Here is a 71,709-nt window from a genome sequence, read left to right as displayed (position 1 = left end):
TCGCCTGGTTCCTCAACTCTAGCTACAGCTCTTCGTACCCATCCACCCAAAGACTGAGAGAAATGGAGAGTTCCAACCGTTGTTATTTTAGTATCTTATTGTTCCTTTCTCTGTTTTTTGTGCTGGTCTTTCTGTTATACCAGGGGGTGAGGGTATAGCTCAGTGCATGTTGTGACAAAGCTCTGTCCTTGTCTCTATGGGTCCCACGTTTCCTGGTGGATTTTGCTAGCCTCAGAGGCTCACTGTGACCCTCCACATAGCCCTTCTCTCTCTCTAGAGGCAAGGGCCACAGCTTACTGAGCCATCATAAGCCAGCAAGGGAGGTGAGGAGAAGCAACCCTCCCTCGCACAATCTCTGTTTCCCAGTATCCATGATTAATCAAGGAGGGGAGGAAAGGGGAGGAGAGGAGAGGGGGGAGCCTGGGCCCACCCTCTACTCTGGGCTCCAGCCCAGGGACCCTAATAGTAGCAGCTATGGTAGCTGACTTTTGGGAAATAGGACGTGTACAATTCCCTGGGCCGCTTCCCCACAGTAGCCCCCACTCAGTATCTCCTTCGCTGTTACCTCAGGGCCTCCTTCCTTGCACCTGATGTGGATTTGCACTGCTTGGTTCCTCCAACAGCACGGCTTCCTCCTACAGATCCTGACACATGCGCCTCACTGACGAACTGGGAGGCTTTTCACTAGTTCCAGCCAGGCCTTGATGGGCTTCAGGTATTCCAATCAACCTAGCTATCTCCACTGCTTTCTAGAAGGATCTTAATTGGCCCCAGGTGACTTGATTAACCTGAAACAACTGCCATTTGGTTACTATGGTACCAAGGATTTGTTTAGCCTGGGGCTAAAATACCTGTTCCTCACGACTTAACTTTAGCCGTCTTGCCTTGCCCCGTCGCAATGTGTGACAAAAGCTTATTGGTGCCAATTGGCAAAGGGGTCACTGTCATTCACAAGCAACTTCTGTCTCAAACCTGACAAATTCACCACACCTAGGACCCAGAGCAGGGGTGGGGGAATCTTCCTTACAGTGGGGGGGCCACCGGCGTCCGAACTGTGACGTCCCCATGACACCCCTTTCCCCCCAGCCCTCACTCACTCCGCCCCTTCTCCCTGAGGCCCCAATCTCACACCGCCCCTTCTCCCTGATGCCACCCCTCCCTCCGAGGCCACACCCACAGAACGCCTCTTCCCCCAAGGCTCCACCTTGTTCCCCCCTCCGTCGTCCGTTCTTAGGGCTGCTAAAAAGTGCTGGGCCCATGGCCCTCTAAACCCCCCTCGTCCTGCACCCTGACACACAGCCAGGCAGGCAGCAGTCTGTGTGAGTGTGCGTATGTGACAGAGACTGCTGGGCTGTGCTGAGCCAGTGCGGGAAGTGGGGGCTGATGTCGGGGCTGTCCCGCTCCCCCTGACTCAGGACTGGGGTGTCCCCCTCCCCCTGACTCAGGACTGGGGTGTCCCCCTCCCCCTGACTCAGGACTGGTTGCTTCCAGCAGCTGTCTGAACTTAGGGACAGCGTGCCAACACACTCACTCTTCCACAACACACACGCTCCCCGAACATACACACTGTCTGTCCCCAACACACACACACTCTCTGCCCACCACACCCACGGCAGCTGAAAAGCAGCTGGCAATCGAGTCGGATGCCCATGGAACAATGGGATAGAGAAACCTGCCTCGTGTGGCTGCCCACCAGGCATTGCAAACCCTTCCCAAAGCACCCTGCGGCCAGTTGCACAGTGGGATAGCGTCCCACAATGCACTGCTCTCTGTGGCGATCCAAGAGCTGCTAGCCTGGATGCGCTCCGGTGACACAAGCAGCCTAGTGTGGACATGCAACAGCGGCTTAATTAAAACGCTTTAACTAAAGCAGCATAACTCTGTCGTGTAGACGTAGCCTGGCTCCCACTGGGGCCAAGGATGCTCAGGCACTGAAACTGAAGAGCCACAACTTCCTCCGTAGTTGGCAGGATTCAAACCTGCACAGGGAGACCCCCCCGCAAGGGATTTCGAGTCCACCACCTTAACCACTCAGCCACAACTACTTGCTTTATAGAGCGCTCTCACGACACTCTAGTTCTTTTCTCACTGAGTGATCGTTTCCAATTGTTTCCTCAGACCAGCGTCCACAACACACTCACTGCTGTGCTGTTGTGTAAGTGTGCCCAGGGCTGAACAAGAATTCCTGCTCGTTTCCCTTCTGGCTGGAGCATGAGGAGAGTGTGTTTGTGGCCAGTGATGTTGCTGTAGATTGCTGTAAAATTCCTGCCTCGATAATTCAGACAGTCCCTTTCCCGTCCTATCCCCAGTACATCAGTGACTGTAATAGCAGGGGGCAGGTTTTCTGTGGGGCACAGAGCTTTGCCAGGGGGTTGGTGTCTCCTTCCTTTCCTCACCCTGGAGGAAACTCAGCTTTTCATTCCATCTTTAATGTGTCATGGAATAACAACAGCAGCATGAAGAAAGAGGTGGGCAGGGTGGGCCTCAGGGGAGGGGCACAGAGGTGCAAGTGGTGGGCAGGGCAGGACGGAGAGGCACGGGTGGCAGGCTGGGTGGGTCTCATGGGTGGGGCTGAGAGGTGGGAGCGGCGGCCATGGTGGGTCTCAGGGGAGGGGTCAGAGAGGTGTGGGTGGCGGGCAGACCTTGGGGTAGGGGGCGGAGAGGAATGAGCAGCCGGCAAGGAGGCCTCGGGGAGAGAGGAGCGAGTGAAAGGTGGACCAGCAGGCCTCAGCCGAAGAGGCAGAGTGGGGTGGGAAGAAGTCCTCCTGTTAACCCAGTGCTATCTACACCGGGATTAGACTGATATAACTGCATTGCTCAGGGAAGGTAAAATTTTTAACACCCCAAAGTAATGTTGTTACTGACTTAATTTTGTTAGATAGACCTGTCCAAAGAATCACACACACACCTTGGGAGTAAAACTTCACCCGCTTCTCTGCTTTACAGAATCGAAACACAAGAAACGCTTGTCAGGGCCCAGTGCGGGTTGGCAGGGAGTCAGGTGTGGGCAGACACCATACATTAGCCAGAGGAAAGCACCATGGATTAGCTGGTTTAAGGCACCTGTCTTCTAAACAGGAGATCCTGGGTTCAACTCCTAGTAGTGGCTTTTCAGGCACCTGATACTGGCTCCTATCAGAAGACAAATAACAGAGTTAGATGGACCTTTGGTCTAGCCCAGTGTAGCCGTTCTTGTTGTTTAAATTACACTCATAGGCACTGATAATAGAGTGACTGAAAGTTTGGGTGTGAAGGGCTGATAGGCCAGTGTTCCAGTCCCCTCGCAGATGACCCCCTCCCTCTGGGACAGGGGCAGGTCCGAGCTCTCACACCAAGTGGCTCATTGCAAAAAGCCTCTCACACCAAGTGGCTCATTGCACAAAGCCATTCAAATGCACAAAGCCTTGGAAACAAGCAGGGAGAACTGGAGGTCCTGGTGATGTCAAGGAACTATGACGTGATCGGAATAACAGAGACTTGGTGGGATAACTCACATGACTGGAGTACTGTCATGGATGGTTATAAACTGTTCAGGAAGGACAGGCAGGGCAGAAAAGGTGGGGGAGTAGCACTGTATGTAAGGGAGCAGTATGACTGCTCAGAGCTCCGGTACGAAACTGCAGAAAAACCTGAGTGTCTCTGGATTAAGTTTAGAAGTGTGTGCAACAAGAGTGATGTAGTGGTGGGAGTCTGCTATAGACCACCGGACCAGGGGGATGAGGTAGATGAGGCTTTCTTCCGGCAGCTCACGGAAGCTACTAGATCGCATGCCCTGATTCTCATGGGTGACTTTAATTTTCCTGATATCTGCTGGGAGAGCAATACAGCGGTGCATAGACAATCCAGGAAGTTTTTGGAAAGCGTAGGGGACAATTTCCTGGCGCAAGTGCTAGAGGAGCCAACTAGGGGGGGCGCTTTTCTTGACCTGCTGCTCACAAACTGGGTAGAATTAGTGGGGGAAGCAAAAGTGGATGGGAATCTGGGAGGCAGTGACCATGAGTTGGTTGAGTTCAGGATCCTGACGCAGGGAAGAAAGGTAAGCAGCAGGATACGGACCCTGGACTTCAGGAAAGCAGACTTCGACTCCCTCAGGGAACGGATGGCCAGGATCCCCTGGGGGACTAACTTGAAGGGGAAAGGAGTCCAGGAGAGCTGGCTGTATTTCAAGGAATCCCTGTTGAGGTTACAGGGACAAACCATCCCGATGAGTCGAAAGAATAGTAAATATGGCAGGTGACCAGGTTGGCTTAATGGTGAAATCCTAGCGGATCTTAAACATAAAAAAGAAGCTCACAAGAAGTGGAAGGTTGGACATATGACCAGGGAAGAGTATAAAAATATTGCTCGGGCATGTAGGAATGTTATCAGGAGGGCCAAATCGCACCTGGAGCTGCAGCTAGCCAGAGATGTCAAGAGTAACAAGAAGGGTTTCTTCAGGTATGTTGGCAACAAGAAGAAAGCCAAGGAATGTGTGGGCCCCTTACTGAATGAGGGAGGCAACCTAGTGACAGAGGATGTGGAAAAAGCTAATGTACTCAATGCTTTTTTTGCCTCTGTTTTCACTAACAAGGTCAGCTCCCAGACTGCTGCGCTGGGCATCACAAAATGCGGAAGAGATGGCCAGCCCTCTGTGGAGATAGAGGCGGTTAGGGACTATTTAGAAAAGCTGGACGTGCACAAGTCCATGGGGCCGGACGAGTTGCATCCGAGAGTGCTGAAGGAATTGGCGGCTGTGATTGCAGAGCCACTGGCCATTATCTTTGAAAACTCGTGGCAAACCGGGGAAGTCCCGGATGACTGGAAAAAGGCTAATGTAGTGCCAATCTTTAAAAAAGGGAAGAAGGAAGATCCTGGGAACTACAGGCCAGTCAGCCTCACCTCAGTCCCTGGAAAAATCATGGAGCAGGTCCTCAAAGAATCAATCCTGAAGCACTTGCATGAGAGGAAAGTGATCAGGAACAGCCAGCATGGATTCACCAAGGGCAAGTCATGCCTGACTAATCTAATCGCCTTTTATGATGAGATTACTGGTTCTGTGGATGAAGGGAAAGCAGTGGATGTATTGTTTCTTGACTTAAGCAAAGCTTTTGACACGGTCTCCCATAGTATTCTTGTCAGCAAGTTAAGGAAGTATGGGCTGGATGAATGCACTATAAGGTGGGTAGAAAGCTGGCTAGATTGTCGGGCTCAACGGGTAGTGATCAATGGCTCCATGTCTAGTTGGCAGCCGGTATCAAGTGGAGTGCCCCAAGGGTCGGTCCTGGGGCCGGTTTTATTCAATATCTTCATAAATGATCTGGAGGATGGTGTGGATTGCACTCTCAGCAAATTTGCGGATGATACTAAACTGGGAGGAGTGGTAGATACGCTGGAGGGGAGGGATAGGATACAGAAGGACCTAGACCAATTGGAAGATTGGGCCAAAAGGAATCTGATGAGGTTCAATAAGGATAAGTGCAGGGTCCTGCACTTAGGACGGAAGAACCCAATGCACAGCTACAGACTAGGGACCGAATGGCTAGGCAGCAGTTCTGCGGAAAAGGACCTAGGGGTGACAGTGGACGAGAAGATAGATATGAGTCAGCAGTCTGCCCTTGTTGCCAAGAAGGCCAATGGCATTTTGGGATGTATAAGTAGGGGCATAGTGAGCAGATCGAGGGACGTGATCGTTCCCCTCTATTCGACATTGGTGAGGCCTCATCTGGAGTACTGTGTCCAGTTTTGGGCCCCACACTTCAAGAAGGATGTGGATAAATTGGAGAGAGTCCAGCGAAGGGCAACAAAAATGATTAGGGGACTGGAACACATGAATTATGAGGAGAGGCTGAGGGAGCTGGGATTGTTTAGCCTGCAGAAGAGAAGAATGAGGGGGGATTTGATAGCTGCTTTCAACTACCTGAAAGGGGGTTCCAAAGAGGATGGCTCTAGACTGTTCTCAATGGTAGCAGATGACAGAACAAGGAGTAATGGTCTCAAGTTGCAGTGGGGGAGGTTTAGATTGGATATTAGGAAAAACTTTTTCACTAAGAGGGTGGTGAAACACTGGAATGCGTTACCTAGGGAGGTGGTAGAATCTCCTTCCTTAGAGGTTTTTAAGGTCAGGCTTGACAAAGCCCTGGCTGGGATGATTTAACTGGGAATTGGTCCTGCTTCGAGCAGGGGGTTAGACTAGATGACCTTCTGGGGTCCCTTCCAACCCTGATATTCTATGATTCTATGATTCCCTCTGACACTGACCCCACGGCAGCCACACCCCAGCAGGAGGGACATGGAGTCAGGAACTGGGTTTTCCTCCGTCTCATCCTCATCTTGTCCACAGGAAAGTGATTCTCCCCACAGTGCAGTAATACATCTGTCTGGGCAGATGAGAGAGCTGGAAATCTCTTTCAAAACTCTTTTATCCCACGGACCCTGTCAGTCTCTATCTCCTTTTCCCTGTGCCCTCTCCATGCCTGTCTGCTAGGAAACTCTCATTCCTGGGTTGTTTGCTCCCCCATGGCTGGATTTGCTCCTGCAAATGGCAGGAGAAATGGGGTGGGGGGCTGTTTGTGTAGAGTCATTTTATAGTCCTTCACTGCCTGCCTGGGATTTCCCCATTGCCTGCCTAGGACCCCCACCTGCCCTCCACCAGGATCTGCCAGCCCATTTGCCTGGGACCCCCCCCTCCTCCCAGCAGGACCCCCTGACGCTTTACAGGAGGACCCCTCACTCTGCGCCAGGGACCGCCCCACCACAGCGCTGTGCACTGGGCATGGCAATGGTCCCAGGAGCCAGCTGGGCAATCCCAGACAGAGCCCCTGGCACAGCACCAGGCAGCATCTAATCCCCTGCCCCACCTGCCCAAGAGACCCCCACCCCCACTGGTCTGCAGCCAACAGACCCCCAGCCATACCCACCTCCAGGACCCATAGCCTTAGGGCTGGGCACATCAGAGCTATCCCCCAAAACCCCAAATCCTCCAGAACCCACCAACCTGACTAGGGTCCCCCCTGCCCAGCCACCCAGAGGCCTCCCCCTACCACAATGTCCCTTCAGCTCCCGCTGCAATCTCCCCTCACAGACATGCACCCCCCAGCAACAGTGTTCCCTCACAGTGTCTGACAAATGGACAGAAAGTTATCACCACCCCCTGCTGGCCAGTCACACAGGCAGGGGGAGCCCGGGGGGACGCCTCTTTAACAGGAGAAGGGAAGCCATGGAGGGCCAAAATAAGTAAGACATTTCCATACTCTGTCACTAGCAAATAATGGCCACCGTGGATCCACCCCAGAGTTGGCTACAGCTTTGCACTGCCGGAAGCCCCCCCTCATGGAGACCTTTTGTCATGGGGTTTGGGATACTTCTGGACCACGCTGCACTCAGAGGGACCTCCTCATCCTGTGCCAGCTGGAGAAAAGAAAAGGGTCCAGCCAACTCGACCTATTCGACATTCGTGAGGCCTCTATTCGACATTGGTGAGGCCTCATCTGGAGTACTGTGTCCAGTTTTGGGCCCCACACTACAAGAAGGATGTGGATAAATTGGAGAGAGTCCAGCGAAGGGCAACAAAAATGATTAGGGGTCTGGAAAACATGAGTTATGAGGAGAGGCTGAGGGAGCTGGGATTGTTTAGCCTGCAGAAGAGAAGAATGAGGGGGGATTTGATAGCTGCTTTCAACTACCTGAAAGGGGGTTCCAAAGAGGATGGCTCTAGACTGTTCTCAATGGTAGCAGATGACAGAACGAGGAGTAATGGTCTCAAGTTGTAGTGGGGGAGGTTTAGATTGGATATTCGGAAAAACTTTTTCACTAAGAGGGTGGTGAAACACTGGAATGCATTACCTAGGGAGGTGGTAGAATCTCCTTCCTTAGAGGTTTTTAAGGCCAGGCTTGACAAAGCCCTGGCTGGGATGATTTAATTGGGGATGGGTCCTGCTTCGAGCAGGGGGTTAGACTGGATGACCTTCTGGGGTCCCTTCCAACCCTGATATTCTATGATTCTATGAACTCTCCTGTTACCAACTGGGAACCACCCATCCCCCAAACAGGGGGAGGCCCCTGGCTTTGATGGGTATTGAATAGATGGCTAGTCTCTTTTATCAGCAAACATTTTTAACAGAGAGAAAGGAGGGAACAAATGATTCTCAAAGGAGAAGGAAAGATGATCATTGTTGCAGGGGGGTTAATTTCCCAACCAGGATGGAGAAGCTCTCAGGGCGACAGGTTCCCCCCAAAGAAGGACAAGTTGCTAGGATTTAGAGACATGGGGAACAGCCCCAAACTCGAGAGTATTTTTAATTGACATTTGATAATGACATCGTAAGAGGGAAACCTGAGATTTGAGATCAGTGTTCAGAAATGAAAGAGAAAGGTTGGAAATCTGAGGGATTTTGGATCCATTTATGCAAATTATAGAGAGGAAAGTGGAAAATGAGAGGGATTTTATAGCAGTTGTTGATAGGAGGTTGTCACGGAGTCCCTGGGCGATGCTCTGGAACTGCTCCCTACGAAGCCAGGCAGGACTCTGGGGCAGTCGCCTTTCTGTGAGCAGCCTGTCTTCAGGACACACGGCTCACCCAGCTTCCACCTTCCTGGGTCTGCCTCGGACCATTCAGCATCCTCTGCCCCTCCGTCCGCTTCTCACAGCGAGTCCGCTCAGGCAGGGCTCCTCGGGAAGCCAGAGGGTCCTGCACCCCAACTCCGCAGTCAGACGGGACTCTCAGCCCGAAAGCGAGCTCACTGCTTTCCTCACAGCATCAGAGCCAGCCTGAGCCCCTTCTCCAGTGTGCAAGGGGGGCGGGGAGCATCTCTCTGTCCCACCCAACTCCAGGGCTCTGGTTAAAGTCAGGCAGGTAGCTTGAGCCTAGCTGCTCCTCCCTGCTGCCAGCCAGGTCATCTGCATTTTCACTGACCATTTCCCTCTCCACCGATTGGTTCCCCGGATTCAAACCCTTGGCAGTTACAGGAGTAAGGCCTGGATCCTGTCCCAAAGAGACACAGTCACCCCATAACAGGGTCTTGCAGCTGGTGTCCTGGAGAACCCTAATGACCAGCCAGCCCCACCCCTCCTGGGTCTGCACAGGGATCTGGGCCATAGGCAGGGCGAGGGGCTTCGTCCCTGGGACCCTCGCCCAGCTCACACAGCCCCTCAGCCTCTGAGGCTGCACCACCCAGGGTCTGACACCAATTCTCTCTGTCCCAGGATCTCGCCACCCCAGGAATGTCTCCCCATTCACCATCACCTTCTGCTCCCACTGGAGGTCCGAGGGGCCTGGCCCAAGGAAACTCCACACAGACATATAGGTTGGGACCAGGAGTGGGAGCCTGTCCACCTCCCCACCCATCTGGCTGACCGAGTCTATGGCCTTGGGACCCAGCAAGGGAGCTAGACACCGGGGCTTTTCCGCAGGGTCCCCTGGTTCAAATCTCCAGGCTGCTCAAAGGCAGTGAGGTGGGCATCCACATCCCCCCCCTCCTTAACCAGGGGCAGCAATTTAGTCTCGAGGTTCCCTGCGGAACTGGCCCCCCGGGGTCTATCCCCACTCACCCCTGGGGGGTCCCCTAGGCCTCTCCACTCCCCCATCACCAGTTCATGCTGCTGCTGCTTCTGCAGCTCTTTCTCGGGCTCTCGCTGTCTCCCCACGGTCCTCTTGCTCTCTCGGACTCAGCTCCAATCCTGTCCGACTCCGATTCCCGGATGGGGAACCCGATCGTGAAGACCCTCGTCTGGTCGGGGACAGGAGTCTTGGCGATGCCTGGCCACCACTCCAGCTGCTCCCAGATCCTGCTATAGCCCCATTTCGGGTCAGGAATCTGTCCCTTAGAGCGGTCATCCTCCTCCAGCTGCACGATTAACTGTGCTTCGGTGAACTTTCCAATGCTCAACCCTCTCTTTCTGCACAGGGTTACAATGTCCTTCTTCAGGAGACGGTGACAGGCCCTCACTCCGCCCTTCCCAAGTTGTGGACTCACAGGCCTGTGTGCTCTCAGCTCCCCACGGTTTCCAGGGAGAACCCCTAGTGTGCCAGCCCTTCTCGAGGTCACCCCCTCTTTGTCAGGGTCGAGCGGCAGACTCCTCCGTCCCTGGGACCGCTCGCTGCAATCCCCAGGGGAACCCTGTTACTGCAAAAGTCCTTCTCTCTGGTCACACACTTCCAGGGGTTAACCGCCCCCTGAAACTGTCTCTCTGTGAATCTTCAGCACGCCTGGTCCCCGTCAATCCCCCTTTGTTTTACTGCTCCCCAGTCACTTACTGCAGGAAGCGCTGTCCACGGGGTGCAGTACATCCCACCGCTACCACCAGTTGTCACGGAGTCCCTGAGCGATGCTCTGGAGCTGCTCCCCATGAAGCCAGGCAGGACTCTGGGGCAGTCGCCTTTCCGTGAGCAGCCTGTCTTCAGGACACACAGCTCACCCAGCTTCCACCTTCCTGGGTCTGACCTCGGACCATTCAGCATCCTCTGCCCCTCCATGCCCTTCCCACAGCGAGTCCGCTCAGGCAGGGCTCCTGGGGAAGCCAGAGGGTCCTGCACCCCAACTCCGCAGTCAGACGGGACTCTCAGTCAGCCAGTAAAACAGAGGTTTATTAGATGACAGGAACATGGTCTAAAACAGAGCTTGCAGGTGCAGAGAACAGGACCCCTCAGCTGGGTCCATTTTGTGGGGGGCAGTGAGCCAGACAACCACGTCTGCACTTCACTCCAACTCCCTCCAGCCCCTCCTCCTCTGGGCTTTGTTCCTTTCCCGGGCCAGGAGGTCACCGGATTCCTTTGTTCTCCAACCCTTTAGCTCTCACCTTGCAGGGGGGAAGGGCCCAGGCCATCAGTGGCCAGGAAACAGGGTGTCGGCCATTCTCTGTGTCCAGACTCCTGCACACACCTGCCCTCTAGGGCTCTGCAATGATCATACACCCTTATCCCACCACCTAGATACTTAAGAACTGCCTAGGGGAAACTGAGGCACCCCCACACTATTCAGAGGAAACATTAAGAACATTAAGAACAGTCCCACTTTGTCACAGAGGTAAAAGCTGAGTGTATTTCCCACCACTATTTGGTCAATGAATAGAAATGGGCAACATTGGCAAACGTTTTAGATCCATATTCAGGAATCTGAGAAAACGTGTAAATCTGAGATTTTCGTCGTAATTTATAATTACGGAGACAGGGAAAGCTCTCAGGGGCATATTCAATTAGAAGTAGACAACTAGAGTAAAAGTGGGGCAAACTTTTTTATCAATCTTTGAGACGTACAGAGAAAACGTGTCACAAACTACGCAACTGAGAACATGGGATAAACGCCAAGACCGGGGGGGATTTTATGTGGCTATTAAAGAACTAGCTGGAAAAGGGGGGACCGTTTGTCATATCAAATCCAGCCTGTCCAAAACATAAACAGAGAGTGATCGTCGTCGTCCCCCCGGCCCCGGTCACCTGGGCAGCAGGGAGCCCTCTGAGGGGCTGACTGGAGGGGGCGGGGGGGGGGAGCTGGAGGGCTCCCTGGGGGAGGGGAGGGGGTGGTAGTGGTGGATGGGCAGGTGGGGGGCAGGTGGGGGTTGGGGGCAACGGTGCAGCAGTTGGGGGCATCAAGTGGGACTGGGAAGCCGGGATCGGGGGCAGCCCCATGGGGGACACGTCCCCTCCCTTCCCCGCCCCGGCAGAGACCCGGCGTCTCCTCCCACCCCCACGCCGGGGCAGCCAGGTTGGGGGATGGCTCCGGGCTCCAACTTCCCACCGACTCCGGGACAAATCGCTGCGGATACAACGGGGGGGCGGGGAGGGAAATCCACGGGAGGGGAGTTTCAATGGACATGTGAGGAGGAGGGAGAGACGGGGGGGGGATCAGGGGAGATGAGAGAGTGGATCAATGGGGGGGTGGGGGGGAGTTTACAATCACGTGGGAGCTACCGAGAGGGAAAAGAGGAAAACTGGGGGGCATTTGTGCCCGTGGGGGGGAGGGGATCCAATTAACTCCCCCGCCGCCCCCCACTTCCCCCCCGGGAATTTCCTGGCTGCACAGAGACAGTTCAACCCCCACCCCCCGCAACTCCGGCTTCTCCCCCCAACACCCCCCAAGGGACCCCGCCCGCCGGACCCCAGTCTCTGCCTCCCCCAATCCCAGCCGTGCCGGGGGCAGTCACTTTCCTGCCCCCCCCCCACCAGCGCTCCCCCCCCGCGGGGTCTCCCACTCACCGGGTCGGGGGCGGGCAGAGCCAGGGGCTGGTCCCAGCTGGAGAAAGCCCCCCCCGGCCGGGCACGGGGGGGTTAATGACGGGCCCCCCCAGCACAGACCCCGGAGCGGAGCCGCAGCTGCTCCTCCGAGAGACCCGACACGAGGCAGCGTCTGGGGGCGGGGCCTGGAGCAGACCGGGGGCGGGGCAGCGCCAGGGGGCGGGGCCTGGAGCAGACCGGGGGCGGGGCAGCGTCTGGGGGCGGAGCCCGGAGCAGACGAGGCGCTGCCTCGTGTCGGATCTGTAGGAGGAGCAGCTGCGGCTCCCCTCCGGGGTCTGTGCGGGGTGGGGCCCGTCATTAACCCCCCCGTGCTCCGGTGAGTGGGAGACCCCGGTGGGGGAGCGCTGGGCGGGGGGGGCAGGAAAGTGACTCTCTGCCCCCTACCTGCCCAACCCCCACTGCCGCCCCCTCCCCGCCCCCAGGGAGCCCTCCAGCGCCCCCCCCCGCCCCCTCCAGTCAGCCCCTCAGAGGGCTCCCTGCTGCCCAGGTGAACGGGGGCCGTGGGGGGGGGACCATCACTTTCTGCTTCTGTATTGGACAGGCTGGATTTTATATCACAAACGGTCCCCCCTTTTCCAGCTAGTTCTTTAATGGCCACATAAAAGCCCCCCCGGTCTTGGCGTTTATCCCATGTTCTCAGTTGCGTAGTTTGTGACACGTTTCCTCTGTACGTCTCAAAGATTCCTCAAAAATACCCTCAACGTTTGCCCCACTTTTACTCTAGTTGTCTACTTCTAATTGAATATGCCCCTGAGAGCTTTCCCTGTCTCTGTGATTATAAATTACGACGAAAATCTCAGATTTACACCTTTTCTCAAATTCCTGAATATGGATCCAAAACGTTTGCCAATGTTGCCCATTTCCGCTCTATTCAGTGACCAAATAGTGGTGGGAAATACACTCAGCTTTTACCTCCTATCAACAACTGTGATAAAATCCCTCTCATTTTCCACTTTCCTCTCTATAATTTGCATAAATGGATCCAAAATCCCTCAGATTTCCAGCCTTTCTCTTTCATTTCTGAACACTGATCACAAATCTCAGGTTTCCCTCTTACGATGTCATGATCAAATGTCAATTAAAAATCCTCTTGGGTTTGGGGCTGTTCCCCATGTCTCTAAATCCCAGCAACTTGTCCTTCCTTGGGGGGAAACTGTCGCCCTGAGTTCTTCTCCATCCTGGTTGGGAAATTAACCCCCCTGCAACAATGATCATCTTTCCCTCGCCTTTGAGAATCATTTGTTCCCTCCTTTCTCTCTGTTAAAAATGTTTGCTGAGAAAAGAGACTAGCCATATATTCAATACCCATCAAAGCCAGGGGCCTCCCCCTGTTTGGGGGATGGGTGGTTCCCAGTTGGTAACAGGAGAGTTGGCTGGACCCTTTTCTTTTCTCCAGCTGGCACGGGATGAGGAGGTCCCTCTGAGTGCAGCGTGGTCCAGAAGTATCCCAAACCCCATGACAAAGGGTCTCCGTGAGGGGGGGCTTCCCGCAGTGCAAAGCTGTAGCCAACTCTGGGGTGGATCCACGGTGGCCATTATTTGCTAGTGTTGCCGGCACCCAGTGCCGAGAGGCTGAACAACAGCTTGAGTGGTTTGTTACCCGGTGTGCTACACCCAATAATTACAACGGGGTGGAGAAGCAGAAAAGTTTATTTGCAGCTGCAAAAAGGTACAGGGAGAATAAAATCTTAAATCCTGCACAACAGAGCAGGAAGTTACACAGGCTTTTATATATATATATTTTTAGCATACTTATTTAATAGCAAGCTGCTCCAAGTATTCATATAGCCAGCCAATTCAGTTCCCAGCTAGTTCCCTGATTTTTTGTATTATTTGTTAAACTATATATAAAGCAGCTTTATTTAGCATTGTTTTTTTATATTGTTTTTGTTTGGCCTTGCTTAGTTTCAGGCAGTCTGACTCTGCAACATACTGTTGCAGATTCTTAGCATAACTGCTGTGTGTGCCTCCAGGCGGGGGGGCCAAGGACACTTGGGCCTAGTATGCAGAGCTGCTGCGAATGCCTCCAGGCAGGAGGGCGGGGGGTGGGGGCAAGGACACAGGGGCCTAGTGCGAGGGGGCTTCATCGACACTCGTGGTCTTCCATCCCCTCGAGTTACCTAGTGGCCATGCCCCAGTGTTCCCAACAACTCCCCCCTTTGAGAACATTTAACAGCCTTGGCTTTGAGTTTTTTTATTTGGGCTATTTATTTTTTTATAATATGATTTTTATAAGCATTTTGTGATAGCCCTGAAGAGAATGATTTATTAATTTTTGCAAAAGGGCCCTGATATATGATATTGCACAGCATAATACTAGTAATACAAGCAATATAGGAAAGAGAAATTTTAATAGCAGGCTAAATAAACCACCAAGCCAAGATGACAAACTTTAGCCTGAAAACAAGGGTTATAACCAATTGTTTTTTGGGGCAGTATAGGCAACCTGTGCTTTGGCTTGGGCATGGGTTTTAGCCTGTATTATTTTTTTATAGATTTTATAATTGCTATTATTTATATATATATAATATTGGGGCCCGATGAGGGCATAATTTTTTTTTTAGGATGCTAAGAGATAGTTTAAAGCTAGCCTGTTTTGGAGGGAAAATGTTTTGAGCTGCTATATTTTTTTATTTAATGTTTTTATTGTTGATTTTAAATTATTAATTGAGTTTTTTAATTTTAAGGCTATTTTTTTAAGTATTATTTGCAGCTTTATAGTATAGGTCTCCGTGAGGGGAGGCTTCCCGCAGTGCAAAGCTGTAGCCAACTCTGGGGTGGATCCACGGTGGCCATTATTTGCTAGTGACAGAGTATGGAAATGTCTTACTTATTTTGGCCCTCCATGGCTTCCCTTCTCCTGTTAAAGAGGCGTCCCCCCGGGGTCCCCCTGCCTGTGTGACTGGCCAGCAGGGGGTGGTGATAACTTTCTATCCACTTGTCAGACACTGTGAGGGAACACTGTTGCTGGGGGGGGCAGGTGTTTGTGCGGGGAGATTGCAGCGGGAGCTGAAGGGGCATTGTGGTAGGGGGAGGCCTCTGGGTGGCTGGGCAGGGGGGGCCCTAGTCAGGTTGGTGGGTTCTGGAGGATTTGGGGTTTTGGGGGGTAGTTCTGATGTGCCCAGCCCTAAGGCTATGGGTCCTGGAGGTGGATATCGCTGGGGGCCTGTTGGCTGCAGACCAGTGGGGGTGGGGGTCTCTTGGGCAGGTGGGGCAGGGGATTAGATGCTGCCTGGTGCTGTGCCAGGGGCTCTGCCTGGGATTGCCCAGCTGGCTCCTGGGACCATTGCCATGCCCAGTGCACAGAGCTGTGGTGGGGCGGTCCCTGGCACAGAGTGAGGGGTCCTCCTGTAAAGCGTCAGGGGGTCCTGCTGGGAGGAGGAGGGGGTCCCAGGCAAATGGCCTGGCAGATCCTGGTGGAGGGCAGGTGGGGGTCCTAGGCAGACAATGGGGAAATCCCAGGCAGGCAGTGAAGGACTATAAAATGACTCTACAGTAACAGCCCCCCACCCCATTTCTCCTGCCATCTGCAGGAGCAAATCCAGCCATGGGGGAGCAAACAACCCAGGAATGAGAGTTTCCTTGCAGACAGGCATGGAGAGGGCACAGGGAAAAGGAGATAGAGAGACTGACAGGGTCCGTGGGATAAAAGGGTTTTGAAAGAGATTTCCAGCTCTCTCATCTGCCCAGACAGATGTATTACTGCACTGTGGGGAGAATCACTTTCCTGTGGACGAGACGAGGATCAGAGAGAGGAAAACCCAGTTCCTGACTCCATGTCCCTCCTGCTGGGGTGTGGCTGTCATGGGGTCAGTGTCAGAGGGAATCCTCGAAAGGGACTCCTTTGGTTCTGCTTTTTTCTGGGATTGCGTTCAGAGACTTTGTTTTGGGATGCGGGAGGGAGAAAGGAGGTTAAAAGTGTGTCTGTGGGCCTAGCCTGGCAGGAGGGCCCAGGTCTCTGCTGTAATCCAGAGATTGAGCATTTTCTCAGCACGGCAGAATCTCGGATCTCGCTCTGCAGGGAAAGAGCCTGGGGGAAGCGTGATGTGAATTGAACTAATGTCCGTTCCTAAACTTCTACAACAGCCCTTCTTGCCCGGCCAGGTTGCAGAACGACGCTCACGTTTCGTTCCGGTTCATCCCGTCCTCCCATGGGACAAGGGAGCGACATGGCTGCAGAGGAGCCAGCTCAGGTAGGGATTATTGTGGGGGGTTCTGATCTGTTCCTGCAGGAGGGAGAGGGACAGGAAATACACGGGAGAGGGGAAGGTTTGCACCGTCTGGTTTGGAGGTTGGAGCGGGGCAGGAAATGCACAGGGTGGAGAAAGGGAGGAGGCCAGGGGGTGGCAGACCTGCTGGGAGTTGTTTAATAAGTGGCCTAGATTCTAGGAAGAGACCCATGAGGTTCGGAGGTGGAAATGCTCCAATCTGGTGAACAGAAAATAACCTACCTAGATGGGGCTGGGAAAAAGGACCAGACTCGTAGTGCTGGAGCCTGACCCAACTAACCAGCGGGTGCCTTGAAATACGAAGGGGGAAGCCACCAGTCAGGCTTAGGAGAGATTCCCCTGCCTCATATCCAGCTCTGGGAGTGGCTAAGTCATTATGCAAGGTAACCTATTTCCCCTTGTTTTTTCCTGCCCCCCACCCCCCCGACGTTCTTGTTAAACCCTGGATTTGTGCTGGAAATGGGCCACCTTGATTATCATACACATTGTAAGGAGAGTGATCACTTTAGATAAGCTATTACCAGCAGGAGAGTGGGGTGGGAGGAGGTATTTTTTTCATGATTTGTGTGTATATAAAAAGCTCTTCTACACTTTCCACAGTTTGCATCCGATGAAGTGAGCTGTAGCTCACGAAAGCTTATGCTCAAATAAATTGGATAGTTTCTAAAGTGCCACAAGTCCTCCTTTTCTTTTCACATGGAGGAGGGTGTTGGGCTTCCTACAAGAGATCTCTCCCTAGACCCTGCTCGGGGCAGCATCTCCGGTATCAGTCTGTGGCTAGTAGGTGTGTGATGGATCTGCTGGGAGAGAGGAGGGGCTCTCTCTTCGCCCCCTCACCCTGGTGTTTCCTGGGTGCTCTGAGCCGGGTGGGGGTGGGACTCTGTTGACTGCGGTCCACCCAGAGTTTCCGTTTGATTGGCTCCTCTCCCCCACGAATAGTGGGGCTGTGAGTGGGGCAGCAGGTCCTGAGTGTGGGGCTCTGGCTCTTTCAGGGGACGGTGACCTTCGAGGAGGTGGCTGTGTATTTCACCAGGGAAGAGTGGGCTCTGCTGGACCCCACTCAGAGAGCCCTCTACAGAGACGTCATGCAGGAGACCTATGAGAATGTGACCTCGCTGGGTAAGGATTCCTGTCCCCTCGGTTCTTGGGAGGGGAACGAAAGAGATGAGGTTCACGCCACCCCCACAATGCCACCTCTGCTCTGTCCTGTTCCAGCATCACCCCAGCATGCCAGTGACACACACACGACCAGCGACCCTCCCCTGCTGCTGAACGCTGTGGGAAGAGAGCACAGGAGCAGAATCGCACAGTGTCAAATATCTCCTGTTTGCACAAATAAAATGGGGGGTTAGCTCCAGCATAACGAACAGAAGCTTCCTACCCCTGGCCTTCTCTCAAACCCTGAGCCTTTCCACCCAGACCAGAAAGTGCTTGAGGTGTAAGAAGCAGGCTGCTGGGGTCAGAGCGGCTGGTCCAGGGTTACTGATCACACAGACCTTGAATGCTGGCTGGGGGAATCCAGACAAGGGAGCTCCAGCAGCAGAGCATTGAAACTCAGCCAAGATTACAGATGACACAACTCCTCACTGCTCCGGATTGCCCCGTGCATGGGACAATGGCCTCGGTTGCTGGTGAAAATCCTTGAGACCTGGAGAGTTGCTCCCCCCATCCCCATGTGCACTAACCACAATCTACCTTCTCTGCAGACTTGGTTTTTTGAGTCCCTCATTCCTGAAGTCACATGACCCCGATTCTTATTCTTATTTTTCACATTCTGCTTTTCTAGACTATTTAGAGTCTGTTGCTTCTGAATGATAGTTTCTAATTTCCCAGTGTTCTCCACAGCCAGGGATTTTCCTACTCCCTCCCATTGCACTGGACTCACTAGGTTCCCTGGTATTTCAGAATGGCCACACTGGGACAGACCAAAGGTCCATCTAGCCCAGTGTCCTGTCTTCCGACAGTGACCAGCGCCAGGTGTCCCAGAGGGAATGAACAGAACAGGGAATCATGAAGTGATTCATCTCCTGTCACCCATTCACAGCTTATGACAAAGAGAAGTTAGGGACACCATCCCTGCCCATCCTGGCTAATAACCATTCACGGACCTGTCCTCAATAGATTTCTCATGGTGTTTTTTTTTTTTTGTAACCCTGTTATAATCTTGGCCTTCACAACGTCCTCTGGCAAGGAGTTCCCCAGGTTGACTGTGCATTGTGTGAAGAAATACTTCCTTTTGTTTCTTATAAACCTGCTGCCTATTAATTTGATTGGGTGATTCCTAGTCCTTGCGTTATGAGAAGGAGTAAATGACACGTCCTTATTTACTTTCTCCACGGCAGTTTTGATTTTATAGACCTCTCTCATATCCCCCCTTTGTCTCTTTTCCAAGCTGAATAGTCCCGGTCTTTTTAATCTTTCCCCGTAGAGAAGAGTTTCATACCTGTAATCATTTGGGTTGCCCTTTTCTGAACCTTTTCCAATTCCAATATATCTTTTTTTGAGATGGGGCAACCACATCTGCAGGCAGTATTCGAGATGTGGGTGTACCATGGGTTTATATAGAGGCGATAGGATATTTTCTGTCTTCTTATCTATCCATTTCAGAATGATTCCCAACATTCTCTTTGCTTTTTGACTGCCGTGGCACACTGAGTTGATGTTTTCAGAGAACTGTGCCCAGTGACTCCAAGATCCCTCTGTTGAGTGGAAACAGCTCATTTAGAGCCCATCATTTTATATGTGTAGTTGGGATTATGTTTTCCAATGGGCTGCAATATGGTGCTATCCTGCTATCCTGTTCCCATTCTCATAAAAGAAGAAGAGCATCCAAATGCGTGTTTACCTTCATTCCCTCAGCGGTCCTCATGGGAATCCCTGATCGGTTCCAAAGTGTATTAAAACCTTTCTTAAAGGGTTACCTCCTGGTGGTTATCAGGTCCTGTGAGTTTGTAGCCCAGAAAGACCCCCCTCAGTCAGCTCAAACTCAGCTGTTTATCCCCCAAAAGTCTGTCGTCTTCAGTCTCCTGAATGAGGGTGACTCCCTTTCTGCATTGGGTAAAGCTTCAAAAGGTGGAGCTCTGCATAACCAGCCTTGAGATCTGGCATTCATCACCCCGTAGCGATACCAGCTTGCACAGGAAACCCATCCCGCAGCCCTTCCTGGTATCATGTGGCGCATCTCGGCATCATAGTCTGTGAAGAATTCATGCTTTCAAGGGCTGGCTTAGATATACAGATAACAGTCATAATTAGGGCAAGAGTTTGCAGGCAATGAAAAGAGAGTAATTGACAAACGTGAGCAATATCTAATCCTTTAAAGCCTGAAAGTGCCTTGGGGGGAGGGGACAGGAGCCGGCTGTGTGGGGGCGGTGGGGCTCAGATACTGGGCATTGAGAGCCTAGAGCCAGCTGTGCGCTGGAGAGACGGGGCATGAACCAGCTGTGTACAGGGGAGATGAGCAGGGGAGAGGTGCTGTGGACACAGCCGCGAGCAGCTGTGAGTGCCGTCCTCTCTGCAGCATGATGAGAGAGCCTGGCATCCCACTGCCGATCCCAGACTTGTATGAGGAGGGAAGAAATTGGCATCAAGTCTCAACCGCAGCCAGCCTGTGCCCTGGGGAGGAGACGGGTGTCTCCAGGGAGAAATCTGGGGGATTGTGACCCTGCATGCCCCACCCACCCTCTGATCAGCAATTCCGGATATTAACAGTGATTCCACAAACAAAGAGTAATTTTGGGAAAAAATGCAGTCCTAGCGACAATTTCCGGAAAACACTGGCCCTGGTTGGAACATTAAATCCGATAGTCTCAAGATCTAGGCCCGTGTTGATCAGATCTGCCACTCTGCCTTCACGGAGTTCACTCTGCTGGTGGGTTGTACCCCTTCCCCCATTCTGTGTCTGCCTTGTCTATTTAGATTGTAACTTCTTCAGGACACGGGCCATCAACGCTTCTCGGTTTGTACTGTGCCTAGCAAAATGAGGACCCACTGTTAGTTGGCCCTTAGGCACTAAGGTAATGAATATGATTTATAATAATCATCTCCTGGCACTTTGAGCCAAGGAAGCCGGCCTTGGGACGTTACTACTTAAAAGTGAGCTGGGCTTAAAAGCATGGAATATTCTTTGTGACAAGTATCCCACAAATTCCACTGACCTCCCTTGTTTTCTTTGCCTTGAGCAGGGTTTCCAGTTTCCAGAACTGATGTGATCTCGCAGCTGGAACGAGGGGAGGGGTCGTGCGTCCCAGACCTTCATGACTCTAAGAAAAAAGTGCTCCCGAGAGCTGCCTGCATAGGTGAGGCATTGGTTAAACCAACCCCAAAACTGTCGGTGAATACAGGAAACATTTGGGATGCCCTACAAAGACCTTGTGAGCTCTCCAAGTTCAGGATAGTTCCCTGCAGATGTAGAATCGTTAGGCAGAGGTCACTCATGGCTTCCCACCTATCCTGACTGACAACTGGCAGCAGGTCCCTCCCCAATCTCGCTGTCCCCTGAGATTTCTTCTGAGATACGGACCCAGAACTGATCCCTTCCTTTCTCTCCTCTGGGGAAGGTTGAAGGGAAAATCAGCTCCTGATAGGTTTGATCTGTCCTGTACACATTTTGGTTCCTTCATCCCTTTTCCCATTCTTCTCTCTGAGATTTGCTTTCTCTCTGGCGCAGGCAGAGACTTACGTCTGGATTCTCTCGGTCTCCCGTCAGGTGTTGGGATGGTGAGTGAAAACGAGGAGGAGCCCCAGCAGGAAGATGCTGAGCGAGTAGAAGCCCATGGGATGTTGTCAGGAAGGTCCAAAGGGAATGATTCTGGGAGCTGTGCACGCCCAGAAAAAACAAAAGCCTGTGAGAGTCAGCAGAGGCCAGAGGAAAACTTCGGTAGCCAGTCAGACCTTATTACACGTGAGAGAATGAACTTGGAAGGAACACGCTACACATGCCTCGAGTGTGGGAAAAGCTTCAAAGGGAGCTCGGACCTTCTCACACATCAGAGAATCCACACGGGTGAGAAACCTTACGCATGCTGTGTGTGTGGGAAATGCTTCAAGCGGAGCTCGCATCTCATTGCACATAAGAGAATCCACACGGGTGAGAAACCTTATGGCTGCCCTGAGTGTGGGAAACACTTCAAGCAGAGCTCACACCTTATTACACATCGGAAAATTCACACGGGTGAGAAACCTTATGGATGCCCTGAGTGTGGGAAACACTTCAAGCGGAGCTCACACCTTATTACACATTGGAAAATCCACACGGGTGAGAAACCTTACGGATGCCCTGAGTGTGGGAAACACTTCAAGCAGAGCTCACACCTTATTACACATCGGAAAATACACACGGGTGAGAAACATTATGGATGCCCTGAGTGTGGCAAACACTTCAATCAAAGCTCAGCCCTCCTCTCACATCAGCGAATCCACACAGGGGAGAGGCCCTACACATGCTCTGAGTGTGGGAAAAGATTCAATCACAGCTCTACCCTAATCACACATCAGAGAACGCACACAGGAGAGACCCCCTACATGTGCTCTGAGTGCGGGAAAAGCTTTAATCGGAGCTCTGTACTGACCACACATAGAAGAATCCACACAGGTGAGAAGCCTTATGGATGCTCTGAGTGTGGGAAACGCTTCAATCGGATCTCATACCTTATCATACATCGGCGAATCCATACGGGTGAGAAACCTTATGGATGCCGTGAGTGTGGCAAACACTTCAATCAAAGCTCAGCCCTTACCACACATCAGAGAATCCACACTGGTGAGAGGCCCTACACGTGCTCTGAGTGCGGGAAAAGCTTCAATCAGAGCTCTACCCTAATCACACATCAGAGAACGCACACAGGAGAGACCCCCTACATGTGCTCTGAGTGTGGGAAATGCTTCAATCAGCGCTCAACCCTTATTAGACATCAGAAAATCCACATAGGAGTGATCTCTAACAAATGCCTTGACTAGGGCTGGCCAAAGGTGTTTTTTTTTAAGAAAAAAATCACATTTGCAAATTCCCACTTAGTGATCTGTGCCCCATCTTCACCGTGGTTACTCAGCTCCCCCAGATGAGTTGCCTGCTTCTGCTTTTTGCAGCTCACCCTTCTTTGGGGTCAGTCCTGTGATGTTTTCTGTCAACTCCTTTCCTTTTGAGTCGAAGGAGCGTGTGTCCCTCCAGCCAGGAATGTTCATCATCCAGGTGGGGGAGAGAGGTTTGTTCCCAACAAGCTACACTGAGGCAAAAACTACCCGTGCCATACATCCATTAGGACTGTACATGGCGTTGGCTGCTCAAGTTAGTCATCTTGGTGTTAAAAGACAATTACAGTTGTCGTGCAGATGCAGCCGAGGTGCAGTGGTTGGCATTAGCTTTCCCCTTGACCTGACCTAAACTCCATCACTTTTCCTAGTCTAAACAAACCCTGAGCATCACAGTTATACTGTTCCCCCATTTAAAAACAATTGTTAGTCATCAAGTTCCCCGACCAGGAACATATTGTTTCATTCCCAGTTGTCACAGTTCATCAGAGCGCTGTTGCTTCAGGTTTTCCTGAAGGCAGATATTTTTACTACCGTTTTCCTCCCTTAAAATATATTGAAGTATAACAAAGAGCAGGAATAGGGAAGGGAGAGGGAAAAATGTCTTTTCCCCTCTGTAACAACAGAAGAACATAGGGTAAATCAGAGGGATTCTCCATCACCATCTCTATCCCCCTGTTCTTCAAGTGGTAAGGTCAATATTTCCCAAAGGGGCTGGGAAGAGGATTCTCTAGTAAAGGATTTGGAACTAAGCAAAAGACCCATTCATTTGCCTCCCAAAGCAGTTGTGGCCCATGCCCTGCAGGAGGTTGCTCCTGAAGATCTTCCCTTCCTAATCAGGTGCATGTTGCCTCTTATTTGGGAAATGCAATCCCTTCCTAGGTAGAGATGGGAAAAATGGAAGTGACATTTCTGTTCAGCTCACTCCTGGCAGATGCTGTAAATGTGTAGGAAATGACATCCATGAGGAATGTGATAGAGCTGCAGAAAGACACCCATTTTGAGTAGATACCTGACATTTGGTGTCTTAGAGGGATTCTAAGCCGCACCTGAATTTAGTCCCTTATTTAAATCTGAGCCACCAGATTAAAGAAACAAAAGGGCATATTTGGGGGAGTTCTACCTCAGTATCGCTACTGGTATGTCGTGTGGTTGGTGAAGAATTCTACGCCAGAGCCGTGTAAAATTGCTACAACTAAGGTCAAAGATTTGACAAGAACTCAGGTAGAAATGAGAGGTTTTAGTGGTTGATTTTCACCCCAGAGATGGATGCTATGGTGACCTGTGGCCAAGGTAAACTGTTTTTAGAATTGCTCACACTTCTAAAGGATGCCATGATGAAACTGGGAACAACTGTCTTTTACCATTTGGATCCCAAGTTTCCTGAAGCACAGAGAGAAACAGCTGATTCCTTCAGAGCCATGCCATGCCTATGGGTCCCAAACTGGCTGCCTTGCTGGACAAGAAGCACTTCTGTGTTGGTTAAATGATGGTAGCCAATGAGGGAATGTAACAGATTCCAAGTTCAGACTGCAGGATACATGAATGCTGAGTCCAGAGTCTGTGGTTTGGTCTCTTAGTTTTGCTCTTGAGTCGAATGCATGTGTCTCACTTTTCCACCTCCTGCTACTCTGAAAGATTAGAAAGTGTGAAAGTAGAGCACAGGTGGTTTTTCTCATGATGCAGCCTTCCCCCGTAGTGTGAGACCCCTTCCACCCACACTTCTGGGAGAAGACCCAGGGAGAAATGAACCCTCAGAAATGGAAGGCTCCTAGGTTATGATCGAATGTGACTTCACACAGAGCTCACTGGGTGAAAATGGGAATTAAGAGAAAACTGCCCTAAAGGTTTATAGTTTGTAATCTTTGAAGAAATTGTTACCAGCAACAAGGAAATTGCACATGAAGTTTATTAGTGTAAGGTAAGAGGCTGATTCTGTGATCACTTTCAGTGTTACAGTATAATTCAGGTTTTCTTCTAGCCCCCTCCTACAAAATAGCAAAAGGTGGCTAATCCTGCAATAAAAACCTGACTCCAAAGGAATCAGGTTTGGGGGAAAATGTGAGAGAAATAGCATGTACGAGAATAGAGACCCAGTATAGACTGGAATGATTTCTATTTCAAATGGAATTTATTTGGTAAATTTTAAAATAAATCTTCTGTTGGGAGGAAAACTACTTGAGACAAGATGTGGAACCTTTTCCCCAGTGAGAGGGAAAGAGCCAGAGAGTTCCCCAGGGCTCTTGTTCGCAAAGCAAAGATGTCACATTAGGCAGGAGATGTCAAGATCTACAATGGTGATGGGCGAGCGATGGGAGCTTTTCTGGGTGGTTGTTGTTTGGTTGGTTTTTTTCCATGTAATTTTTGTTTTGTTTTTGCAACTAGTTCTTTTTATCGCTGCTGAGCCCCCTTGTCCTTTTGAGCACAGCTCTTTAACCCTCAAGCCTGGCTCTGGAAACCTCAGAACCGGCTTTGCGTTTTTTTTTTCATGTTTGCTATCTTTGGAGTTCGCACATCCACACGACATGCGGTTCACAGCAACGGATACTTTGAGAAACCTGCTGGGTGAAGCAGGCCTTTTCCAAACTGACATTGGCCCAAATTCTGCCTCAATTCAGCTGGATTGGGACACGTCTGTGTCAAAGGAGTGGTTCACACCTGATTTGCCCAGAGACCTCAGAGGAGGGGTAGTTAGATATAGGATAAGTAGGAATCGACAACAATTAAGTTAAATATAAAGGTGAAAGACCCTCACCTTGCAGGTCAACAAGCCTGTTCTGTTCCTTCCCTCCAATGCATCTGGCACTGGTCGCTCTCAGGTAGCACACTGGGCTTGACGGACCATTGGTCTGACCCAGTCTATGACCTGTCGTGCGTTCTTATGGAAGTCCTCTGCAGCCATGTCTACACGGGCAAGTTTCTGCACAGGAAAGCAGCTTTCTGTGGTGTAACTCCCGAGGTGCGCACTCAGATTTCATGATGCATGATAGGAAGGGGCCATGACAGGGACACACTGCCGTGCGGGGTCAAAATGAAGGAGCTGTGACATGCCTACCACAAGGTGCAGGAGGCAAACTGCTGCTCCATATTGGGGGCTAACTAACCCCAGCATCATGGCAAGAATCTACCTAGCAGCTGGAGAAAAAATATGAATGAGAGTCAAAGACACCTCCACGTGGCCTGTCTCTTCCCCAATCTCAACACCTGGAAGATTGTCTGGAAGACTCAGAATTTGAACTGCAGAGATTGGTCTCAGGCTGAGAGGGAATTCAGTCTGTGTATTAAGAACTCAGCATGGCCTGGAGCAAGCAGTGAGTGAGAAAAGCTGTTTGATCCAATTCTTGCTTAGTATATTCAAATTAGAGTTTAGACTGGGAGTCTGTTTTCATTTGTTATGTAACCACTTTTGACCTCTGTGACCAATACTTATACTCAGTTAAAATCTAACTTTCTGGAGTTAATAAACTTATTTTTCTATTTTATACTTACTCCTGAGTTTGTCCAAAGTGCTTGGGAAAGTTGCTCACATGACAAAGGCTGGTGCATGTCCCCTTTATTTTTGATGAAGTGGCGAACTAATTAATGAGCTTACACTTTTCAAGAGAAGGACTGAGACGATCGCATTCTGACCTTTTACTGACACTTCTTTAATAACTAAAAAAAAAGAACAGGAGGACTTGTGGCACCTTAGAGGCTAACCGATTTATTTGAGCACTGTCCAGTTTTGGGCCCCACACTTCAAGAAGGATGTGGATAAATTGGAGAGAGTCCAGCAAAGGGCAACAAAAATGATTAGGGGACTGGAACACATGAGTTATGAGGAGAGGCTGAGGGAACTGGGATTGTTTAGTCTACGGAAGAGAAGAATGAAGGGGGATTTGATAGCTGCTTTTAACTACCTGAAAGGTGGACCCAAAGAGGATGGATCTAGACTATTCTCAGTGATAGCAGATGACAGGACAAGGAGGAATGGTCTCAAGTTGCAGTGGGGGAGATTTAGGTTGGATATTAGGAAAAACCTTTTCACTAGGAGGGTGGTGAAACACTGGAATGCATTACCTAGGGAAGTGGTGGAATCCCCTTTCTTAGAAGTTTCTAAGGTCAGGCTTGACAAAGCCCTGGCTGGGATGATTTAGTTGGGGTTGGTCCTGCTTTGGGCAGGGGGTAGGACTAGATACCTCCTGAGGACCCTTCCAACCCTGATCTTCTATGATTCTATGACCCTCCTCCAGGAGTGACAGAGCCTGGCGTGTGCTGGAAGAAGCGGGGAGCTCTGGTGCCCACGGACCTGTCCTGGCAGCTTTCTCAGCAGCAAAGAAATCAATTCTCCCTGCCCCTGAGCAACCCACCCACAGCTAATGGCAGCATTGGTGGCGGGTCCCAAGCTTTGCACCAACGTCCACATTTCAGACCTTCCTCTCATGGCACTTTCCATGTGAATTAGGACAAGCAAGCTGGGGAAGCTCCATGGGGTAATAGAAACCAGGGCTGCAGGGAAGGTTTGAACTCACAACCCCAGCAATATTGCCCTTTGCACTAACCACTTGCACCCCTGCAGGGGCTCCTTGGACAGCGCTGGGAAGTCGGCCGTGATCCGTCTCTGTGGTTCGCACCTTTGCCTGGCAATTGAAAGGCTGCCGGTTCAAACCTCACTCAAGCTGTGGCTTTCCAGCAATGAGACTCCAGTCCATTTTAACAGGAAGCAAATCTCCTCTATTCTGGTTTAGCCCCATTTGACTCCTTCTGCCCGTCTTCTTCCTCCCCCATTGGTCCCTTTCCTTCCCCATTGGGGCCATGCAGAGGGGAGCCCCAGTCAGTCTCTGGCACCGAGAGGCTGTATCCCATAAGGGGAGGGAGGGGTCGCTGTAAAGCATTGATAATGGGTGGGGGAGGGGTGTGCGTGGTTAGGGGGAGAAAGGCTGGAGAACTAACAGTGGGGCCCAGAGAGATTCCCCCACAGACTGGGGAGATCCCCTGCTGCCCACCATCACCCAGCTCTGGGAAGAACAACTTGGGATCGCTTGGGGAAGCCACCTTTAAAAACACAAAAGTGTTCCATGCTAGTTACATTTGAATAAGACCAAAGCCGCCTCAAACCCAGTGTCACAGTCACTGGGTCGACTTTGTCCTGACATTTTACCGGCCGCAGCCACAAAGCGAGTCAAATTATGGCTCCCGTTCGGCGTCAAGGCCCACAGACGAACCCAGAGGCTTTTCCTTCCTCAGGTTCTGCCGTCATTTCATTGCTGGCCTGTTCCGAGATTCATCGTTGTGCAAAGCAGCGTCAGGCCCTGAAACTGGGCGAGCCCAGAGCAGAGGCTGCCTTCATTTAACCCTCCAAAAACCAACCCGCCAAAACGTGGATTAGCACCCATGCTCCTCCAGCCGCAGGGGAGGCGCCTCATCTGGGCCCCTGGTGCCCATGCTCCAGCAACATAAGACCACGGGGGCCTGGCTCCACCCAAGTCCGGGGGCCGGTGTCTCCCCCAGCCCCACCTGCTGCCCCCGGGCAATTTAAAAGGGCCCGGAAACCCCCACCGCCATCACCAGCAGCACAAGGGGGCTAAGGCGGCTTCCTGCCCACCCTCGCTCCGTGTAACCCTTCTGCCCGTCAGAGTTGGCAGCAACAAGGGCCGGGTTCAGTATCTAGGGGATCCATTGCAATAACACAATGCAAACCGGCTCGAGCCCCCACCCAGTGACCTGGGACAAATATGTACCACCCCCGCTGGGCGCCTCCCAGAGGCAATCCTTCCCCTCTCGCAAGCACCTAGTCTGAGTGTAGCAAAAAGCCTTTTAATAACAGAGAGAAACAATGTGGCATTATGTTGGGGAAACACCACCAACAGGATTCATAACACAACTCACGAGCAAAAAAAAACCCGCCCCAAGCAAACTGGGGCATGCCCTTTCCCTTTGGTTCTTGAGTCCAGCAACCCCAAATCACCCAAAATCCCAAAAGTCCAATGACCCAAAAGTCTCTGTCCCTGGTCAGGGCAGCCCCAAAGTTCAAAAGTTTATCTGCAGAGCTTTACCTCCCAACCTGGGTGGAGATGGGGGCAGGGGTAAAAGGCACCTTACATGACCTGAAGCTGACCGCCCCACAGCTCCATAGGCCTCCACTCCACCAGCCGCCCCACGAACGGCTTCGCTCAGCTCCGCTCCGCAGCCCACCAGCAGCTCCCGCCGTCCCACGAACTGCTCCACCAGCCTGTCCACGAGGCACTCCAGCCGTCCCGCAAACTTCTCCACAATAGATCTTCAGGCTCCCCCACTACTGAACACAACGCTCAGTGATTTCGGCTCTTACTCAGTTCAGCTCTTTGGTGAAGTCAGCTTGTAGTATAGGAGCCTCAGTGATGGTGCATCATTGGCCCGAAGCGAGCTCAGCAGCTTGTAACTAGAGTCCTAACGGAATCAAAATTAGCTCTGAGATTTCACAGTGAAGAAAAAAGGAAGAGCTATTAGCATATAAGACCATCACCAAGGGACCCATGCCACCAAGTATTAATACTTGTCCCCAACCTCTCTCAATTCACAGCGTTTTGGAACCCATGACCCTTGCCTAGCGAGTGCTACTTAGTTGATGGTGAGTCCCTCCATCATAACAAAAGGCCAAGGACAGTTCCCAGCACAGTTCCCATAATCAGGGTAATAACAATTTATTCTTCCTGCCCCAATAACAGAGACACTGGGGATCCCACAGCAGCCAAAGTGAGCATTTGGGCAGCTATGGCCTCGTTCTAGGCGGGGTGGGTGTGCCTATGCAAATGAGATCGGCCCCTGAAGTTCTTTTCCACAACTTGCCAGACCTCACCACCAGATGTCAGGGTGAGGCTCACCCTGACACTGCTTACACTCCGTGTGGCCTGCCAGTCTCGGAAGTGGCTGGCGCGTCCCTGCAGCCCCGGGGGTGGGGGGGATCTCCACACGCTGCCCCCGCCCCGAGGGCCGACTCTGCCATCTGTGGCAATGGGAGCTGCTGGGGTGGTGTCCGTGGGCAGCGATGGGCAGAGACCCCCCACCTAGGAGCTGCTGCCAGATGGGGGTGTGGGTCGCTTTTGGGAGATCCCTGAGGTAAGAGCTGCACCCTCATTCTCTCCCGCACCCCAAGCCCCAGCCCAGACCCCAGCCCCCTGCACCCAAACTCCCTCCCAGAGTCCACCCCCTGCACTCCCTCCTCCACCCTATCCCCATGCCCTAGCCCAGAGCCCACACCCCACACCCAAACTCCCTCCCAGAGCCTGCGCCCGCACCCCCTCCTGCACCCCAACCCCCAACCCCAACCCAGATCCCGCACCCAAAGTTCCTCCCACAGGCCTCCCCCCACACCTGGTCTCGCACCCCAACCCTCTTCCCCAGTCCAGAGCCCACCCCTGCACCCAACTCCCTCCCAGAACCCGACCTGCACCCTCTCCTGCACCCCAACCCCTCCCCCAGCCCAGAGCCCACACCTGAACTCCCTCCCAGAACCTGGCCACCCCACCCATTCCTGCACCCAATGCCCTGCCCCAGCCAAGACCCCACACCTGCACCCAAACTGCCTCCCAGAGCCTGTACCCCTCACCCCCTCCCACACCCTAACCCCCTGCCCCAGCCCAGAGCCCACACCACACATCCAATTCACTCCCAGAGCCTGCCCCCACACCTGCTCCTGCACCCCAACCCCCTGCCCCAGCCCAGACCCCGCACCCTTCATTCCCTCCTGCACCCCAACACCCTGCCGCAAACCACAGCCCACACCCAAACTCCCTCCCAGAGCCCAACCCCTTTCCCTCTCCCTCCCATACCCAAACTCCCAGAGCCTTAGGCAGATGTGGGGGGAGGTGGACGGGGAGGCAGGACTTGGTCCCATTCTGGAAACCACCAAAAATTGTAGAAACCTGCCGCCCCTGTCCAGCCCAACCTTCTGCGGGTGCCCCTCAGGCCCCACCCGTGCAGGGTTTGAAGCTTGCATTGCTTAAATTCCAGGACGCTGCGGGACTTCAGCTCCCCTTTGTCCAGCGGGAACCTTCAGCCCACTCCCAACCAGATTCTTGTCCATGGGGTGACTGTCGGGGGGCTGGGCCCCTCTTTGTCTTTTCTCTCTGGGACAGGCCAGGGTACCTAGAACTGGGGTATCTGAGCACCCAGGACCTTCTATGGAGATGCCCTTCCCCTTCCCCTTCCCCTTCTGTGGTCCCATCTGTCATTGACTCCAGCCTGTTTTCTATCCATCATCAGCACCATCCCAAGCCAGCTGCACCCGCCTCAAAAAGACAGTGTCCCCTGATGGGTGTAAATCATAGAATCATAGAATATCCTCATTTACACATTTCTTTGGCAGTCATGACAGGAGACAAAGGGTTTCTATTCCCAACTTGAAGGCAAGGAGTGCATTAGGGGCAACTCCAAGGGAAAGACTATTGATGGAGATCTCAATCTAAATTCTACACGAGTTTTGTTATCTTCCCTTTTGGTTCTATCCCTGGAAATTCCCCCCGACTAGTCTGCTGAAAGATAAAATCATCTAAATCTGCCTCCAAAGAACCTGACCGGCTGAAGCAGGAGGAGACCTGAGAGATGGCCACTTTCAAATCAAAAGGGAACGCTGAGACCTGCCTGTTGCCACACCCGCCCCCACCCGTCCCCAGGAGAAGGAGGCGCCGACCTGTCGTGTGCGATCTAATGAGCAGGGAAAGAATCTGGGAATTACCTTCTGTAAAAACTCATCCTTTTGTTCTCAAACACCTGTGGAAATAGCTGATTCAAGAAGTTGTTGACAGAGGGATGGTCCGCGTCTCTCAGCAGCTCCTTGGGTCACCAGCCGTTGTCAACCAAGCCAGTTGGCAGACTGACGGCAGGGCAAGAATGCTGACCCCCAACACTCTTTGCTGTTGGCCTCCGTGACATCACAATCAGCTTGTGCATAAACACACACAGACCCCACCCAGAGAGACACACCCCCACTGAGCAACTCCCCACTCTCCCTCCCAGCACTTCCTGCCCACCCCAGAACAGCTGTTTCATGGAATTGAGGATGCTCCGGGAGGGTCGGTTCGGGGCGGGGACATGGCACACTTGGGGCACTGCATGGGATTCTTCTCTCCTCAGTGCAGGGCTCAGCACTTGTCCTTGCTGAACCTCATCAGATTTCTTTTGGCCCAATCCTCTAATTGGTCTGGGTCACTCTGAACCCTATCCCGACCCTCCCGCATATCTCCCTCTCCCCCCAGCTTAGTGTTATCCGCGAACTTGCTGAGGGTGCAATCCATCCCATCCTCCAGATCATGCACAAAGATGGTGAAGAAAACCGGCCCCCAGAGTGACCCGTGGGGAAGCGGGGGAGGGGGTGGAGGAGAGGAGGCAGACGGTGAGTGGCAGGGACCCCACAGAGGAGGGTGCAGTGGAGGAGAGGGGGAAATCATCCAGGCAGCGGTGGGCAGTGTGGGCTGGGAGAAGGGGTGAGGCAGATACAGGAAGAGATGGAGCACAGGCGGGGCACTGGGGCCCAGGCACCTGGGGTCTGGTCATCGTTGGCACCAGGAGAGGAGAGAGACAGAGACAGAATGTGTGTGTTGGCCAACATACTAGAGGAGAGAGACAGAAAAACATGGTAGGATAGCAAGCAACTCACCTCCTGGAGTCATCTGTGATGAAGCAGGACTTCATGTTTCCTCTGAATCGTGTGGGGGTGCCTCAGTTTCCCGTATGCAGTTCTTAAGGATCTAGGGGGTGGGGTAAGGGTGTATGATCGTTGCAGAGCTCTGGAGGGCAGGTGTGTGCAGGGGTCTGGACACAGAGAATGGCCGACACCCTCTTTCCTGGCACCTGATGCCCTGGGCCCTTCCCCCCTGCGAGGTGAGAGCTAAAGGGTTGGAGAACAAAGGAATCGGGTGCCCTCCTGGCCAGGGACAGGGACAAAGCCCAGAGGAGGAGGGGCTGGGGGGAGTTTCAGTTGGGGGCTGGCTGGAGACATGGAGTGAAGGGCAGACGGGGTTGTCTGGCTCACTGCCCCCCCCCCCCCAAAATGGACCCGGCTGAGGGGTCCTGTTCTCTGCACCTACAAGCTCTGTGTTAGACCGTGTCCCTGTCGTCTAATAAACCTCTGTTTTCCTGGCTGGCTGAGAGTCCCGTCTGACTGCGGAGTTGGGGGGCAGGACCCTCTGCCCCCCCCAGGACCCCGCCTGGGCGGACTGGCTGTGGGAAGCGCATGGAGGGGCAGAGGAGGCTGAAGGCTCCGAGGTCAGAGCCAGGAAGGTGGAGCCGGGGGAGCTGTGTGTCCTGCAGACAGGCTGCTCCCCGAGAGGAGACTTCCCCAGAGTCCTGCCTGGCTTCCTGGGGAGCAGTCCCAGAGCATCGCCCGGGGACCCCGGGACATCCTCCTCCTCGATGAAACCTTCTGCTGTGTGCCGTGTTGTGTGTGTCGTGTTGCGTGTGTCGTGTGACGTGTTGTGTGTGTGACTTGTGTGTTGTTTTGTGTGTGTGAGATGTGTTTATGTGTGCGTGTTGTGGTCCATGTTGAGTGTGTGTGTGCCATGTTGTATACCGTGTTGTGTGCATGTGACGGTGTGTGCCGTTTTGTGTGCATGTTGTGTGTGTCGGTGTCATGTGTTGTGTGAGATTTTTGTGTCTCGTGTTGTGTGCCGTTTTGTGTGTCGTGTTTCGGTATCGTGTGTCGTGTTGTGTGTGGGTGTGTGATATTTTGTGTGCGAAGTTTTGTGCATCGTGTTGTGTGTGTGTGTCACATGTGCCGTTTTGTGTGTTATGTGAGGTGTTGTGTGTCATATTGTGTGTGTGTGTGTCGGTGTCGTGTGTGATTTATTTGTCACGTTGTCTGCTGTTTTGTGCGTCATCAAGTGTGTGTGTGTGTATGTGTCGGTGTCGTGTGTTGTGTGTGATTTTTGTGTGTCGTGTTGTGTGCTGTTTTGTGTGTCAATTTATTTGTGTGTCATGTTGTTTGTGTCTTTCGGTGTCCTGTGTTGTGTGTGTGTGAGAGTGTTCTCTCTGTGTGTGTCGGTGTCGTGTTGTGTGTGTGTGTGTCAGTGTTGTCTGTCGTGTTTTCTGTGTGTTGTCTTGGGTGGCCCCTCAGGGTACTGCACAAACCATTTCCATCGTGGAGAAACAGTGACACCAGGTGGCCAATCCAGATAATGTACAAACCATTTCCCTCACAGAGCAACAGTGACACCGGGTGGCTAATCCAGGTATTGCACAAAGCATTTCCCTAATGGAGCAACAGTGACACTCGGTGGCCACTCTGGGTAATGCACAAATAATTTCCTTAACGGAGCAACAGTGACACCGGGTGGCCAGTCAGTGTAATGCACAAATCATTTCCCTCCTGGACCAACAGTGACACCGGGTGGCCACTTGGAGTAATGCAGAAAGCATTTCCTCACGGAGCAATGGGGACACTGTGTGGCCAATTCAGGTATTGCACAAATCATTTCCCTCCTGGCCCAACAGTGACAGTGGGTGGCTAAACCAGGTATTGCACAAAGCATTTCCCTCATGGAGCAACAGTGACACCTTGCGGCCCCTTGGAGTAACACACAAATCATTTCCTCCCGGAGCACCGGTTGCACAAACTGAGTTTAATAATAATAATAATAAACAACAAATAGTTTCACTAGAAAAGGCAGATTTTCAGTGATTATAAGGGATAGCAAACAGAAGAAGGCAGATTGCTAAGCAAATACAAATACACACACATACTAAGCCTAAGATCTTAAAGAGACTGGATTCAAGAAGTCATTTCCCATCCTAAATGTCTTTTGGCAACTTGAAGAGTTTCTGTAGCTTAGACTTCCCGTTGTTTCTCTTTACAGACTAGACTCCTGTCTTAGTCTGGACTCCCCCCTTCTCATTCCCTTTGTCTCTTCAGGTACTTTCTGCAGCCTTTCTACTGCCCGGCATGATTTTCCTCCGCTCCGACTTCTCCATGGCTCCCGAGACCTCACCTGTGGGAATGCACACCTACCCGTGTCCTACCAAGGGAGACGGCACCAGGAGAGCAGAGGAGAGAGAGCGAGTTGGCGAACACACGAGAAGACGGCAAGTGCGGACGAGGAACTGGCAGCGCCGACCTGGCAGCCGGGTCTGCAGCGGGCAGAGAGCGGAGGCCTGGTTCCGCCTCCTTGGAAAGAGGCCCAAGCGGCTCAGGCCCCTCCTGCCGCGTTCCCCTCCGGCGAGAGCTCCGGCACCATTCCTCGCCAGAGCCGCTGCGAGAGCCGAGCCGGAGCCCTCGCTCCACAGCGCTCGACGGGGGCTGGGAATCTCGCCCTCGGCCCTGCCGCCCTCTTCCCTCCCGCCCACACCGGCCCCACGCGCCGCCCAGAGACCGAGTTCCCCCGACCGTCCCCGCTCCGCTCTCGCCCCCGCGGGGGGTCGTCTCCGGGGTGTGATTTCGGTGTCGTGTCCTCTGCCGTCTTGTGTGTCGTGTGACGTGTCAGTGTCGTGTCGTGGGCGTGTGAGACGTCATGTGTGTCAGTGTGTTTGCCGTCTCGCTGTGTGTGAGTCGTCGTGAGTCGGCGGGTGGGTGTGGCTGTCACAGTAAGAGAAGGCCCTTACACTGGCAGACAGTGATTTTGATTCTTTCTTTTATACCTCTAACTAGCCAAGTGATAGGAATACACCTAAATTCTTAGAGTATAGGCCTTTACAGACAGGCCTGAATATCTATATCCTAACAGTTTCCTCAGCCTTTTCTCCCCTCTCTGGCCCCCTCTCCTGAGAAGAGACGGGAGCATCTCGGGCAGTGCTGGGACCCCAAGGGCCACCCCGTTTCCTCCCTCACTAGCCCCTCCTCGCAGGAAACCCCGCTTTTGCTGAGAAAGCCTCAATGTCCTGCAAAGCCCATTCGAGTTGCTCCTTGAGTGTCGCCGAGCGGTCACTGGAGAACCTGCCCCATGTCCCATCCCACCCCGAGCGCCTGAGGAGATTGGCTCAGCAACTCTGGCAGCCCACAGTGTCTGCGAGGAAGGGACTGAGAATAGGGCCCAAACGGAAACGCCCTCTTCCTTCCCCACCTCACAGCCTGTGGGGCTGCCAGAAAACAGGCAGGAATTGCTGTCAGGACAAAAAGTAACTGAGACTGAAGAAGCAAGTTCGCCTGGCTGAAGAGAAGCCCAAAGCCTGGGCCTCTGGGGCCAGAGCCCTGGGGGTGAGAACTCACTGGGCACAATGTTACTCCAGGGGGCCTGGTTCCAGGGTCACCTCAACCCAGGGCCTGGGGTGCTGGAGGCCTTTGCCCTGGGGTCTCAGGGCACCCCCTGGGGATTACTGCAGCTGGCCTGCATGGCGCTGGATTAGCACCGTCTGTCCTGGTTGCCAGCAGCTGAGGGGTAGCTCAGTGGTTTGAGCATTCGCTAAACCCAGGGTTGTGAGTTCAATCCTTGAGGGGACCATTTTGAGATCTCGGGTAAAAATTGGGGTTTGGTCCTGCTTTGAGCAAGGGAGTGGACTGGATGACCTCTTGAGGTCCCTTCCAACCCTGATATCCTAGGATGCAGTAGAGCACAGCGGAGTGGCACACTCGCCTCCATACTCTAGACCCCCGGCGGGTCAGAAGCTCCCAGAATTGCAGCCTTTTGTATGCGCTGCAGGGTGCTCTGTCCCGAAGAGGAAGAGTTACAAAGGTGTCTAGAGGCTTTTGTAACTCGGACAGAGCCCAGATGTTGGGAGGCGGGAGGGAACCTGGGACCTCTGGAGCTTAGTGCAGGAGCCTCGACCACAGGAGCGAAAAGCCAAGAGGCTGTTAGCTAAGGCTCTAGAGCAGACTCCTTTTCTCTGTGTCTCGAAGTGATCCTGGTGCCACGAGATGGGCCAGAACCCCACAGCCAGGAGATATGTGGGTTCCCCCGACCAGGGCAGGGATGGGCCTGGTCTGATTTTCAGCCGTGCCTGTGTGCCATGGAAAGTGCATCAGAATCGGGCACCTGAGTCAGGCACTTCTGCCAGTCCCACAAAGCACCTCTGGACTTCTTTAGGTGCCTAAACCCTTTTGTCAAAGCAGGCCTCGTTCAAGCGACCCAGATAAAGACTGGCTGGAGTTGATCACCCTTGACGAGTGTTTCTTTTCAGCCCCTGGGAGATATTCCTACACACAGCAAGGGATGCTTTCCATGAGCACGGCCACACAGCATCATTACCATCGTCATATGGGAGCTGCATGTTAATGAGGGGCTGGGAGTGCGCTCTTCTTCCTGCTCTTCTGGGCTTCCTTTTTCCCACTTCCCCTTTGTGTCAGACGGCTCCTTCTTCGTCCCTGCAGCAGAAAGAAACATTCTTAGCATTTTGTTTACAGAGGATGGAAGTTGGGCCCAGAGCCCTGAAGCGAATTGCCCAGGGTCAGACTGAAGGTTGTTGGCAGAGCTCAGCAGAGAACTCTGCTCTCCTGACTCCTAGCTGGGGGCTTTGACCACACGAGGCTTCCTCTTCCCTCGGGGCCAGTTTCTTTTCAATGGGGTCGTCTACTCTTCCCCTCCCCTTGTACCCCTTTCCTGTCAGTGATGGGCACCTGGCCTCCTTTTGCATTGAACTCCCCAAGAAGGAATGACTCAGCTCTGGTACGGTTCCCAGCTGTGACCTGCTGAGACCTCTGGAGCATTTTCCTGAGGAAAGGGACCCAATCCAGGAGAAAAGAAAGGATTTCCTCCAACGTCCAGCCTCTCTCTTCTCCTTCCAGCCTGGAACAATGTTCGTAGTCCCCACCCTACAGTGCCAGATCCCCAGAGGGGGGTGACCTGACATTGTCAGCTCTCCCCACCTCAGCCATGGACCTCTGCCACCCCCTAAATGGATTCCAGAGCCGGAGGTACCCATCACTGTCCCATGAGACGGCCCTGATGTCGAGGCTTGTCGAGTGACTGGTGTGAGTGTTCCTCACATGCTCCTCACGAACCATGTGGATTGAACCATCTCACCTGTAAGATCCACTTCGACTTTGTGTGTTGTCTCCTGCAGCTTCACCTCCTCTGCCTCCACCTGGGTCTCCGCTGCTTTCTTCTGCAGGGACAAGTGCGTCCACCTTCTTGGAGAGGAAGCTGTTCTCTCCTCACTGCTCTCTGCCATCGAGTTGTGGGATTGGCAACAGACACAGAGTCTTTTCATGCCTGACAGGATGGTCCATGAGCATTTTCTTCCCTGGGGCTTCTCTGGCAAGGCCTGTTCTTGGGGGCTGAGGCCAAAGCATGCCTCAATGGCTGCAGGTTGGACGAGCACTTTGTGCACATGGATCTCTCTGTGCTCCCGAGAGGCGAGCCTTTGGAAAAAGGAACGAAGCCTGGAATAGAAAGAAGGAGGAAATGGGTTTTTCTGTCCTTCTCAAAAGGAAGGGAATTAGTTTGCCCAGGATTCCCAGATCCACGAGAGTGGTCTTTTGAAGCCATCTGCTCCTCTAATAGCCAGGACTGGTTGCTGCAACCAAGAAGATATGCAACACAAGACCGCCCAGACTGGGTCAAACCAAAGGTCCATTGAGCCCAGTACGCTGTCTTCTGACAGTAGCCAGTGCTGAGTGCCCCAGAAGGAATGAACAGGGAATCATCAAGCGATCCATTCCTGTTGCTCATTCCTGGCACCTGGCAAACAGAGGCTAGGGATAGAAAGAGCAAAAGGTCAGTTTCTATGTTCTTTGCCTGGGCCTAGTTGCAAAAATGCTTCCTTCTTAACCCCACTCCTTTGTGCACAGAATGTTGGGACTCTGGGAACAGATCGGGCCAAGCTGGAAACCAAGAAAGCTCTGTTCCCAGAGAAGCCAGGAAAAGGAAGAAAAGATGGTCATCTCGAGGGTTTGAGGGTCTGGAAGGATGAATTAGCAGCTGAAAAAATGTTGACTTCTTCTCAACTATTTGAAAATCTGGAATGTATTAGCATGGGGGAAAGAATCAGTCAACTTGAAATGAAGAATGACCCATATTATTTCCAACATCCAGTCAGAAGTTAGGCCTCCAAAACAAGGACAAAGAAATCACAGCGAGACCCATGACAAATGTAGGCGACAGTTGATTGAAACCCCTTTCCTGGAAAGGAATTGTGGGGCGGGGGGGATCGACACATCTCTTTTCTCTAGCCCAAGGGGGTAGAGTGGAATTTGTAGAGAGTTTTGAGATCTATCGCCATGAGTTTCTTTCTGAGAGAACTGCCAAGATGACAGCCAGGGGATGGGAGTGGAGCTGTATCACTTTCAATATCTTAAGATTAATTTCTTCTGCATTATTTGAGCTCATTTATGTGCATTTGAATCATGTAAATTCTGAGATCAATATTCTCTCAACACACATTTCTTTGGCAGTCATGACAGGAGACAAAGGGTTTCTATTCCCAACATGAAGGCAAGGAGTGCATTAGGGGCAACTCCAAGGGAAAGACTATTGATGGAGATCTCAATCTAAATTCTACACGAGTTTTGTTATCTTCCCTTTTGGTTCTATCCCTGGAAATTCCCCCCGACTAGTCTGCTGAAAGATAAAATCATCTAAATCTGCCTCCAAAGAACCTGACCGGCTGAAGCAGGAGGAGACCTGAGAGACGGCCACTTTCAAATCAAAAGGGAACGCTGAGACCTGCCTGTTGCCACACCCGCCCCCACCCGTCCCGAGGAGAAGAAGGCACCGACCTGTCGTGTGCGATCTAATGAGCAGGGAAAGAATCTGGGAATTACCTTCTGTAAAAACTCATCCTTTTGTTCCTCAAACACCTGTGGAAATAGCTGATTCAAGAAGTTGTTGACAGAGGGATGGTCCGCGTCTCTCAGCAGCTCCTTGGGTCACCAGCCGTTGTCAACCAAGCCAGTTGGCAGACTGACGGCAGGGCAAGAATGCTGACGCCCAACACTCTTTGCTGTTGGCTCCGTGACATCACAATCAGCTTGTGCGTAAACACACACAGACCCCACCCAGAGAGACACACCCCCACTGAGCAACTCCCCACTCTCCCTCCCAGCACTTCCTGCCCACCACAGAACAGCTGTTTCATGGAATTGAGGATGCTCCAGGAGGGTCGGTTCGGGGCGGGGACATGGCACACTTGGGGCAGTGCATGGGATTCTTCTCTCCTCAGTGCAGGGCTCAGCACTTGTCCTTGCTGAACCTCATCAGATTTCTTTTGGCCCAATCCTCTAATTGGTCTGGGTCACTCTGAACCCTATCCCGACCCTCCAGCGTATCTCCCTCTCCCCCCAGTTAAGAGTCATCTGCGAACTTGCTGAGGGTGCAATCCATCCCATCCTCCAGATCATGCACAAAGATGGTGAAGAAAACCGGCCCCCAGAGTGACCCGTGGGGAAGCGGGGGAGGGGGTGGAGGAGAGGAGGCAGACGGTGAGTGGCAGGGACCCCACAGAGGGGGGTGCAGTGGAGGAGAGGGGGAAATCATCCAGGCAGCGGTGGGCAGTGTGGGCTGGGAGAAGGGGCGAGGCAGATACAGGAAGAGATGGAGCACAGGCGGGGCACTGGGGCCCAGGCACCCGGGGCCTGGTCATTGTTGGCACCAAGAGAGGAGAGGAGAGGAGAGGAGACGGAGACAGAGACAGAGTGTGTGTGATGGCCAACGCACTAGAGGAGAGACAGAGAAAAACATGGTAGGATAGCAAGCAACTCACCTCCTGGAGTCATCTGTGATGAAGCGGGACTTCATGTTTCCTCTGAATTGTGTGGGGGTGCCTCAGTTTCCCGTATGCAGTTCTTAAGGATCTAGGGGGTGGGGTAAGGGTGTATGATCGTTGCAGAGCTCTGGAGGGCAGGTGTGTGCAGGGGTCTGGACACAGAGAATGGCCGACACCCTCTTTCCTGGCACCTGATGCCCTGGGCCCTTCCCCCCTGTGAGATGAGAGCTAAAGGGTTGGAGAACAAAGGAATCGGGTGCCCTCCTGGCCGGGGACAGGGACAAAGCCCAGAGGAGGAGGGGCTGGGGGGAGTTTCAGTTGGGGGCTGGCTGGAGACATGGAGTGAAGGGCAGACGGGGTTGTCTGGCTCACTGCCCCCCAAAATGGACCCGGCTGAGGGGTCCTGTTCTCTGCACCTACAAGCTCTGTGTCAGACCATGTCCCTGTCGTCTAATAAACCTCTGTTTTCCTGGCTGGCTGAGAGTCCCGTCTGACTGCGGAGTTGGGGGGCAGGACCCTCTGCCCCCCCCAGGACCCCGCCTGGGCGGACTGGCTGTGGGAAGCGCAGGGAGGGGCAGAGGAGGCTGAAGGCTCCGAGGTCAGAGCCAGGAAGGTGGAGCCGGGGGAGCTGTGTGTCCTGCAGACAGGCTGCTCCCCGAGAGGAGACTTCCCCAGAGTCCTGCCTGGCTTCCTGGGGAGCAGTCCCAGAGCATCGCCCGGGGACCCCGGGACATCCTCCTCCTCGATGAAACCTTCTGCTGTGTGACGTGTTGTGTGTGTCGTGTTGCGTGTGTCGTGTGACGTGTTGTGTGTGTGACTTGTGTGTCGTTTTGTGTGTGTGAGACGTGTTTATGTGTGCGTGTTGTGGTCCATGTTGAGTGTGTGTGTGCCATGTTGTATGCCGTGTTGTGTGCGTGTGACGGTGTGTGCCGTGTTCTGTGCTGTTTTGTGGGCATGTTGTGTGTGTCGGTGTCATGTGCTGTGTGAGATTTTTGTGTCTCCTGTCGTGTGCCGTTTTGTGTGTTGTGTATCGGTGTCGTGTTGTCCGTGTGTGTGTTGTGTGTGGGTGTGTGATATTTTGTGTGCGATGTTTTGTGCATCATGTTGTGCGTGTGTCACGTGTGCTGTTTTGTGTGTCATGTGAGGTGTTGTGTGTTGTATTGTGTGTGGGTGTCGGTGTCATGTGTGATTTCTGTGTCACGTTGTCTGCCGTTTTGTGCCTCATCTCGTGTGTGTGTGTTTATGTGTCGGTGTCGTGATTTGTGTGTGATTTTTGTGTGTCGTGTTGTGTGCTGTTTTGTGTGTCATTTTATTTGTGTGTCATGTTGTTTGTGTGTGTCGGTGTCCTGTGCTGAGTGTGTGTGAGAGACGTGTTTCTGTATATGTGATGTGTTCTCTCTGGGTGTGTCGGTGTCGTGTTGTGTGTGTGTGTGAGTGTCGTCTGTCGTGTTTTGTGTGTGTGATGTTTTGTGTGTGATGTGTGTGTTGTCTTGGGTGGCCACACAGGGGAAGACACAAAGCATTCCCCTCCTGGAGGAAGAGTGACACAACATGGCCACTCAGGAGTAACACACAAACAATCCCCCCTCCCCCCCCTGGAGCAACAGTGATGTGTGTGGCCAACTCAGGTCATGCACAAACCATTTCCCTCACGGAGCAACAGTGTCCCCTTGTGGCCCCTCAGGGTACTGCACAAACCATTTCCATCGTGGAGAAACAGTGACACCAGGTGGCCAATCCAGATAATGCACAAACCATTTCCCGCACAGAGCAACGGTGACAGTGGACGGTTTCAGAGTAACAGCCGTGTTAGTCTGTATTCGCAAAAAGAAAAGGAGGACTTGTGGCACCTTAGAGACTAACCAATTTATTTGAGCATAAGCTTTCGTGAGCTACAGCTCACTTCATCGGATACATACCGTGGAAACTGCAGCAGACTTTATATACACACAGAGAACATGAAACAATACCTCCTCCCACCCCACTGTCCTGCTGGTAATAGCTTATCTAAAGTGATCATCAAGTTGGGCCATTTCCAGCACAAATCCAGGTTTTCTCACCCTCCACCCCCCCAAACACAAACTCACTCTCCTGCTGGTAACAGCTTATCTAAAGTGATCACTCTCCTTACAATGTGAATGATAATGAAGGTGGGCCATTTCCAGCACAAATCCAGGTTTTCTCACCCCCCCCCATGCCCATACACACACAAACTCACTTTCCTGCTGGCAATAGCTCATCCAAACTGACCACTCTCCAAGTTTAAATCCAAGTTTTAACAAGAACGTCTGGGCGGGGGGGGGGGTAGGAAAAAACAAGGGGAAATAGGCTACCTTGCATAATGACTTAGCCACTCCCAGTCTCTATTTAAGCCTAAATTAATAGTATCCAATTTGCAAATGAATTCCAATTCAGCAGTTTCTCGCTGGAGTCTGGATTTGAAGTTTTTTTGTTTTAAGATAGTGACCTTCATGTCTTTGATTGCGTGACCAGAGAGATGGAAGTGTTCTCCGACTGGTTTATGAATGTTATAATTCTTGACATCTGATTTGTGTCCATTTACTCTTTTACGTAGAGACTGTCCAGTTTGACCAATGTACATGGCAGAGGGGCATTGCTGGCACATGATGGCATATATCACATTGGTGGATGTGCAGGTGAACGAGCCTCTGATAGTGTGGCTGATGTGATTAGGCCCTGTGAAGGTGTCCCCTGAATAGATATGTGGGCACAGTTGGCAACGGGCATTGTTGCAAGGATAAGTTCCTGGGTTAGTGGTTCTGTTGTGTGGTATGTGGTTGTTGGTGAGTATTTGCTTCAGGTTGCGGGGCTGTCTGTAGGTGGTCACTGTTACGAATTAGACCCGACAGGTCATGCACAGGAACTTCTGCGAATTATACCCGATTGGTCCCGCACAGTTCGAGTCTAGGCTGAGGCACACGAACGAAGTCCACAACGGCAGGGTTCCCAAAAATACTCAGTTTATTACGCTCGAGCATGGTGCCGCCCTGCTCATCAGGAGGGGACCCCGCAGGCAGGTTATACAGAGATTATAGACCTTTTAGCAAGGCACGTTGCCCTCGTGCATCGGAAACCTTAGCCAAGAGACAAACCCTTCCCTTAGCTACCACCTATCCCGGCTAGGTACATTCCCCGTGCTAGACCGTGACTTCAGCTACACTACATGGTCCTAAAGCAATGCACCAGGAAGTTTTCTCATCAGGATGGGAGGCCCACAGCGAGGCAGGGAGTTAGGAACAGACACAGAACAGAAACCGGGAGATAAAACAGGCTGGAGACAAGGGCGGGGGCGGGGGAGGATTTTCACAGGAATGCAGTATCTAAGAAACACTCCTCCTGGTGCATGGTTTGCTTGCTTTTAGACAATGGTGGGCCCCAAACCAAAATGGAGTCACACGTGCGAACTTTTCCTTCACACCACTCAGGGTCATGCACCAACAATTTCCCTCGTGGAGCAACAGTGACACCGGGTGGCTAATCCAGGTATTGCACAAAGCATTTCCCTCATGGAGCAACAGTGACACTCGGTGGCCACTCAGGGTAACGCACCAACAATTTCCCTCGTGGAGCAACAGTGACACTGGGTGGCTAATCCAGGTACTGCACAAAGCATTTCCCTCATGGAGTAACAGTGACACTCGGTGGCCACTCAGGGTAATGCACAAATAATTTCCCTAACGGAGCAACAGTGACACCAGGTGGCCAGTCAGTGTAATGCACAAATCATTTACCTCCTGGCCCAACAGTGACAGTGGGTGGCCAATTCAGGTATAGCACAAATCATTTCCCTCATGGAGCAAGAGTGACACCGGGCGGCCCCTTGGAGTAACACACAAATCATTTCCTCATGGAGCACCCGTTGCACAAACTGATTTTAATAATAATAATAAACAAAAAATAGTTTCACTAGAAAGGCAGATTTTCAGTGATTAGAAGGGATAGCAAACAGAAGAAGGCAGATGGCTAAGCAAATACAAATACACACACATACTAAGCCTAAGATCTTCAAGAGACTGGATTCAAGAAGTAATTTCCCATCCTAAATGTCTTTTGGCAACTTGAAGAGTTTCTGTAGCTTAGACTTCCCGTTGTTTCTCTTTACAGACTAGACTCCTGTCTTAGTCTGGACTCCCCCCTTCTCATTCCCTTTGTCTCTTCAGGTACTTTCTGCAGCCTTTCTACTGCCCTGCATGATTTTCGTCCGCTCCGACTTCTCCATGGCTCCCGAGACCTCACCTGTGGGAATGCACACCTACCCGTGTCCTACCAAGGGAGACGGCACCAGGAGAGCAGAGGAGAGAGAGCGAGTTGGCGAACACACGAGAAGACGGCGAGTGCGGACGAGGAACTGGAAGCGCCGACCTGGCAGCCGGGTCTGCAGCGGGCAGAGAGCGGAGGCCTGGTTCTGCCTCCTTGGAAAGAGGCCCAAGCGGCTCAGGCCCCTCCTGCCGCGTTCCCCTCCGGCGAGAGCTCCGGCACCATTCCTCGCCACAGCCGCTGCGAGAGCCGAGCCGGAGCCCTCGCTCCACAGCGCTCGACGGGGGCTGGGAATCTCGCCCTCGGCCCTGCCGCCCTCTTCCCTCCCGCCCACACCGGCCCCACGCGCCGCCCAGAGACCGAGTTCCCCTGACCGTCCCCGCTCCGCTCTCGCCCCCGCGGGGGGTCGTCTCCGGGGTGTGATTTCGGTGTCGTGTCCTCTGCCGTCTTGTGTGTCGTGTGACGTGTCGGTGTCGCGTGTGATTTCGGTGTCGTGTCCTCTGCCGTCTTGTGTGTCGTATGTTGTGTCGTGGGTGTGTGAGATGTCGTGTGTCTCGGTGTTGTGTGTGAGAGACGTCATGTGCCGTGTGTGTGTGAATGTGTGTCGACGTGTGTGAGAGACGTGTTTGTGTGTGTGAGACGTAGTGTGTCATGTGGTGTTGTGTGTGTTTCAGAAATGGTTGTGTGTGTGTTGTCTTGAGTGTTTTGTTGGTGTGTGACGTGTTGTGTGTCAGTGTTGTGTGTGATTTTTGTGTGTGTAACGGGTTGTCTGTCGTGTTGTGAGTGTGTGACATGCAGTGTACGCCTGACGTGCCATTTACGTGCGATGCGCACTGTGTTGAGTGAGCGACGTGTGACGTGCTGTCTACAACGTGCGACAGGCAGTGTGCGATGTGTTGTGTGTATAACATGCAACGTGCGGTCTACAACCTGCGACGTGCGATGCACGAGCAACGCTCGACGTGCTGTGTGCTACGTGTTGTGTGTGTGACATGTAAAGTGCAACGTGTTGTGCGTGACGTGCGACGTGCTGTGTATTCCACGTGCAACGTGTCAGTGTCGTGTGTGTGTGTCTCAATGTCATGTGCCATTTTGTGTCATGTGTCGTGTTGTGGGCATCGTGTGTGTGTGACACGTAGTGTGTGCGTGCGTGCGACGTGTTGTACGTGTCCATGTGCGTAGTGTGACATGTGCATGACGTGATACGTGCAACATGCGACAAACTGTGTGTGCGACGTTGTGTGTGTGCGATTTAAGTGCAATGTGCTGTGTGTTGTTGACTGTGTGTGAGACGTGATGTGGTTCATGTTGTGTGTCGTCTTGAGTGTGAGACATGTTGTGTGTCGTGTTTGCGTGTGTGTGTGACGTGTTGTGGGTCGTGTTGTGTTGAGTGTGTGTGATGTTTTGTGTGTGATGCTTTCCGTGTCATGTTGTGTGTTTGTCTGTGTCGTGTGTTATTTTTGTGTGTTGTGCTGTGTGCCGTTTTGTGTCATCGTGTGTGTGTGACGTGTGTGCATCCGCGCCTTCGACATATTGTGCGTGTCCGTGTGGGAAGTGCGAAGTGGGATGGGTCAACTTGCCGCCCCCTTCCCCAACACTTTAGCCACCGGTCGTAAACATGACCCTACCCCCTCCCCAGGGTGCTACTGACACTAAAACGACCTAAAAGACCCCCAACTTATCACTATTGGCTGCACCCCATTGCCACCCGCACTTCTATGCTGCTGCTGGCCAAACCCTCCCCCAAAATCTAAACCCCACCCCCTACCCGGAACCCAGCTGGAACCCTGACCCCATAACCTGCCCCCCAACTCGAAACCCCTGAACCAAAACTGTAGCCCAACCCTCACCCCAACCCGAACCTCCAGCTCTGAACCCAGCCCCCCGAAGCCTGACACCGCTTTAAGCCAGAGCCCAGTTCCCCATTCCCACTCTGGGCAAAAACAGTGCAAACCACACCCTCCTGCCCCCCGCCCAGGGATCCTGCTTCTTACCACCCCTTCTTTGGAAATGAACCTTTTCTTCACTTGCATCCCACACACCTTCATTCTCCTTTGAGGGGTTATTTAGTGACAGGGGTCCACACAAGGCAACTCTTTGCTATCACAGCGTAACAGGACACAGAGACGTGAAAACAGTGCAAACAACATTCCACGAGTTTTCAGGAGGTTTGAACACCCAATACAGTTGAACATTGAACAGTCGCTTTGATCTCTACTAACACACACATCCGTTGGCCTGAATACACTCTGACACAAGCTGCTCTTTCAGCGTCACGCCTTGTACAAACATTACTGCAACAGCGTGTAGGGCAGCGTGACCCCCGGGGGTCTGTGAGCTGGTTTCAGGGCGTCCGCAGGACCCCACAGCTTCGCCTCCCCGCCTGTTCCACCCACCGCCTGTGCTTCCCCCGAGGGATCGCCAGACTGTCAATGCTGCCCGGAGCTTCCCTTCCTGCCAGGCCTGAGCAACCAGCACTTGTAACCAGGCCACTCACAGTCTCCCCGCGGGGAGCGTATGGACACAAACCGGCTGGAGAGCAGTTAGGGCAGGAATCCCTGGAGACTCGGGGAGCATCTTCAGCGGATGAGGGTGACACACCCCACAGGAGCTGAATTCCCACTTGGGTCTAAATAGTGCCATGTGGATGGGGCAGCATGGTTGGGAGGCTCTGTTTGCTGCGGTGGATCCACTGGGGGTTGATGTCGTGGGGGTTGAGTGAAGACCCACTAAATTGACAGCAGAGCGCTCTCCGGTCGCCGTTGGGACTGCGCCGGGAACGGCAGGAGGAAGGGAAGTCGACCGAAGAGCATCTCCCGTCGACCCAGCCCAGTGTAGACACAGCAGGAAGTCGACCAAAGCTACATCAAATCCAGTTCTGTTATTCATGCCACAGGAGCAGCGTAACTTAGGACGACTTCCTGCGATAGGAGAGAGTCATAAATAGAAAGGGAAGGCTAACCACCTTTAAATCCCTCCTGGCCAGAGGAAAAATCCTCTCACCTGTAAAGGGTTAAGAAGCTAGGAGAACCTCGCTGGCACCTGACCAAATTGACCAATGAGGAGACAAGATTCTTTCAAAAGCTGGGGGGAGGGAGAAACAAAGGGTCGGGATCTGTCTGTGTGATGCTTTTGCCGGGGACAGAACAGGAATGGCGTCTTAGAACTTAGTAAGTAATCTAGCTACATATGCGTTAGATTCTGATTCCTTTAAATGGATGAGAAAATAAGCTGTGCTGAATGGAATGGATATTCCTGTTTTTGTGTCTTTTTGTAACTTAAGGTTTTGCCTAGAGGGATTCTCGATGTCTTGAATCTAATTACCCTGTAAGGTATTTACCATCCTGAGTTGACAGAGGTGATTCTTTTTACTTTTTCTTCTATTAAAATTCTTCTTTTAAGAAACTGAATGTTTTTTTATTGTTCTTAAGATCCAAGGGTCTGGGTCTGTGGTCACCTATGCAAATTGGTGAGGATTTTTACCAAACCTTCCCCAGGAACGAGGGTGCAATATTTTGTTGAGGATTTGGGGGGGAAAGACGTTTCCAAACGGCTCTTTCCTAATTAAAAACCCGGTTAGAATTTTGGTGGTAGCAGCGAAAGTCCAAGGGCAAAAGGTAAAATAGTTTGTACCTTGGGGAAGTTTTAACCTAAGCTGGTAAAAGTAAGCTGAGGAGGTTTTCATGCAGGTCCCCACATCTGTACCCTAGCGTTCAGATTGGGGAAGGAGCCTTGACAGATAGACACAGTGTGAGGCCTGAGTTTCCCCTGCAGTCTGGATGCTCAAACACCGGCTTGGCAACACAAGTCAGCAAGCCCAGGCCACATAGAGACAGGCTCAGTGTGCAGTGTGGACAGACCCTCAGACAGCCCCAGTATTGTCAAATGAGGAAATCCTTCCTGTGTTTTGACTTGCTGGTAGAAGAGCCGAGTGACACTGGAGCTCACCGAGCTTCACTGACCAACGCAGCGCTCCAGCACCTGAGCTCTCGGGCTCCCTGCTGAAAGAAAAGCTGAAGGAGCGACCAAGGTCAAAGAGAGGTGCTCGTCTTTGGCCCAGGGCAGGGAGTCCCACCCTCAAAGCGAGAACATTTCTCTCTTTGTCCGTCTGAGTTGGGGCAGGAGCGATAACACGTCCTCCTGCACTGGCTGTTTCAGAGAGTAGTTTCTGACTGTCTTCTCAAAGACAGGGTGCGAAACAGGCCTCAAACCTGACTGAGTGGAAACAAGAACGATGCAGCTCGACTGAGCCAGCTAAGAATTGAGATGTGCCCCTGTGCTCGAGTGAGGGAATGACCTGTGAGGGGACTGGAAACCTGACTGGCCAATTCTTAACTTGCATCTCTCCGCATCTTTCCTCTGAGTGCCGTCACGGTAGCTTCAATGCTCCAGCACCGGGCGCCCTGCCAGCTCTGGGCCCGACAAGCTTTCCTTGGGATTGGATTCTGGAGAGCAGGGGGGCAGGGAAGCAACAGGTGCATGTGGCTCCGTGGTGAGGTTTCCTTGCAAGATGTGTGTATGAGTCTGTGTGTGTTGGAAGCACTGAGTGCGGCTCTCACTGAACCCACAGAGGGTGAGGGTGGCGGGAGTGAGACAGTAGACGTATAAAGGGGCAAGGACGGGCGTAACGATGATGACTGTGTTGTGTTTCATTCCTTAGATGTGGGGCCACCACCTTTCTCTTGAGCCTTGTCGTATCCCAGGGGTAAAGCTCACCATCTGTCCAGCTACAAGGGCGTGTTTGTGTTCATTCCTGCGAGCCACACAGGGGTCTGATGTTGCTGCTTCCAATCCTCTGGCTCTGCCGGGAGAAGGGGCAATTCAGGCCATCACTGAGCTGAGGGAGGGAGATGAAATAAGATTGGTCCCAAAGACTGATCCCTGAGGAACTCCACTGGTAACCTCCCTCCAGCCTGACAGTTCACCTTTCAGCAGTACCCGCTATAATCTCCCTGTTAACCATTTCCCTATCCATCTTTCAATTTTCATATTGATCCCCATCTTTTCCACTTTAACACATAATTCCTCATGTGGCACCATATCAAACGCCTTCCTGAAATCTAGATCAATTAGATCCACTGCATTTCCTTTGTCTAAAAAATCTGTTACTTTCTCAAAGAAGGAGATCAGGTTGGTTTGGCATGATCTACCTTTTGTAAAACCATCTTGTATTTTGACCCATTTACCATTGACCTCAATGTCCTTAACTACTTTCTCCTTCAAAATTTTTTCCAAGACCTTGCATACTACAGATGTCGAACTAACAGGCCTGTAGTTACCCAGATCACTTTTTTCCCCCCTTTCTTAAAAATAGCACCTATGTTAGCAATTCTCCAATCATAGGGTACAACCCCTGAGTTTACAGATTCATTAAAAATTCTTGCTAATGGGCTTGCAATTTCATGTGCCAGTTCTTTTAATATTCTTGGACAAAGATTATCTTGGGCCCCCGATTTAGTCCCATTAAGCAGTTTGAGTTTCACTTCTACCTCAGATATGGTTATATCTTCCTCCATCTCCTCCTTCCCATTTGTCATGCTACCATTATCCCTGAGATCCTCCTTAGCCTTATTAAAGACTGAGGCAAAGTATTTGTTTCGATATTGGGCCATGCCTAGATTATCCTTGACCTCCACTCCATCCTCAGTGCTTACCGGTCCCACTTCTTTTTTCTTGGTTTTGTTCTTATTGACACGGTGATAGAACCTTTTACAATTGGTTTTAATTCTCTTTGCAAGGTCCTTCTCACTTTATCCCTTCATGTTCTGACCTCAGTAAGATAGCTTTCCTTGCTGATCCCTCCCATCTTCCACTCCCTGTATGCTTTCTCCTTTTTCTTAATCACCTCTCCGAGATGCTTGCTCATCCAGCTTGGTCTACAGCTCCTGCCTATGAATTTTCCCCCCTTTCTTGGGATGCAGGCTTCTGATAGCTTCTGCAGCTTTGATTTAAAGTCATCCCAGGCCTCCTCTGCCTTTAGATCCCTGAAGTTCTTCAGTCCAATCCACTTGCCTAACTCATTTCCTTCATTTTTCAAAGTCAGCCCTTTTGAAATCAAAAACCCTAGTTGCAGATTTATTTTTTGTTGATCCTTCCGTTCAGTTTGAACTGAATTAGCTCATGATCGCTAGAACCAAGCTTGTCCCCTACAACCATTTCTTCTAGGAAGTCCTCACTTCTCACCAAAACCAAATCTAGAATGGCACACCCTCTTGTCAGTTCAGCAACTACTTGATGAAGGAATCCATCTAACAGCATCTAGGAACATCTGAGCCCGATTATTATTACTAGCACTCGTCCTCCAGTCTATATCTGGGAGGTTAATGTCTCCCATGATCACGCAGTTTCCATGAGTATTTACTTCATTAAAAACATTAAAGAGGGCTCGATCCATATCCACATTAGATCCCGGCGGTCTCTAGCTCACTCCAAGCACTATCCCAGGGGAGGCTCGAGTAGATTTCTTCCCCAATGTCATTTTTGCCCAGATGGACTCTGTCTTCTCCATTCCATCGCTGATTTCTTTACATTCTACCTCCTCATTGATAGACAATGCTACTCCACCACCTTGACCTTTATTTCGGTCTTTCCTAAACAGCACATACCCTTCAATACCCATAGTCCAGTCATGACGACTATTCCACCCTGTTTCTGTTCTCCCTAGAATATCTGGTTTCACTTCCTGCACCAGTACCTCTAATTCCTCCATTTTGTTACCTAGGCTCCTCGCATTGGTGTACAAACATCTTCATTTTTGCTGTTTGGCCTCACTCACATTCTTTACCCAATGAGGCACGGTCATTCTACAGCCAGCAGAACCTATTAGACTGGTATCCACACTGCCCTTCCTCCTTATAGCCATTCTCCTACCCACGGCTGTATCCTTTCTTACTTTCTTTTCTTCCCTCTCAAGGCTAAAATCCGGCATGGAAATTACCTGGACATCCCCCGACCAACCATCTCCCCCAGATTCCTAGTTTAAAGCTCTCTGAATCAGTTGTGCCAGCCTCCATCCTAGAAGTCTATTTCCTTCCCTACTCAGATGAAGTCCATCCCGAGAGAACTGTCCTCTGTCCAGGAATGCCTCCCAGTGGCCATACATCCCAAAGCCCGCCTTCTAGCACCACTGCCTGAGCCATCTGTTGACAGTCATAATCTTGTCACGCCTTTGTTGCCCTTCTCCAGGCCTGGTTACAGGCCTGTCTACTCTTCTCAGTAAAGAGTCCCCGATCACGTAGACCTGCCTTTCCCTGGTGACAGTTCTATTCTCCAGTCTATCCCCTGTTCCCTCTGGCTGCAAGTTCTTTCCATTGCTATTCTCCCTTGTAATCCTCTTCAACCCATCCTGTATCCTCCTGGGGCTCATATTTGGTGTAGTCTCCATTGACTTTTCCCCTTTTCCTATAGGACTAGCCGCTCTTCTCTTCTTCCTTGCCCCTCCAGCTTCAGTGACTACCTGCTGAGCCCCTTCTTCATTTTCCAACTCTCAAAACTTATTCCTGAGCTCTATTTCTCCTTCACCAGCCCGTCTTTTCCTCTGCCTGGTTCTTTTCATCACATGCTTCCACTGACCACTTTCCTCACCCAGCAGTCTCCCCTCAGAATTCCCCAGTCCTGCTTCCATCTGCAAGTCTGAGCTTTTCCCTTCAGATACCTCATGTCTTTGCTCCATCATCTGCTCAAACCCCTTTCTAAACTCAACCAGACTTTCCATCTGCATCTCCAAACCTCAGATCTTCTCCTCCATCAGCTCGAGCAGATGGCATTTCATGCAGACAAAACTCTTACCAGGTCCCCCCTCCAGGATCATGGACATACGGCAGCTTCCACATCCAGTCATCTTCATTGTGTCTTCCATGACAGGCCCAACAAAGAAAGGAACAGAACACCACCAGCTATCACCTTCAGCCCCAAACTAAAAGATCTCCAGGGCAGGATCAAGTGGAGTTCCTTAGGGATCAATCTTTCGGACCAATCTTATTTCATCTTTTTATTGCTGATCTCAGCACAAAAAGTGGGTGTGTGCTAATCAAGTTTGCGATGATCCAAAGCTGGGAGGTATTGCTAATTTAGAGAGATACCGGGATATCGTACAGGAAGATTTGGATGACCTTATAAAATGGAGTAATAGTAATAGGATGAAATTGAATCATGAGAAGTGTAAGGTCAAGCATTTAGGGATTAATAACAAGGATTTTAGTTATAAACTGGGGACACATCAGTTAGAAGTAACGGAGGAGGAGAAGGACCTTGGAGTATTGGTTGATCATAGGATGACTATGAGCCGCCAATGTGATATGGCCGTGCAAAAAGCTAATGCGGTCTTGGGATGCATCAGGCGAGGTATTTCCAGTCCAGATAAGGAGGTTTTAGAACCATTCTAAAAGGCACTGGTGAGACCTCACCTGGAATACTGTGTGCAGTTCTGGTCTCCCATGTTTAAGAAGGATGAATTCAAACTGGAAGAGGTACAGAGAAGGGCTACTAGGATGATCCGAGGAATGGAAAACCTGTCTTATGAAAGGAGACTCAAGGAGCTTGGCTTGTTTAGCCTAACTAAAAGAAGGTTGAGGGGAGATAGGATTGCTCTCTATAAATATATCAGAGGGATAAATACCAGAGAGGGAGAGGAATTAAAATTTAAGCTCAGTACCAATGTGGACACAAGAACAAATGGCTATAAACTGGTCACTGGGAAGTTTACACTTGAAATTAGATGAAGGTTTCTAACCATCAGAGGAGTGAAGTTTTGGAATAGCCTTCCAAGGGAAGCAATGGGGGCAAAAGACCTATCTGGCTTTAAGATTAAACTCGGTAATTTTATGGAGGAGATGGTATGATGGGATAACATGATTTTGGCAATTAATTGATCTGTAAATATTCATGGTTAATAGGCCCAATGGCTGTGATGGGATGTTAGATGGGGTGGCATCTGAGTTACTAAAGAGAATTCTTTCCTGGGTATCTGGCTGGTGAATCTTGCCCAAATGCTTAGGGTTTAGCTGGTGCCATAATTGGGATCAAGAAGGAATTTTTCTGCAGCAGATTGGAAGAGGCCCTGGCGTTTTTCGCCTTCCTCTATAGCATGGGGCACGGGTCACTGGCTGGAGGATTTTCTGCTCCTTGAGCTCTTCAAATCCTGATTTAAGGACTTCGATGGCTCAGACATAGGTGAGAGGTTTTGCACATGTAACCCTTCTGCCCGTCAGAGTTGGCAGCAACAAGGGCCGGGTTCAATATCTAGGGGTTCCATTCCAATAACACAATGCAAACCGGCTCGAGCCCCCACCCAGTGACCTGGGACAAATATATACCACCCCCGCTGGGCGCCTCCAAGGGGCAATACTTCCCCTCTTGCAAGCACATAGTCTGAGTGTAGCAAAAGTCTTTTAATAACAGAGAGAAACAATGTGGCATTATGTTGGGGAAACACCACCAACCGGATTCATAACACAACCCATGAGCAAAAACAACCCCACCCCAGGCAAATTGGGGCATGCCCTTTTCCCTTTGGTTCTTGAGTCCAGCAACCCCAAAAGTCCAATGCCCCAAAAGTCTCTGTCCCTGGTCAGGGCAGCCCCAGAGTTCGAAAGTTTATCGGCGGAGCTTTACCTCCCAACCTGGGTGGAAATGGGACGGGGGTAAGAGGCACCTTACGTGATCTGAAGCTGACCGCCCCATAGCTCCATAGCAGCGCTCCGCTCCGCTCCGCCAGCCGCCCCACAAAACTCCTTCGCGCAGCTGCACTCCGCTCCACCAGCCGCCCCACGAACTCCTTCGCTCAGCTGCGCTCCGCTCCGCCAGCCGCCCCACGAACTCCTTCGCTCAGCTGCGCTCCGCTCCGCCAGCCGCCCCACGAACTCCTTCGCTCAGCTGCGCTCCGCTCCGCCAGCCGCCCCACGAACTCCTTCGCTCAGCTCCGCTCCGCCAGCCGCCCCACGAACTCCTTCACTCAGCTCCACGGCCCACAAGCAGCTCCTGCCATCCACACACTGCTCCGTGTCGAACTGCTTCACCCGCCGTCCCGCAAACTGCTCCACAATATATCTTCAGGCTCCCCCACTACTTAACACAACACTCAGTGATTTCAGCTCTTAGGTGAATTCAGCTTATAGTAGGGGAGCCCCAGTGCTGGTGCACTGTCAGCCCAAAGTGAGCTCAGCAGCCTATAACTAGACTTCTAATGAAATCAAAATTAGCTCTGATATTCCACAGTGGAGAGAGGAGGAAGTGCAATCAGCATGTAAGGCCCTCACCAAGGGGCCCATGCCACCAAGTATTAATACTTGTCCCCAGCCTCTCTCCATTCACACAGTTTTGGAACCCATGACCCTTGCCTAGCGAGTGCTACTTAGATGATGGTGAATCCCTCCATCATAACAAAAGGCCACGTACATTTCCAAGCACAGTTCCCATAATCAGGGTAATAACAATTTATTCTTCCTGCCCCAATAACAGAGACACTGGGGATCCCACAGCAGCCAAAGTGACCATTTGGGCAGCTATGGTCTCATTCTAGGCATGGTGGGTGTGCCTATGCAAATGAGATCGGCCCCTGAAGTTCTTTTCCACAACTTGCCACACCTCACCACCAGATGTCAGGGTGGAGCTCATCCTGACACTGCTTACATCCTCCCCCCAGCCGAGACTTTGTCGTCCCGACAAATCACACTCCCTTTATACCAACTCATTGGTTTCCTCCAAAGGGCCTCAGGAAGCCCACTTTAGCTTCCACAAGCCTGTGTGCTAAATGTATTGGCTCCTCACTAGTCACCCCAGGTGCATCATAAGTTAACCGTTTCACTGGTCTTATCACCCTGTCTCGTCTATTGAGAATCTCTGTTGCCGAAGTAAGGGGAATATCCTCTTGAGTGACGGATGGAGAGGCTTCCCTGGAGGGTCCCTCGGCTACTGGCGTAGGCCCCTGCACTCCTAGTTCTAACGCTGGAGGGTCCAAGGTGCCCAGGACATCCTCTACCTGTCTGTCCCCATTGTCCAATAACCTGTGTGTGTCATCACAGGGGTGTCTCATCAGCAGCACCGGGGTATCAGAAAGGGGCCTAAATAGTTCCGCCATTGGGTTTAGGGCGGAAGAGGGAAAACTCTCGTTTGATTCAGCTGATCGAGACTGAAATCTTGTCTCCATCCCAGGATACACCAGGGTTGTGTCTTCCTCCTCAGACTCACTCTCAGATGTGCAGAATAGGGGTAAGTTAGCTGCAGGGGGCCCACTGTCTGTGTTGGATGGCGGCTTTGGTCTAGCACCTCTGTTCTGCCCGGCGGCCCTGCCGTGGCCCATCTCACAAGGGGTGCTTACCAATTCCCCCACAGGGAGCAAAAGGTTTCTATGCACCGTCTTTATTTGCCCTGGACCGTCTTCAGGTTTGATCTTGTAGACCGGCAGATCTCCCAGCTTTTCCATCACCAGGTAAGGTATTGCCTTCCATCTGTCAGCTATCTTGTGTTTGCCAGCAATACCCAAATTTCGCAGCAGGACTCTGTCCCCCGGCTGGAGCTCCTGCGAACGCACTCTAGCATCATATCGATGTTTGTTGCGGTCTGCGTTCTTCCGAGCCGCAGCGGTAGCTAAGCGATAAGCATCCCGCAGCTTTTCTCTTAGTCGGGATACATATTGCTGATGAGTTTCATAGCTATCTCCATCCTCTGATACACCAAAGCACAAGTCTATGGGTAATCTTGGTTCTCGCCCAAACATCAAGAGATATGGGGTGACTCCCGTAGCATCGTTCTTTGTGGCATTGTAGGCATGCACCAGAAATGCGACATGCTGGCTCCAGGTTGCCTTCTGCTCTGGTCGCAAAGTTCCCAACATATCTAATAGGGTTCGATTGAACCTCTCTGGCTGAGGATCACCTTGGGGGTGATAAGGCGTTGTCCTAGACTTTTTAATTCCTGCTATCTTCAGCACCTCCTTCAGAAGGTGACTCTCAAAATCCCGCCCCTGATCAGAGTGTATCCGAGCCGGGAATCCATAGACTGAGAAATATTTGTCCCACAATACTCGAGCAACGGTGGTGGCCCTCTGATCACGTGTGGGATATGCTTGTGCATACCGTGTAAAATGGTCAGTCACTACTAGAATGTTTCCAACATTCCTCTTGTCTACCTCTACAGACAAGAAATCAATGCATACCAACTCCAAAGGTTTGTTGCTGGTGATGTTCTTGAGATATGCAGCCCTCGTGGGCAGAGTTTTCCTTTGAACACATCGAGCGCAAGTCTCACATTTCCTGCGAACATCTTCAGCCATTCGGGGCCAATAGAACCTACTACGAATAAGTTCCAGGGTCCTCTCCATCCCTAAATGCCCAAAATCATCATGCAGGGCCCTCATGGCCAGAGCTCTGTACTTTTTTGGCAGTACTAGTTGTGCGCGTTGTTTTTGTGAAGGGTCAGTGGTCATTCGGTGTAGCACTCCCTGAATCAGTTTTAGTTTGGTCCATTCTCTCAATAGTAGTTTACCCTCCGGGTTAGGTGGGACAACCGCAGTTGGGCTTCGCCCCTCCCTTTTGGCAAGTAGTGTATCACGAATGTCAATATCTTGCCGCTGGGCTTCTTGCCAGTCAGCCGCATTGAGCATGGGCAAAGGAGATTGGTCTAATGCAATATAGTTCACCGAAGCAGAAGGCATGCATTCAGGGGGCAGGCCCAAAGCTTCTGCAACACATCCCTGAAAGTCTTCACGGGCCTCTGGCTCTCGGCGACTCACACTGCAAATAGCTCTCACTCCATCTGTGGGTAACACAGCAACTTCTGGAGCCTGCGGACGCCTGGACAATGCATCTGCATCTACATTGCTTCTCCCTGATCGGTACTGAATGCTGAACTCATAGCTAGCCAAGGCGGCCACCCATCTCTGCCCTGTAGCATCCAGCTTAGCACTTGTTAACACATAAGTCAGTGGATTGTTGTCTGTCCACACCTGGAACTGAGCACCATACAAGTAGTCTCGAAATTTCTCAGTGATGGCCCATTTCAAGGCCAAAAACTCCAGCTTGTGGGTGGGATAGCGAGTTTCACTATCAGACAATCCTCGGCTGGCAAAGGCTACCGGTTTACATTTGCCTTCCACTTCCTGGTACAGGACTGCTCCCAGACCCTCCAAACTGGCATCAGTATGCAGGATAAATGGTTTGCTTGGGTCAGCAAAAACTAGGACTGGAGCATGAGTTAGGCAAGTAATGATTTCTTGAAAAGACCTTTCACATCTCTCATCCCACCGTGGCCCAAATGGTGCAAAGGGGCCATTGTGTCTCTGCACAGGAGGCTTTGGGGACCTCCCCTTATTCTTGGACTTAGATTTGTTCTTGCTGGACTGATGACCCCTGGTAAGATCATTCAGAGGCTTTACAATCGTAGCATAGTTTTTCACAAATCTGCGGTAGTAGCCACTAAATCCAAGGAAGGTCTTGAGTTCTCTGTAGTTACTTGGACGTGGCCATGTAGTGAGTGCTTCTATTTTATCAGGATCAGTACTCACACCTTCTTGGGACACAATGTGACCCACATACTTCACTGAGGTTCTGCAGAACTGGCATTTGTCAATTGAAAGCTTCAGACCATAATCCTCCAACCTATCAAGCACTTTAAGAAGTCTTTCTTCATGCTCCTCTAAGGTTCTTCCAAACACAATCAGGTCATCCAAATAAACTAACACTTGCAGTAAATTCATGTCTCCCACAACTTTCTCCATGAGACGTTGAAAGGTGGCAGGTGCTCCAGAAATCCCTTGGGGCATGCGTTCGAACTGATAAAACCCTAATGGGCAGATGAAGGCTGTCTTCTCCTTATCTTCTTCTCCCAGAGGGATCTGGTAGTATCCACTTCGAAGATCCAACACAGAGAACCACTGGCTTCCCAGCAAACAGTCTAAGGCGTCTTGCACTCGAGGCATAGTGTACTGGTCGACCACCGTACGGCTGTTTAGGGTGCGGTAGTCAATACACATCCGGATTTTCCCATTCTTTTTGCGGACTACCACAATGGGTGAGGCGTATGGGCTGCGGGACTCTGTAATGATGCCATTCGCAGCCAGCTCCTGAAGATGATGTCGCACATCTTCCATCTCAGAGAGAGCAATCTTCCTAGATCTCTCCCTGAAAGGTCGAGAGTCATGTAGTCTGATATTGTGCTCTACTCCTTTTGCACATCCCACATCCCACTCATGCAGTGAGAACACCTTGGATCTTTCACAAAGTTTCTTCCTCAGGCGATCTTTCCAGTCCTCGGACACTGGTGAATCTCCAAAGTCAAACTTTGCTGGGTCTATTGCCGGAACTGGAGTTTCATACTGGGGTTTTACAATCGACTCAGGCTCAAAGAGGTCTGCTATCTTTTGTCCTTGCTTCACAAAAATATCACGACTCATTTCATTAGCAATCAGTATAGTCACCCTTTCCTGGGCTTCAGCAGGTAGGGTTATGACTCCACTGGGGACCAGCACTCCTTCAGGGAGCTCTCCTCCCATCGGCTGCTCTATCATTGCTAACGTCCCTTTACTGCCTTTCAGACAGGTACTCATGACAAGCACTTCTTGCTCCGTCCTTGCAGGCACTACTAAGGGGGTTGTGCCCGCGTACTTCAGTGCCCCAAGCGGTAGCTCAGATGTGTCCCTTTTAGCGCTCTCAATTTTCCTATAGGCTTCAGCACAAAGCGTATGGATCATCAGGGTATTCAGGTACTGGTCCCCAGCCCGCCTTCTGCAGTAATCCGCGAGTACCTTGAAGAGACTAGAGTTGGTCCCTATCAGCACAGACACATCAGAAGTCCCTTTAGGGTCAGGGCATATTAAGGCAGCTGTGTCTACCTCTTCTCTTACCCCAGCAACCTCCTCTGGGAATTCCAGGTGCACTATGACATACCCTTGATAGGGGTATTCATCCATGCTGAGGCCACATAGGCCAAGGCCAGTCAGTGGCTGTATAGGCAGGTGCCTAAGCATCTGTTGGTAGAATGACTGAAATATAATAGTCACTTGAGATCCAGTGTCAAGCACTGCTTTACACTCCACCCCTTCGATCCTCACCATGACCTCTGCTCGAGGCCCTATCAGTCCTGCAGGGATCCCAGCTGGACAGTCTTTTCTGGGGGAATCTTCAAATCCTGCAGACCTGGGGGGTCCCCGTCCCCAGACCCTCTGGCAGCTACTGGATCTCTCCCAACTGATCCTCAGCTTTCCATACACTAAGGAGGGGTTTTCTTCATTACGGCACTTGGCAGCACTGTGTCCATCCTGACCACATCGGTAGCAGAAGAATTGACCTTTCCCCCTTCGCCTGGGGGGGATGGTGGCTCTAAGTGCGGGATTCTCAATCGCCACAGTTTGAGGCTTCTTATTCCTAGAAGTCTTAACTCGGTCAACGGTACTTTGCAGCTCAGCTATCCGTTCCGTCAGGACCTGCATTTGTTGGGCAAGTTCCTCTCTGGTGCTCACCATCAGTACACTGGCCATTTGCAGTGGTGTTGTGCTGGCTGGCTCCGATGTTTGGGCTTCACAAAACTCACTGGCAGCCTGCCTTTCTTCCTCCTCTCGGACCTCTTTTATCAGCTGGGAGTAACTTGGGGGATGTTCCCGTCGTTCTCTTAGCCGGAGATGAAGTAGAATCGGGTTCTGATACTGAGTTCCTCTTACAATTTGAGCCAGTCTGGTCTGATCCATCTGCTCAGCAGTCACTGCTCCCCTCATGACAGCTCTCTGAAGCAGTCTCTCCAGTCTCTGTATGTAGGCTGAAACCTTCTCGCCCTTTTGTTGTCGGGAATTAAGGAACTTACAGTAGCTGTCTTCAGGGCCCTCTACGCTCCCAAAGTTGTGTTCAAGGGCCTCTAGGCAGTCCTTCACACTGACCCCAGGGTCAATGAGCTTCAGGGTGCGAATCACATCTAATGCTGGGCCGCCAAGGCTCTCTATAAGGCATCTTCGCTTTTCTGCATCTGGTACGGCCCACTCTTGCAGCATTTCAGTGGTATGCTCTAACCAGGGTTCAAACTCCTCCTCCCCAGCAAATAATCTTAACTTACGACAAGAGTCTGACTCAGCATGGGGCAGCACAACCTTTTCCAATATTTGCCCCAGAGTTTTTGTCCAATCATCAGCCGAGGCTGCAGCCTCCGAGCTAGAAGCTGCTGAGCCAGGGCCCAACAAACCTGACATATTAGCCATTATACAAACAGTAATTTCCTCAAAATATAAGCACAAACAAAAAAAAAATATAAATTGTTTCCCAATGTAGTGGATCACTCAACAGGTGCTTGCGAGGGGTACTGACCCAGGCGATCCCGGACGAGCCCCCAAAAATGTAACCCTTCTGCCCGTCAGAGTTGGCAGCAACAAGGGCCGGGTTCAATATCTAGGGGTTCCATTCCAATAACACAATGCAAACCGGCTCGAGCCCCCACCCAGTGACCTGGGACAAATATATACCACCCCCGCTGGGCGCCTCCAAGGGGCAATACTTCCCCTCTCGCAAGCACATAGTCTGAGTGTAGCAAAAGTCTTTTAATAACAGAGAGAAACAATGTGGCATTATGTTGGGGAAACACCACCAACCGGATTCATAACACAACCCATGAGCAAAAACAACCCCACCCCAGGCAAATTGGGGCATGCCCTTTTCCCTTTGGTTCTTGAGTCCAGCAACCCCAAAAGTCCAATGCCCCAAAAGTCTCTGTCCCTGGTCAGGGCAGCCCCAGAGTTCGAAAGTTTATCGGCGGAGCTTTACCTCCCAACCTGGGTGGAAATGGGACGGGGGTAAGAGGCACCTTACGTGATCTGAAGCTGACCGCCCCATAGCTCCATAGCAGCGCTCCGCTCCGCCAGCCGCCCCACAAAACTCCTTCGCGCAGCTGCACTCCGCTCCACCAGCCGCCCCACGAACTCCTTCGCTCAGCTGCGCTCCGCTCCGCCAGCCGCCCCACGAACTCCTTCGCTCAGCTGCGCTCCGCTCCGCCAGCCGCCCCACGAACTCCTTCGCTCAGCTCCGCTCCGCCAGCCGCCCCACGAACTCCTTCACTCAGCTCCACGGCCCACAAGCAGCTCCTGCCATCCACACACTGCTCCGTGTCGAACTGCTCCACAATATATCTTCAGGCTCCCCCACTACTTAACACAACACTCAGTGATTTCAGCTCTTAGGTGAATTCAGCTTATAGTAGGGGAGCCCCAGTGCTGGCGCACTGTCAGCCCAAAGTGAGCTCAGCAGCCTATAACTAGACTTCTAATGAAATCAAAATTAGCTCTGATATTCCACAGTGGAGAGAGGAGGAAGTGCAATCAGCATGTAAGGCCCTCACCAAGGGGCCCATGCCACCAAGTATTAATACTTGTCCCCAGCCTCTCTCCATTCACACAGTTTTGGAACCCATGACCCTTGCCTAGCGAGTGCTACTTAGATGATGGTGAATCCCTCCATCATAACAAAAGGCCACGTACAGTTCCAAGCACAGTTCCCATAATCAGGGTAATAACAATTTATTCTTCCTGCCCCAATAACAGAGACACTGGGGATCCCACAGCAGCCAAAGTGACCATTTGGGCAGCTATGGTCTCATTCTAGGCATGGTGGGTGTGCCTATGCAAATGAGATCGGCCCCTGAAGTTCTTTTCCACAACTTGCCACACCTCACCACCAGATGTCAGGGTGGAGCTCATCCTGACACTGCTTACACACAGGAGTGAGATTCTGTGGCTTGCTTTGTGCAGGAGGTCAGACTAGATGATCATGATGGTCCCTTCTGACCTCAATATCTATGAATCTATGAATTAAAAACAGGGAGATTATAGCGGGTCCTGCTGAAAGGTGAACTGTCAGGCTGGAGGGAGGTTACCAGTGGAGTTCCTTAGGCATCAAGATTCTACAATCTATTCTGAAGGACGATCCCTCAATCTCACAGATCTTGGGAGACAGGCCAGTCCTCGCTTACAGACAGCCCCCCAACCTGAAGCAAATAATCACTAGCAACCACACAACAAAAACATTAACCCAGGAACCTATCCTTGCAACAAACCCATTGCCAACTCTGTCCACATATCTAGTCTAGGGACACCATCCTCGGACCTAATCACATCAGCCACACCGTCAAATGTGCCCAAATACATTTGTTAGTCTCTAAGGTGCCAGAACTACTCCTCGTTTTGTTTTTTGTTTTTGGGTTTTTTTTGCTGATACAGACTAACACGGCTCCCACTCTGAACTAAATGATTGCATCTCTCCCCAAAAGAGATCTATAAGCACAGAGAACACCCTGGAGACCAGGCCTTTAAACGTTAGGAAACATCAGAGTTAAGGTGACGTACATACTTTGCGCAGTGCTGTTGTGTATGTGTGTTATGATACAGACTCACAAGCGTGGCCTTGGGGTCAATTCCCTGCCCCCCACAGCATCAATTTCCTCCAGACTCCCAAGGGAAGTGGTGCTTCCTCCATCCCTTGATGAGATGCCTTTCTCGAGTCTGCTTTGGTCCAAAACTAGCGACTGCACCATGCAGGAGGCCTGTGATGTGTAGGGGGGCCAGATGAGATGATCTAACAGTCTCTTCTGGCCTTCAAGTCTACAAATCTCTGCAAAACTGGGTGCGGCACATTGAGCATCCTCTGATGGTTCCACGTGTGGCCTGCGTGAACCCTTGCACGACCACTGAGTGTGTGGAGGTGACCCAGGGGGAGCAGCTCAAACATGCACAGGAGCCGGCTTGGGGCAGGACATGAGCCCTGCAGGGCAGGGGTGGGGGTGGCAGTGACATCACAAGGGCCTTTTGCAGCACTCAGCTGATTGGTGAAAGGAGGTTGGGAGGCGGTGACCTCACAGAGAGTCCACGACAACGGCCAGGGAGGACAGGCTGCAGGGCAGGGGGATCTCAGAGACCCCCAAGGCTTTGCTGCAGGGAGTCTCCTTCTTGAGGTGTCTCCTTGAGGACTGAGAGAGAATTCAGGGTCATGTATGTCTGATATCTGCTAGGAGAGCAATACAGCGGTGCACAGACAATCCAGGAAGTTTTTGGAAACTGTCGGGGACAATTTCCTGGTGCAAGTGCTGGAGGAACCAACTAAGGGCAGAGCTCTTCTTGACCTGCTGCTCACAAACCGGGAAGAATTAGTAGGGGAAGCAAAAGTGGATGGGAACCTGGGAGGCAGTGACCATGAGATGGTCAAGTTCAGGATCCTGACACAGGGAAGAAAGGAGAGCAGCAGAATACGGACCCTTGACTTCAGAAAAGCAGACTTTGACTCCCTCTGGGAACTGATGGGCAGGATCCCCTGGGAGAATAACATGACGGGGAAAGGAGTCCAGGAGAGCTGGCTGTATTTTAAAGAATCCTTATTGAGGTTACAGGGACAAACCATCCCGATGTGTATAAAGAATAGTAAATATGGCAGGCGACCAGCTTGGCTTAACAGTGAAATCCTTGCTGACCTTAAACACAAAAAAGAGGCTTACAAGAAGTGGAAGATTGGACAAATGAACAGGGATGAGTATATAAATATTGCTCGGGCATGTAGGAATGAAATCAGGAAGGTTAAATCACACCTGGAGTTGCAGCTAGCGAGGGATGTTAAGAGAACCAAGAAGGGTTTCTTCAGGTATGTTGGCAATAAGAAGAAAGCCAAGGAAATTGTGGCCCCTTACTGAATGAGGGAGGCAATCTAGTGACAGAGGATGTGGAAAAAGCTAATGTACTCAATGATTTTTTTGCCTCTGTCTTCATGAACAAGGTCAGCTCCCAGACTACTGCACTGGGCAGCACAGCATGGGGAGGAGGTGGCCAGCCTCTGTGAAGGAAGAAGTGGTTCGGGACTATTTAGAAAAACTGGACGTGCACAAGTCCATGGGGCCGGATGCGTTGCATCCGAGATTGCTAAAGGAATTGGCGGATGTGATTGCAGAGCCATTGGCCATTATCTTTGAAAACTCATGGCGACTGGGGGAAGTCCCGGAAGACTGGAAAAAGGCTAATATAGTGCCAATCTTTTAAAAAGGGAAGAAGGAGGATCCTGGGAACTATAGGCCAGTCAGCCTCACCTCAGTCCCCGGAAAAATCATGGAGCAGGTCCTCAAGGAATCAATTCTGAAGCACTTAGAGGAGAGGAAAGTGATCAGGAACAGTCAGCATGGATTCACAAAGGGCAAGTCATGCCTGACTTATCTAATTGCCTTCTATGATGAGATAACTGGTTCTGTGGATGAAGGGAAAGCAGTGGACGTGTTATTCCTCGACTTCAGCAAAGCTTTTGACATGGTCTCCCACAGTATTCTTGTCAGCAAGTTAAAGAAGTATGGGCTGGATGGATGCACTACAAGGTGGGTAGAAAGTTGGCTAGATTGTCGGGCTCAACGGGTAGTGATCAATGGCTCCATGTCTAGTTGGCAGCCGGTATCTAGTGGAGTGCCCCAAGGGTCAGTCCTGGGGCCTGTTTTGTTCAATATCTTCATAAATGATCTGGAGGATGGTGTGCATTGCACCCTCAGCAAGTTTGCGGATGACACTAAACTGGGAGGAGTGGTAGATATGCTGGAGAGTAGGGATAGGATACAGAGGGACCTAGACAAAATGGAGGATTGGGCCAAAAGAAATCTGATGAGGTTCAACAAGGACAAGTGCAGAGTCCTGCACTTAGGACAGAAGAATCCAATGCACCGCTACAGACTAGGGACCGAATGGCTAGGCAGCAGTTCTGCAGAGAAGGACCTCAGGGTGACAGTGAACGAGAAGCTGGATATGAATCAACAGTGTCCCCTTGTTGCCAAGAAGGCCAATGGCATTTTGGGGTGTATAATTAGGGGCATTGCCAGTAGATCGAGGGATGTTATCCTTCCCCTCTATTCGACATTGGTGAGGCCTCATCTGGAGTACTGTGTCCACTTTTGGGCCCCACACTACAAGAAGGTTGTGGAGAAATTGGAAAACGTCCAGTGGAGGGCAACAAAATTGATTAGGGGTCTGGAACACATGACTTATGAGGAGAGGCTGAGGGAACTGGGATTGTTTAGTCTACGGAAGAGAAGAATGAGGGGGGACTTAATAGTTGCTTTTAACTCTCTAAAAGGTGGATCCAAAGAGGATGGATCTAGACTATTCTCAGTGATAGCAGATGACAGAACGAGGAATAATGGTCTCAAGTTGCAGTGGGGGAGATTTAGGTTGGATATTAGGAAAATCTTTTTCACGAGGAGGGTGGTGAAACACTGGAATGCGTTCCCTAGGGAGGTGGTGGAATCCCCTTCCTTGGAAGTTTTTCAGGTCAGGCTTGACAAAGCCCTGGCTGGGATGATTTAGCTGGGATTGGTCCTGCTCTGGGCAGGGGGTTGGACTAGATGACCTCCAGAGGTCCCTTCCAACCCTGATATTCTATGATTCTATGTGAGCGCGAGGTGGAGCCTCTCTGGAGTTTTCTCCTTTTCCACTGCTAATTGAGCGAGAAGACAGACGTCCCTGTGGAGAAGGTAAGAGCACCAGAGAGGTTTAGTACCAAGGCAGCCTAATCCACCCGGCTGCTGGCCAAATTCTCGGCAGGGAAAACAGGAGGTTAAGGTGGGATAATTTTCCCCCAGCTTGGCCTTTGTCCCTTTGAGTCCTTGGGGTTTGTCTTTTTTGGTTTCCCTTTTCCTGCTTCCCTCCCTCCACTGGCGAGGAGGGGGTACTCTATAGCCCTCATGGTGGGAGACCTCCCAAAGAGATGGGACAGGAAGCGTGCTCTGAGAGTGATCCTCACCGGTGACCTGAGCCATCCCTGGGCCATCTGGGGAACCCTCAGCCCACCGCCAGAGTCTCCACGCTGATTGGCTGAGCAGGGGGTCTCGTGGCAGGGAGGAGACTCAGGACTTTGTTCTTCTCGTTTAAGGCCCAGCAAATAAGCCAGAACCAATCATCTGCTTGGTGAATTGTTCTCCTTCTCGCTGCTGATTGTCTCTGAGCCGTTCCTGGTTCTTGCTGGTGTTCTCGTGCTTCTAAAACACTTGCTGAAGAATCAGTGTGAATGGTTGTTGGCCTATAGCTCATTGCAGGTCCCTTTATTCTGATCATTCAGTGTGTGAAACTCCAGCCTGATGGTTAGTTTGAAAGTCAGGACACCCGGGTCCTGTTCCCAACTCTATCCCGGCAGGTTGTGTGATGGAAGAAGAGGCCCTTTGCCTTTCCCAGCCTTTGTTTCTCCCTCTGTCAGTTGGGGAGAAAAATCCTCTCACACATGCCTCCTGGTGGGGGGAGGCTGTGGAGCTGTGGGGACCTGTTTGAGAGTGTCACTCGGAGCAGTGTATCGTAGGAGGTGTCCTATTGGGTTGAGTCATTCCAGAGGATGATGTCGGGCAGCAGAACCCCGTTTTCCCAACTTCGCATTACACTGCTTTGCATGTGAACCGAACCAACCGTGCACACAGGTCCAGAAGCCGGCGATTTCTCCTTTGGCCGCTAGATGGCGCAGCAGCCTCGCACTTTCCCCTTCTCCTGGTTAGTGCAATGGGGGTTAGTCTCCCTAAAAAGAACACCCATCTCGTTTTGAATATTCCTTGATATGCACCCTGTGGACTGTCATAAATATAAAGGGAAGGCTAACCACCTTGAAATCCCTCCTGGCCAGAGGAAAAACCCTTTCACCTCTTAAAGGTTAAGAAGCTAAGGTAACCTCCGTGGCCCCTGACCCAGATGATCAATGAGGAGACAAGATACTTTCAAGGCTGGAGGGGGCGGAAAACAAAGGGTTCTCTCTGTCTGTGTGTTGTCTTTTGCCGGGACCAGAGCAGGAACACAGGTCAGACCTCCTGCAAAGGGTTAATAAGCAATCTAGTTAGATATGCGTTCAATTCTGTTTTGTGGAAATGGCTGATAAAAGAAGTTGTGGTGAATGGAATGTATATTCCTAATTTTTGTGTCTTTTTGTTACTTAAGGTTTAGCCTAGAGGGATTCTCTGTTCTGAATCTGATTACCCTGTAAGGTATTTCCCATCCTGATTTTACAGAGGTGATTCTTTTACTTTTTCTTTCATTAAAATTCTTATTTTAAGAACCAGATTGCTTTTTCATTGTTCCTAAGATCCAAGGGTTGGGTCTGTGTTCACCGATGCAAATTGGTGAGTATTTTTATCAAGCCTTCCCCAGGAAAGGGGGTGTAGGGCTTGGGAGGATTTGTGGGGGAAAGAGGTTTCCAAGCGGGCTCTTTCCCTGTTATATTTCTTTGACACTTGGTGGTGGCAGCAATAAAGTCCAGGGACAAAAGGTAAAATAGTTTGTACCTTGGGAAAATTTTAACCTGAGCTGGTAAAAATAAGCTTAGGGGTTTTTTCAGGCAGGTTCCCACATCTGTACCCTAGAGTTCAGAGTGGGGAAGGAACCTTGACATAGACTGTTGGGATATGTTTCAAAATGTTGCAGGGCTTGTTTCATGGTCTACACAACGACAATCTTTCTTCCTTTTAAGACGTGATGACATTTTTGGTCAAGGTCCTTGATTATTCAGGGACATATCCAGGAAGACCCAAAGTATTTGGGACATAAGCCTTGTCTGGAAGGGTGCACAGGGCTAAAGTGTTTTTGGCCATAGCAGGTTACTTGTCCCAAGACTGACGTCCATCCCCCTTCAATTCAAGCCCCAAATGAGCTGTTACCAGAATTGCCCATTTTGGGAGCTGCAGGGATCTTTAGCTTAGGTACAAGGAGCGTTGCTGCAGAGTGAATGGAGAAGCCAAAAACACCCATGGAGGTGGGGTGGGGGGGAGAGCAATCAGCTTAAGCATGAAAGTTATTTATTCCCAGTTAGTAACCTTACAAGGGGAGCCAAACAAAAAAAAACCGTTCCACTATTAAATGTAATTTAAATTTGATGACAAAATTAGGGCTAGCAAACTATAACTGATCACAGGAGGCAGGGTCAGGAGGCTATTCCTAGAGAGAGACAGAGGCACAGAAAGAGACAGATGGATCTCAGCACTCCTTGAAGCTGGACTCGATCAGGGTTCCCAGGTGGCCTTGGTAGCGGAGGGACCGGAGCGCTGGAGCCAGGCAGAGCCCCCAGCACAATCAGTCAGGAAAAGCGAATGAGGAGGACTTGTGGCACCTTAGAGATGAACCAATTTATCTGAGCATAAGCTTTCATGGGCTAAAGCCCACTTCATCAGATGCATGCAGGGGAAATACAGCAGGAAGATATAGATATAGCGATACAGAGAAGACGAGAAAATGGGGGTTGCCATAGCAACTGTTAACGAGACCAATCAATGAAGGTGGGCTGTTAGCAGCAGGAGAAACAAAACTTTTGCTGTAATCATCAGGCTAATTTGGGGGGACTAAAACTGCAGGGCAGAGAGAGCAGTAAGTGTTGGGGGTCCCGATCCAGTCCCCCAGCTTCTAGCCGCCCACCCCCTTAAGGCTGCCATTGCTGGGAGCCCCCTCCATCTGCAACTTCAACTTGTAAAGATTGTAGATAAAACCTGTACAGCTGTGTGCCTTTGGGCAAAAACTTACACACAGGTACATGAAATCCATGCAAAGGAAACCACAGTGGGTAAAACCAGGGAACAAAAGCCTGAGCAGCCAAAACCCAGCCAGCTGTTGCTCCCACGAAGAGGGAGCCCACAGCTCACCCCCAGAGGGTCGCCGACGGTCTGGTGAGACGCTAGAAGGGCCATTTGCAAGTGCTTCAATTTTCCAGCTCGATTTGGCTGTTGGTTTCTGGCCCAAAATGCGGAGGCCTGACAGCGTCAGCACTGGGCAAATGTGGCTCGTTGCTGGAAGAGTCTGATTCTCCCGTCGTCTTCTCCCTCCCGAGGGATCCTCCGCGTCTCTCAGCAGCTCCTGGGGTCCCCAGCCGCTGTCCCCCCAGCCCGGTGGCAGACTGACGGCAGGGCAAGAAAGCGGACGCCGAACCCTCTTTGCTGTTGGCCTCCGGGACATCGCAATCAGCTTGTGCAGAAACACACACAGACCCTACCCGGAGCACATCGCACGTGACACACACAACACGTCCTGCGTCACACATCACACACACAAAACATTGCACGTCACATACACACAACACGCCTCACGTTGCACGTTGCATGCTGTACGTCGCACACGCAAACAGAAGACATCGCACCCCACACTTCACATGTGCGTCTTCTTGTTTGCCGTGTTGAGTGTGTGTGTGATGTTGTGTTTCTGGTGTCACGTGACATGGTGTGTGTGTGTGTGTGTGTGAGATGTGTGTTGGGTGTGTCGTGTTGTGTGTCATGTTGTGTGTTTGTGTGTGTGACGTGTGGTGTGTTTGTGGTGTCATGTGACATGGGGTGTATGTATAAGATGTGTTTTGCATAGTCTTGGGTGTGTCGTGTTGTGTGTCATGTTGTATGTGTTTGTGCCTATCTGTGTGATGTGTGATGTGTCGTGTTGTGTGTTTGTGACATGTGGTGTGTTTGTGGTGTCATGTGGCGTGTGGGGATGTGTGTGTGACATGTTGTATGTCATGTTGTGTGTGTTTGTGTTTGTGTGACGTGTTGTGTGTTGTGTTGTGTATGTGTGAGGTGTTGTGTTTCATGTTGTGCATGTGTGAGACCTGTTTGTGTGTGTGATGTTTTGTGTTTGTGACACATTGCATGTTTGTGCGACGTGCGACGTGTTGTGTGTGCGATGTGCAATATGTTGTGTGTGCGACATGCAACGTTTTTGTGTGTGACGTGCGAAACGCGATGTGTTGTGTGTTCGAAGTGTGGCGTGCAATGTGCGACGTGTGCCGTGATGAGTGTGCGTGCGACGTATGACGTGTTGTGTGTCTGACATTCGACGCGTTGTGTGTGTGACGTGCGATGCGCAATGCGTTGTGTGTGCAGGTGTGATGTGCAACATGTGACGTGCGATGTGCAAAGTGTTTGTGCGAGTGCGGCGTGAAATGTGTTGTGTGTGTCCGTACGATGTGCGATCTGTTGTATGTGTGACTTGTTGTGTGTCATGTTGTGTGTGTTACATGTTGTGCTGTGTGTGTCATATTGTGCATGTCTGTGTGAGATGGGTTCTGTGTCTTCTTGTGTGTGTGTGTGAGAGGTGTTTGTGTGTGTCATGTTGTGTGTCACGTGTGTTTGTGTGTGACGTCTTTCTGTGTGTGTGTCGTGCGACTTGCATGCATGTGTGCATGCGATGTGTTGTGTGTATCTGTGCAACGTACAACAGGTTGTGAGGGACATGCAATTTGTTTCTGTGTGTGTCGTGTTGTGTGTGTGTCATCTTGTGTTATGTGTGTGTGTGAGACGGGTTGTGTGTCGTGTTGTGTGTGTGAAATGTTTTTGTGTGTGTTTGTGTCATGTTGTGTGTGTCATGTTATGTGTGTTTGTGTGATGGGTTGTGTGTTGTGTGTGAGTTGTGTGTTATCTAGAGTGTTGTATGGATTGTGTGTGCTTGTGTGTTTGTGATGACATGTGACGTGGTGTGTGGGTGTGGGTGTGTGAGACGTGTTTTGTGTAGTGTTGTGTGTGTGTGACATACTGTGTGTGTGTCTTTGTGGTGTGGTGTGTGGCCATTTTCTGTATTGTGTTCAGTGTGTGTATGGTGTTGTGTGTGTGGTGTCATGTTTTGTGTGAAGTGTGTGTCGTCTTGTGTGTGTTTGTGTGTGAGACGAGTTGTGTGATGTGTTGTGTGTATGTGACATGTGTGTCACATTCTGTGTGTGTTGTGTGTTGTCTAGAGTGTTGTGTTGTGTGTGTGTGTCTGTGTGAATGTCTGTGATGTGTTGTCTGTTAGGGTGTGTGCCTGTGTTATGTTGTGTGCCGTTTTGTGTGTTGTGCTGTGTATGTGACGTGTTGTGTGTCGTGTTGTGTGTGTTTGTGTATGTGTGACATGTGTGTAGTTTTTTCTGTCTGTGTGATGTGGTGTGTGTCGTGTTTTGTGTTTGTGACTGTAAGGTGCTGTGCGAGCGACACGCAACGTGTTGTGTGTGTCCGTGCTATGTGCGATGTGCATCGTACAACAGGCGACGCGTTGTGTGTGTGTGTGCGACGTGCAATGTTGTGTGTGTGTGTGTGCTACACACAGCATGTTGTGCGTGTGATGTGCGATGTGTATGTGAGACGTGCTACACGTGACGTGTTGTGTGGGTGGCGTACAATGTGTTGTGTCTGTGTGTGCGACACACACCACATCACACACAACACGTCTCATGACACCACAACCACACAACACACACTCAACATGACACACAAAATGGCACACAACTCAACACACACACAACACGACACACACACACAACACAAAACACAACACAGCACACACACACTGAACACAAGACTCTGCACGACACACAGCACACACACAAGACATCACACACACACAGACGTGTCTCACACACACACGTGGGCAAACGTGGCTGGTTGCTGTCAGGGTCTGCGTCTCCCTGCGGGTCCAG

This window comes from Lepidochelys olivacea (assembly GCF_965140295.1).
Source record: "Lepidochelys olivacea isolate rLepOli2 genome assembly, chromosome: 4".
NCBI classification, from domain to species: Eukaryota; Metazoa; Chordata; order Testudines; family Cheloniidae; genus Lepidochelys; species Lepidochelys olivacea.
This window is presented reverse-complemented; position numbering follows the sequence as displayed.